At 37.4% G+C, this 72,089-nt stretch overlaps 2 protein-coding genes across 3 annotated transcripts; one reads left to right on the forward strand and one right to left on the reverse strand.

Annotated features, from left to right (window-relative positions):
* Positions 1–949: 949 nt before the first annotated feature.
* On the forward strand, positions 950–12,514 carry LOC133059183 (chorionic somatomammotropin hormone 1-like). The gene is made up of 5 exons (XM_061146208.1): positions 950–1,124; positions 6,898–7,079; positions 9,202–9,309; positions 11,526–11,705; positions 12,329–12,514. The coding sequence occupies exons 1-5, from the start codon at positions 950–952 to the stop codon at positions 12,512–12,514; spliced, it is 831 nt and encodes a 276-aa protein (XP_061002191.1).
* A 26,138-nt stretch (positions 12,515–38,652) lies between these two features.
* On the reverse strand, positions 38,653–46,218 carry LOC133059184 (prolactin). Of its 2 annotated transcripts, none has more exons than XM_061146210.1 (5): positions 46,191–46,218; positions 44,042–44,223; positions 41,707–41,814; positions 39,477–39,656; positions 38,653–38,844 (listed from the first exon to the last, which is right to left on the reverse strand). In XM_061146210.1, exons 1-5 carry the CDS (start codon positions 46,216–46,218, stop codon positions 38,653–38,655), a joined length of 690 nt encoding a protein of 229 aa, XP_061002193.1. The 2 variants fall into 2 exon arrangements, with proteins under 2 accessions (XP_061002193.1, XP_061002192.1); XM_061146209.1 differs by having other exon boundaries at positions 44,042–44,226.
* Between the last annotated feature and the right edge of the window lie 25,871 nt (positions 46,219–72,089).

The following is a 72,089-nucleotide window of genomic DNA, read 5'->3' on the forward strand; positions in this document are numbered from 1 at the left end:
TGGAAAGAGCCTGTATGGACTCCTCCAGATTATGAATGCTCCAGCTTTACAACTTGGCAGCCAATAAAAAATTTATGTAAGAATGTATCTGAATGAGTTTGGTAGGATTTATCACTTAAATTTATGAAGATGATAAAGACTATGAGTTAGTATTCTTTTTTAGGCAGTCTGTTTTTATTCTTAAGGGTTGCGCCTTCCTGATAAAACCCACTGGAACTGAGTAAAGTTTTGAGACACTGCGCAGTTTGCATCTCCAGTGGCTAAGACAAAGTTTTTGTGAGGATGCTGCAGAATTGCAGCAGACCCACACACAAGGTATACATAGATGGAGTTGGCCACCCCCTGACCTCCCTGAAGGTCAGGGCACAGGAAATCCATCTCAGGGCAGAGGAAGCCTGTCCTAGGTCTTTAACCATAGACATAGACCACCACTACCACTGAGGAAGAGTGTGGTCTTTCTGTAATAAACATTAACACACATAAATTTAGATGTTAAATTTTAAAACTACAAGTCAAAATTTAGATAGTAAGAGAATAGGATAGGTAGGGTAGCCTATATATCAGCTTCCCAGGTGGTACTGGTGGTAAGAACCCACCTGTCAATGCAGGAGAGTAAGAGACACCGGTTTGACCCCTGAGTAGGGAAGACCCCCTGGAGGAGGGCATGGCAACCCACTCCAGTGTTCTTGCCTGGCAAATTCTCCTGGACAGAGGAGCCTGGTTGCTATAGTCCATAGGGTCTCAAAGAGTTGAATACGCCTGAAACAATTTAGCATACCCGCTTAAGGTGTATAGAGATACTGACATTTTTTATTGCTCAGAGCACTGGTCACTCGAAGGCCACCATCACTGTGATCTTTCCCTATTGCTCTTATGCAGGTACCAGCATTGATAAGAGAGAAGAAACAGTGAGAGCTCCACCCCCAGGATGTGACTGCACACTATTTCTATGGTTGCCAGGTTTTCCTCCTTAGGCATTCCCCACCACAGATTTCCTCCATTCTGTCCTGTTGGGCCATCTCCCCATCAGCAGCAGCAGTCCTCATCCTGGGATTTCTCTCCAATCCCCATGGCTCCAGCATCCAACCACCGTGGGCACCAGAGGATCAGCGACCTTGTTCAAGGTATATAAGGCCACGGCATGGATTATCTGTGTGGTTCCACTCCACCTGGACTGTCACAGATCAGCTACTTCACTCCAAAAGCCTCAAATGCCTCCCTTCTGCCCAACCAATTGCCCTGAATGCCAGGATCTCTCCCCTGCTTCAGCTCCCTGACCCCCTGGTGCAAACTGGTTCTGCTTGCTTTCCCTCCTCCTTCTTCCCTTAATCCTAGTGAGTTTTGCATGAATCTGTGATTTCCTTTCTAGTGGTCAGGAACTCCTGATACATCTCTAGAGGTACTTAAATCTGCATTAATTCTTTTTTTAACACCATCCTTATAGAGAAGGCGGACAAGAAGAAGCAAATGTAGAAAAATACAGGAAACCTATTGAAAATGTGAGCATTTCTCATTTCCCCAGTACCTCTTTACTCCCCCATCCTGCAACACAAATTAGTGCAACTCACGCTTTCCTAGACTTTTCTCTGGGTGCAGAGAGTGGGGGACAGTCTCTAGGTGCAGCATATGGGGCTTCTCATTGTAGTGGCTTTTCTTGTTACAGAGAATGGGCTCCAGGTACTCCAAGTACTACAGACTTCAGTAGTTGTGATATGTGGTCTCAGCACTTGTGGTTCCTAGGCTCTAAAACAGACTCAATAGTTGTGGTGCATGGTACTAGTCACTCTGTGACATGGGAGAGCCTCCCAGATCAGGAATTGAACTCATGCCTCCTATATTGGTAGGCTGATTCTTTACCACTGAGCTTCCAGGAAAACCCTGTACATGAATTCTAGATGCATCCATGGAGAGAGATGTACTCCGTGTCCACCTACTCCTCCACCATCGTGTTGACCCTAACGTATGTATGTCTTAGAAAAGATTTTCCTTTTCTACTGAGTTCAGTAACAAAGTCATCACCTCACAGGTTTACTGTTTATTTTTTCATAAAGAGCATACATAATTTCCATTCTCTCAGGCAATTTCAATTATACAGCACAATCTTATCCCTTATAGTCACCATGCTCTACATTAGATCCTCAGACCTTATTAAATGAGAATGTGTAACCTTTTACAAATCTCTCCTTATTTTCTGCACCCTCCAACTCTTGACAATCACTTTCCTGTTCTGTTTCTGAGTTCCAATTTTTTTTAGATTCCAGATAATTGAGATCATATGGTATTTCTCTTTCTCTGTCCTATTTCACTTAGCATCAAGCTCTCCGGTTTTATCCATTTGCCACAAATGATATAATTTCTCCCTTTTTAACATGGCTAAATAATATTTACACACATACACACACACATATATATCATATCACATTATTTTAATCTGTTCACCTGTTGACAATATTGAGATTGTTCATTTATCTTGGCTACTGTGAATAATGCTTCAATGAACATAGGAGTACAAATATCTCTTTAAGATAATGATTTCATTTCCTTTGAATATATATCCAAAAGTAGGATTGTGGTTTCGTTTTAGTCATTAAGTTGTGTCCAACTCCTGCAACATCAGGGACTGTAGCCTGCCAGGTTCCTCTGTCCATGGGGTTCTCCAGGCAAGAATACTGAAATGGGTTGCCATTTCCTTCTCCAGAGGATCTTACCAACTCAGGAATTGAACCTGGGTCTTTGAGGTAAGCTTTGAGCTTTGAGGTAAGCCAGAAGTAGGATTAATGGATCATATAACATTACTCTTTTAAATTTCTTGAGGAATCTGCACAGTTGTTTTCCATGGGAGTTGCACCAATTCACAGTCCCAGCAACAGTGCACAAGACCTACTGCTTCTCCATACCCTCATCAACACATGTTATTAATATTTCTTATCTTTTTGCTAATGGCCATTCTAACAGGTATGGGGTGATATTGCTTGTGCTTTTGGTTTGCATTTTCCTGGTAATTATTGATGTTGAGTATCTTGTCATATACCCTTTGGCCATCTGCATGTCTTATTTAGGGGGGAAATGTCTATTCCATAAAGCTGTAGCATATTTTTTGTATACTGTATTCGGATATACAAAACTCAGTTGCCTATCCATACACCAATAGCAAGCTATCTGAAAGAGAAATAAAGAAAACTATAAATATATAAAGTAATCAGAATAGAATGGCATTTGCATAAAAACATATACACAGGTCAACAGGCCAGAACAGAGAATCCAGAAAGAAGCACACACCCATGTATTGTCAATTAATGTATGACAAAAGAACCAAGAATACCCAATGGGAAAGGATGGTCTCCTCAATAAATGGTAGTGGGAGAACAGGATAGTTGTATGCAAAAAATTAAACTGTACCAAAAATGGATTAAAAAGTTTAACATAAAACTTCTAGAAGAAAACATTGAGAGAATCTCCTTGACATATGTCTGCAATATTTCTTGTTTTGTTTGACACAAAAAGCAAAGGCAGCAACTGCAAACATAAATAAGTGGGACCACATCAAACTCAGAAGCTTCTGCACAGCAAAGGAACCCATCAACAAATCAAATGGTAACCTATGGAATGAAAGGAAATATTTGCAAATTACATATTTGATAAGGTCTTAATATCCAAAACTATGTGAGATTCATACAACCAAAGAGCAAAAAATGCAAATAACCCAAATTTTTAAAAAATCAAAGGGAGAATAACGGTTTTGTTAAATATGGAGATGAGAAACAGAGCAATCTTTTCCTACAAGAACAACAAAAGCCTATGTCTTCCTTGCATTGCTTCCTTTCATGTCCACTTATCATTTTGGCGATTATAGTTCTCAGTGCACATTCTTCATCAAAAGCAATCACCCCACAGGGAGCTCTAATGTGTGCTAGGAATAGCCCTACTGTACAAAAGCTAACATTTACACAGTTACTAATGAGACATATAAAGAGCAAGGTAATTGTCAGTGTTTGCCACTCCATTGTTCTGTATATTCTATCTCAAAATTGAACCACTTAGTAATGAAACATGAGTTAGGGGATCTCAATAATATTTGGACAGAAAATCTTTTAAAAATGGGAACATTTATGGATTATAATTTGGGGGGATTTATTATTACTATTTTGATTGTATTAATTATCTGCTACATCAGGTTCAGAATTTATTATAAATATTAATACCAATGTAAAGACACATAGTACTGAAGTTACAGCAGCTGGAAAAAGACAAAGACAAAATATGAGGCAGGAAGTGAAATTATAGAAAGTCTGCAATGGTATCGAAATAAGGGGCAGTATTGCATAGAGAGAAAGCCAACTTCTCAAAGTTGCCTGAGGCACCAAGAACAGTCAGATATGAGAATCCAGATTAATTTGAATACCAGAAACTGGACCAAAAGGAAAATGAAGTTCAGAAAAATATGGTAATACTAAAAGCCAAAATTTAGACAGCAAGAGGATAGGGTAGGACAGCTGTAGATACTGAAATTCAGGAATGTATGAAAGCAAATACATTAACAAGCATCAGGAAAAACAAAGAACAAAAGGGTCTGAAAAATAAACCATCAAGAGCCTGGGTAGTCTGATCAAAAGAACAAGAGAATCAATAGGAAAACCAAAGTACAAACACTTGTGTAAACAGGAGAACCAGATGATGCTCAGAAGAGAAAGTGTGGGACTTAGTGGACCAGAGAACAGAAGATTCCAGCATCAAGAACACAAACTCTGGAGCAGGGCTCATATCTATTCATTTCTGGGAAGAGCCCCAATTTCAATGCTTGGGCACAATAGCACCTAAAATTGTTATAGGTAGAGAGTATGGCTTGATGGGAAACAGTGGAAACAGTGGCTGACTTTTATTTTGGGGGGCTCCAAAATCACTGCAGATGGTGATTGCAGCCATGAAATTAAAATATGCTTACTCCTTGGAAGGAAAGTTATGTCCAACCTAGAATGACCAGCATGTGACCAACCAATACTGATTATGATCAACCAATATGACCAGCATATTAAAAAGCAGACATTACTTTGTCAACAAAGGTCCATCTAGTCAAGCCTATGGTTTTCCCAGTAGTCATGTGTGGATGTGAAAGTTGGACTATAAAGAAAGCTGAGTGCCGAAGAATTGATGCTTTTGAACTGTGGTGTCGGTGAAGACTCTTGAGAGTCCCTTGGACTGCAAGGAGATCCAACCAGTCCATCCTAAAGGAGATGGGTCCTGGGTGTTCATTGGAAGGACTAATGTTGAAGCTGAAACTCCAATACCTTGGCCACCTGATGCAAAGAGGTGACTCATTTGAAAAGACCCTGATGCTGGGAGAGATTGAGAGCAGGAGGAGAAGGGGACGACAGAGCATGAGATGGTTGGATGGCATCACTGATTCAATGGACATGAGTTTGGGTGAACCCCTGGGAGTTGGCAATGGACAGGGTGGCCTGGCGTGCTGCAGTTAATGGGGTTGCAAAGAGTCAGACACAACTGAGTGACTGAACAGAACTGAACTGAACACTGAGAAAAGGACAAAAGTGTTTATCAGTTTATTTTGCTCATTCAACTACAAGTTTAATGCATAGTTATCCATTGATAATTGATTCCTTCAGTTACAGTGTGGATAATACACTGAGCTCCTCTTCAGTCATATATTGGATATTTAGGTATGTTATATGATCACCAAATTATATTTTAACAGAAAAAAATGTCATATAGTTAGCCGTCTTCCAATAAATGATCAATTACATTCGGATTTATGATATTCTTCTGTCCTTCAGTTCAGTTCAGTTCAAGTCACTCAGTTGTGTCCGACTCTCTGCGACTGCATAAACTGCAGCACGCCAGGCTTCCCTGTCCATCACCAACTCCTGAAGCTTGCTCAAACTCATGTCCATTGACTCGGTGAGGCTATCCAACCATCTCATCCTCTGTTGACCCCTTCTCCACCTGCCTTCAATCTTGCCCAGCATCAGGGTCTTCTCCAATGAGTCAGTTCTTTGCATCAGGTGGCCAAAGTATTGGAGCTTCAGCAACAGTCCTTCCAATGAATATTCAGGACTGATTTCCTTTATGATTGACTGGTTTGATCTCCTTGCAGTCCAAGGAACTCTCAAAAGCCTTCTCCAACACTACAGTTCAAAAACATCAATTCTTCGGCGCTCAGCTTTCTTTATTGTCCAGTTCTCACATCCATACATGACTATTGTAACAACCACAGCTATACTTACTGCCTCCTATATAGTCTAATTTTGAAAAAGCACAAAGTTCCATGTAGGAATTAAGTGCATATTTATCTTTATGCATAACACAAGCATATACACACAGAAATATATGTACACAAACATGCCTGTGTTATATGAACTCTTATTCTCCTTGCTTGTCCCAATAAGATTAGATGTTCAGAGATATAGTCCCACAATTCTCCAACTTAATTCTGCTTTTTGAGAAACACTTCTTTTACTTTCATCACCTAATTTTAAATAACCATTTTATTCTTAGATACCATGGCACTATACAACTCAGAGAAGAGAAAACCTTAAAAATTCTGATGTTCTTCTTCTTTAGTCCCTAAGTGATGTCCAACTCTTTGCAACCCCATGGACTGCAGTATGCCAGGCTTCCCTGTCCTTCACTATCTCCCGGAGTTTGCTCAAACTCTTGTCCATTATGTTGGTAATGCCATCCAACCTTCTCATCCTCTGTTGCCCCATTCTCCTTCTGCCCTCAATCTTTCCTAGCATCAGGGTCTTTTCCAATGAGTTGGCTCATTGGATCAAATTCTGCTCAGGGCAACAGGGAGAGATGAGGCTTCCCTGGACAGGATGGCTTTTGCTAACCTCAGGCTAATACATCATCTCAGAGTGGCTCATGTTTTTATTTATGCAGGGTCCCGCCTGCTCCTGCTGCTGGTGGTGTCAAATCCACTCTTGTGCCAGGGTGAGGACTATGCACCATACTGTAAAAACCAAACTGGCGAGTGCCGGATTCCCCTTCAAAACCTGTTTGACACAGCAACCACGGTGGCTAACTACAACCAAAGGCTCGCCAGGGAAATGTTCGATGAATTTGTAAGTACTGTACTTCTTGCTTATTTCCATAAGAAACCTTGGTGAAAGTGAGTGGGCTATGTTATCCTTTAAACAAGAAGGCTGCATCAGCCAAACTTCAAATAACACACTTCCTAAGTCAAACATGTCATCAGCTCATAAGATGTGTAAATCGAAGAAAGGATTAATTTCATGAAATGTCAAAGATTCTTAGAGTGAAATATCTGATTCAATTTCTTTTCATTAATTTTAATTTTTAAATTTCCAAAATAAGTTTAAAGCACCTGTATTTGTCATCTTGAAGGTGTGTGTTAGTCGCTCAGTCATGTCCTACTCTTTGTGACCCCATGAACTGTGGCACTCCAGGCAAGAATACTGGAGTGACTTACCATGCTCTTCTCCAGGGGATCTTCCCAACCCAGGGATTGACTTGATGTCTCCTGCATTGCAGGCAGACTCTTTACCACCTGAGCCACCAGGGAAGCTTGGAGTCCCATTAAATAATACCATAGACACAGTGGATTAAACAATAGAAACCTATTTCCTCACAGTTCTGGGGACTAGAAGTCCCAGATCAGGGCACCAGCAAGGTCAGGTTCTGGTAAGAACTCTCTCTTCCCAGGATGGCTTCTCCCTGTGTTCTCACAGGTTGAGGGAGTGGGAAAGAGAGACAGAGACAGAGACACAGAGACAAAAGAGAAATCTCTCTGGTGTTTCTCCTCATGAAGACACTAATCCTACTTGATCAGTGTCCCACCCTATGAGCTCATTTAACCTTAATTAATCTTCATAAAGGCCCTTTTCCAACCACAGTACATACTGAATCCATGTCAGGAAAACAAAATGATGATAGTTTTTTTAATGCTACTAAACATTGTTTTGTCTTCCCTGATAGCTCAGTTGGTAAAGAATCCACCTGCAATGCGGGAGACCCTGGTTCAATTCCTGGGTAGGGAATATCCCCTGGAGAACTGATAGGCTACCCACTCCAGTGTTCTTGGGCTTTCCTTGTGGCTCAACTGGTAAAGAATTTGCCTGCAATGCAGGAGACCTAGATTTGATCCCTGGGTTGGGAAGATCCCCCGGAGAATGGAAAGGCTACCCACTCCAGTATTCTGGCCTGGAGTATTCCATGGACAACTCCATGGTATCACAAACAGTTGGACACAGCTGAGTGACTTTCACTTCAAACATTGCTCTAAGATTGGCAATGAATAGGTTTAGAAGTACAATAGAAGGATTGGTTTAGAATTGGAACCAATTATTCTTTCTGATGAAAGTATTTTGGAAGTTGTCTTTCAGATTACTCAAGTAGCCCTATGTAGAGCAGACACTGATAAAAAATCATGCTCATGTTTCTATTAAATTCATGTAGTTCTTTTTACTCAGTAGTTTTTCTGTCATCCTCCATCTTTGACTGCTATTTTTTTTCAAATCTTCCAAGTAATCTCTTTAAATGTTCATAACTTCCTCTAGATTACTTTTTCTCTATCCATGTGTTAGCTGATTTTTGCTGTTCTTATTCTAAGTCCATTGCTTAGTATTTCCTATACTTTTATGCAATGCTTTTCTAACTTACCATTTGTCATCATCAACAACATTGTATTCTGCATCTATGGTGAACACTAAACTATAGGTGTGTGGATTCAGAGCTTAATCAGAGGAAAGTTATAATTTTATAACTCCTATTAAGGAAGTATATAGTTTCTAACCCACAGTAAACAAGATGTTATATAACTACATATTGGTACATATGTATTATATTTTGTTCAAATACTAAAAACAAGATACTTAATAAAACATTAAATATTTGATATTTGTGGTAATTTTAGTGTTTGCTGTCCTAATATTAACTGGAAAGGATGAAATTAAACCTGGGAAGAGCAAAGGAGGGAAGAGTTTCAAGTTTATAAAAATTAGGTGAAAAACAAAAACAATTGTTTATAGTGATAATGGGAAGAAATAAAGGAAATAAAGAAAATAAATAAATAAATAAATAAAGGAAAAAGAATGACGTTCAATTATGCAACCCTCATTAAAAAAAATTATACATCTATCAGCTGTGTTAATATTCTGGTAATGAATTTCATTTATTGAATGCCTAAATAACCATAAGGAATTGAATGTGCTTGATCACTCCCAGGGTAAGCAGTACGGCCAGAGAAAAAACTTAACTCCCAAGGTCCTCAGCAGCTGCCACACTACATCCATCACCACCCCTGAAAGCAAAGAAGAAGCTGAAAATACAGAGGTGAGGATTTTATCTGGGTTTTTCACCCAAGCGACTGAGACAGTGCACTCGTGTTACTAGGCTTTAGATTATTAGAGTAATGGTAACTGCACTTGCAGAGAAATGTGGAGGAATACTAAGCAATCAAAGAGAAATTACATTATGTAGTTGATAACGTATGAATAGAATCAAGTGATGACTAAAGATCTGTCAGTTCAGTTCAATTCAGTCGCTCAGTCGTGTCTGACTCTTTGCGACCTCATGAATCGCAGCTCGCCAGGCCTCCCTGTCCATCACCAACACCCCCAACACCTGGAGTTTACTCAAACTCATGCCCATCGAGTCGGTGATGCCATCCAGCCATCTCATCCTCTGTCATCCCCTTCTCTTCCTGCCCCAAAGATCTGTAGTAGCAAATAAATAACAGATCTATAAATTCCCATGCAGATAACCTTAGTTTAACCAACGCATTAGACCCAGGATTGCAGCTATTATACTGTATGAAAGCATGGGCTGAAAAAAAAATTCTATGTGTAAAATATAAGGTTGGCAGAATTCATGGATATATAAGAAACACAGTTTTGAGTATTCCCTGTGACCAGTGACACCTACGTAAGAGTCACTCCTACACTGCACCATTGGAGACATTGCTTCTGACTTTCAAGACTCTCCTGATTCTTCTGCTTCTCTGAAACCTACTTCATTTATCATTCTCAATGATTCCTCTGTCACTTTTATTCTTAATTATGAGTCTCCTCCCCAAATGTCCTATAAAATATTATGTTTTGCTTCTTATGGTTGCAACAATTGTCTCTGCTCTGATGTAAACACAGTCTACAAATTGAACCTCAATCATTAATCCCAGCTCCAACTTTTTTTCATTTTAATTGCTCGTTTCTGATTCCCACATTAACCACAATCCTAACATTATTTAAAATATTTTCACATACATCTTCTCTTAAATACAATCTGTTCTCTTACTAAAACTTTATTAATAATATCAACATTCTTTCTATCTGCTCAGCATCTTAATAATGGAGATGATAAAATGAAGGAAGAAGGTCAAGGATAAAGAGGATGTTTTTAATGAATTTAAAATAAACTTAAAATTTATTGAGGGCTATTACACTGCCATACAATTTACAAAGTGCTCTGTGTTCATTACTATGCTTAATCCTTACAAAAAATCCTGTAGCACAGTGACTGTTATTACACTTTCTGAGATGAAGAAACCAAGGCTCAGAAAAATTAAGAGATTTGCACACATCACACAGGTGATAAGCAGTGAGTCTAGGTTTCATACAACTCAGAGCTCTCACTCTTCATCTTTAAGCTACAAAGCCCCCTTGAAAACTATGCTGCTCTCACCCTAGACTCTGTATTTCACTACAGCTCCTTGGTCTCCTATTATATTTCTATTGCAGTGTCGATTCGCTTCTCTGCTCTTCATTTCCTGTACCACTATATTATTTCATGCCCATAAGGAAATCAAGCCATTAATTAGAGATACTCAGCCCCTGAGAGTTTCATGCCCAATCCTTGTAGTAGTGAACTGAATGGGGGGGGGGGGGCTCCATTGTGAATCCCACTGATGCTGTTACTAAAAACAATACTGTGCCTTTTTCTGCCCCTACTCATGTCAATAGAAAGACTGCTCTGATAGCAAATGGGACTGCTGTTGGTATGGATTGAAGAAAATGTGTTTAAGAATTTCATGTCTTCTTCATTATCTCTTTGTTCAAATATCATAAAACTACCAATCAGAAAATGAATTAATGAAGGATTTGATTCATTAATACAAATGAATCATTGGGTGAAAATGACGTGGGCATGGGTAGGATCCACGTTTCCTGGGTCAGGTAGTCTAGGCACATATTGAGCTCCAAAAAAATATTTAGATTTCTCTCCCTGAACAAGCAAAGCATTCAAATATAAAAGAACTCACTGAGGAGATGGTTGAATTTCAGAGGGAAAAAGAAAATATTTCATGTTCTAAATTAGAATTCATCAAAAGGATTATTTAAATGACACTTTTTTTTAAGAATTTCAGCAAAGTATAAACTAATAGTATACATTTTATAATTTTATATCCTTAACATCTTTAAAAACTTTGCATACACAGAGGAATAATAAAGGTTTTTTTTTATATGCTCAGCCTTGCTGAGCGAAAATCACATGTTACCAAGCCCACTGAATTTTGTTTATTTTAATGAGATTGTTTTCCTGTGGTTGCTTAGGACAAAATCCTTTTTAGGTTGGTAGTCAGTTTGCTCCACTCGTGGGATGAACCTCTGCATCACCTAGTCACAGAGCTGCTGCGCTCGAAAGAAGCCTCACCTGATCTCTTGTCAAGGGCTGCAGAGATTGAGGAAAAAACCAAAGTACTTCTAGAAGGTGTGGAAGAGATACAAAAAAGGGTGAGCCATCTCCTGAAGCCTTCTTTGCTTTCCTCATGAATGAAAGATGACCTCCGTATTGAGGAATGAGTTTTGAAACATCTGACTTTATAAGGACAAGATTCAGGCCTTCTATATTCTAATTGCTGTTATATAAAGCGAGAGCTTAATCATTCATAATGCTAGATTCTATTGTAAGTGAATTAGAATTCAACTACAATTTTTGACAGGTGCAGCATTCCCTGCATTGCACATAATTCCACCAAAAGCTAGCCTCTTGCTGGGCACATGTGGTTGAAATACTTTCATGGGTAAGAGAATTGAAGCACAGAATGTGTAAGATCAATATTTTCTTCAAAGCAACCCAGGTGATCTGATACTGATTGTCTGTTCATATTCTTTCTTTGTCCTCTTCAAAGCAAAGGATGAGGATGGGAAGAAAGGAAAGAGAAAGCCAAAACCAAACTCATACTTGAGTTCTGCTTCTTGATTTTAGATTGCTAATAGATTTTCCATACACTGGCTCCAAATCCATGTCTAGAGGTTTCATAAGTCTTCCCCAATCTTAATTTGATAATAAGAAGGAACAAAGAAGGGCAAATACTAATAACACTCATAAAATTCATTATCTTTTGGGTACTTAGATTCATCCTGAAGAGCAGGAGAAGGAGACCTCCTATCCAGTGTGGTCAGAACTCTCCTCCCTGATGTCGGAAGATGATGATGTGAACAAAACTACTTTTTATAAAATGTTCCACTGCCTACAAAGGGATTCAAGTAAAATTGAAACCTACCTCCAGATGCTGAAGTGCCGATACACCACATGCTAAGCCCACAACTATCCCAGCCAATCCTGAGATGGTTAGTGATGATCCATCCTGTTGCAAGCTTCTTTGAGTTTTATAGCTATTTAATGCATGTTTGGGTGTAATGGGTCTCATCTGAAACAAAATAAACACAGATTCTGTAGAGATGTCAAAATCTAAGAAGGAAATTTGTCAATGTTTTTATCTTCATTTAATAGAAAATCAAAAGAAAATCCATCCCTACCTCTGAGAGAAAGAATTTCCTATTAAAATTTGTCACAAATAGCAGGAACTGACATGACAAAGACCATTAAAGAGCTTACTAAAGAACCACACAAATTTATGCTGGGTCAAGTTATAAGAAACAAAGAATTAGATAATTACTCATTGTGCTCATCACGCTACCAAGAAGACTGAATTCTGAGAATTCTTTATGAAAGCAAGCCACAAAGTGTCAGCTGATTCTTACATTGTCACAGTGTTACAACAGACAATATAATTGCTTTGTACGTGGCTACCTAAATAGAATGAGGTTTACTAAACTGCCTAAAAATTCTTAGGATGCTGTCTTAGTCCTCCTGGGCTGCTGTGACAAAATATCATAGAATTATGAACAATAAAAATGGATTTTCACAGTGTGATCAGATAAGGCCTCTTTTCATCACACACTTCTTACTATATCCTCACATCAGGGAAAGGGCTAGAGAAACTCCGTGTGTCTCTTATATATAAAAGCAGTCATCTCATCCAGGAGACTCCATCCTTCATCACCTCAATAACTTCATCACCTCCCAAAGGCCCCACCTATGAAACACTTTCATCATGGGAGTCAGGATTTCAACATATGAAAATTCCGGGCAACACAAAGGTTGAAACCATAGCAGACACAAAGGTGAATGGGCTCCATCCTCCTCCAATGGCTGTCTTCACCCACACTCCACTGCATCCTCATTTCCTGCATCATCTTGCAAAAATTCCATACATTCTATCACTCTGGGTTTAACAAGTCTAGCTTAGTTAAGTGTCAACTGTCCCCCGCCTGGGGAGTCTGAACAATTGTCCAACTGGTCACATAGAAACCAAGTAGATAAGAAAGCTGGATTCATAAACACATTTATCTGAGAATTGAGATACCATTCTCTCTTCCTTATAGAGTAACTATCCTTGTCAGTAATTATTTGGCCTTATACACATGCCCTAGTAGGTCCCCAAATTATAAAATCCTCCAAATAGACTGAGTCTCTACTGAAACTGGAGCAATGTGACTGGATTAGGGTTGCTCAGCTTGTTCAACAGCCTCCAGGCAACCTGGTATGAGGGCCAATCTCTTGACTGGCTCTCCTAAGATTCAGTGATGTTGCTGGGCTGGTTTTGCAACATGTTAGGGCTTTAGCAGTAATTCCTAGTAAACAGAAAAAGGGGAAATAAAAAAGTAGAAGGGAAAGGAGGGTGAAGAAGAAAGAAGAAGAGAAAGACAGAAGGAAGGAAAAGCAGCAAAGGGAAAGTGAGTAAAAGACTTGGGTAGTGAAGGATGAAATGCTGTTAAAACACTTTATTTTTAAAGACCCAAATATTTATGCTTTTCTTTAATGTCCTAAAAGCAAATATCTCATAATCCCTTTTATTTCCATTTTCTCTTCTCTCCTCATTTTCCGGAAATTGCCCTTTATATTAGGAGTATTCTTTTGTTGCTACTAATTGCCACAGTTCTAGAGATGAACAAAGCTTGGCAACTCTTCAGGGCAGAATCCAGGCAACTTTTCTTCTGTTATGCAAAGACAACTTTCATCCACATACAGGAACACTGTCCAGCAAACCAACCTCTTCCCTCATAGGCAGGGTTATTCTTGCCTGAGTCCTGCCCCTGCCTCTACCTGGGATGACCCAAACCTTTCAGAACATGACAGAATACTCTGCCCCAAACCAATCTATCAATCCCTCTTTTGGTTCCTTCATGCATATAAAATGTCAGCTTTCTTCTATTTTCACTTTCTTCTTTCAAAAGGCACAAGTCCATGAAAAAACACTGAATGCACTTTCTAAGTCATTTACTACCAAAAACATCTAATTCTACTGTGTTACTTGCTTAACTTTCTTTCATTCAATGTCTAGATATTTCAAGCAGAGAGGATGGTATTTATTAGAGGGGAAATTTGGCAATAAGGGGGATAATGCAATTGTAGGAAAGATACACTCACCAATAGATCACACACATCTTCATGTATTTGTCTCTTATAAAATTTATGTCAATCATAAATTTAGGATTTTAGATCAATGACAGAGGTGGTGACATTGAGAGTGCTGTCCTTGCTTGATAGTGACATATAAGCTGAATACTGTAGATTTCAGACAATATTGAACAGAGCCATAGATATTCTGTAGAGTCAGTCAGGGAAAGCCAAAGAAGGGATATCTGGACAGGATTTAACAATCACTCCCTTGCCATACAGAAATCATCAATTTTTCCCTCTTTTACAGATTTCCATGTAAGATTACATTTGAAGAAATGGCCCTGCTATATCAAGAATAATGGCGGTGGCTATCGAATGGAAACAAACAAATGAAGAACCTTTGAAGTTCACTAACCTTATAGATTAGTAAGTCACAACTTGGATACAATGAGGATTTAAGCTGAGGTTTAAAAAAATATCTATTTTCCAGAAGTAGTCTCTCTAGTGGTGGAGAAGAGAGGGTGATATAAACACACAAATTACTATATTAAAATGGTTGAGTAAAGTAAGGATAAGAGGTGATGCCAACAAGGTGCTACAGTGGATTAAAGTACAGCTAGGAGCCGTCTGAGTGTGTCACAGGAGTGACGCAACTGGGATGGCTTTATGATGGAGTTTTGAAAGGTTGATGGGATATTGATATGCAAAAATAGGAAGACAGTATATCTGTCAATTCATTTAGGATCATCTTATGAAGTAAGGATCTCTGACATCCTAAATCAAGGCAACTGAGATAATAATACATATAGCATTATAAGGTATCAGTGAATTATTCAGTCTGACAAAAACACAAGAAATGTTCATTTTTTAACAGACATGCTGTATCTCTCATGATTATGCTCCCATGATACATTGTATATATTATTGTAGTGTTAGAACGAAGAAATACTTGTATGGATTTTTTATGCATTAGGGAGAATCATTTATGCCAATTTGGAGAGTTTGTGTTTATTCTACAAAGCAACAGGAAATGAAGAAATTTTAGTGCAAGAGAACAGAATGTCCAGAATTAGAAAAGAGAAACTTTAACCTGGATTGAGGAGTTGTGACTGTTGGGGCTGATAGAGAAAAAGAAGCACACCCAAAAGAGCTGGGAATATTATGACACTAAAAATCAAAAAGGGCTCTGCCAAGTGAAAAGAAGCAAAGGATGTGAGAGATACAGGAAATGAAATAGACCTTGACCACACGCAAGGAATGAGACAGACATAAGAGTCAAAAAAGTCATCCAAGAATATGGGACTAGTTGAGTAAATAGACGACTGAAAAGTCAGAGAGAAGGGAGGAGATGAATTAAGGTTTTATCCAAAAGCATCTGAGCTCTATTTTCCTGTATTTCTTTGACTTAGTACCAGAAATCATCAAAAAAAAAAAAAAAAAAAGTTAAGTTTCTGCAGCAAATCATAGAAATAAGTACTTTAAGAGCTTCTGCTAGACCCTATCAAATACCTGTACCAAAGCACAACTACCCAGTGGTAACAAGCAGTAAGTCACTAATCACTTTCAACACTTAAATAAGACAGACACTGTAAAGCATAGAGTATGAATGGAATTAAAATGAAAACAACCCATACCTTTACAGAGCCAGCCTAAACAAAACCTTAAATGTAAACAAAATAGAGGTTATGCTCTCCCTAATAATGTGTCCACTTCCTCCAAGAATTTCTCATTCCTTTTGCCTGAATCCTCCCTTGTTTACTATCCCTTCATTCCCTTCCTCTTAGAAGATGGTCAGCTAATCACTAATGAAATAAATAATTAAAAAGTGTTCACTCCTGAGATAATATTCATATTGATGGACTCTTCAAACTGAAAAGCTTTCTAATCCCCTGAAAGTAAAATTCTCATACTGGAAGGACTCCTTCCCAGCCTCTTTCCAAAATGCCCACTGGGATGCAATTGCGACTCTAGCTATTTAAACGTCTTGTGTTCTAATTACAACCTATTTGGATAGTGAAGACAGGAGACAGATGAGGCAATGAAAGATATTGAGAAAGAAATGCATGGAAAAGTTGAAAAGATAGCACAAACCTTAAATATCGATCTGTGCCTGCACACCATACCATATGTGATGGGAGCCAGGTGGGCCCAATCGGATAAGCTCTATATGAATTGGCACTGAGAAGTTTTATTCAGCTCAACTGTTTCAACATGATTCTTTGATTCTAAGACTCAGAGCCACTTGTCTCATTTAACTGCACTAAGTCAAAAGGGGAATATATTTATTGCCTATTTTAACACTACTAAGAAATCTTAAAAGTTCTCATCACAAGAAGAAAATTGTAGCTATCTCTAGTGATGGATGTTCACCAGACTTATTGCAGTGATCATTTTTCAATATATTAGTGTAAGTGAAACTCACTCAGTCATGTCCCACTCTTCGTGACTCCTTTGACTGTAGCCTGCCAGTTTCCTCTGTTCTTGAAATTCTCCAGGCAAGAATACTGGAATGGGTTGCCATTTCCTTCTCCAGGGGATCTTGCTGACCCAGGGATTGAACCAGGGCCTCCTGCATTGCAACTGTACTCTTTACCATCTGAGCCACAAGGATGTATATATTGCAATATATACACATATCAAATAATTGTGTTGTACGCCTGAAACCAAAATCACAATATATGTCAATATTATATATGTATAATTATACCTGAAACTAAAATAGCATTATATGTTAATGTTACATATGCATAATGATCATATAGTCATTATGTTTTATACATAACACTTACACATAGGTTCACTTCAGTTCAGTTCATTCAGTTCTGTTTTGATTTCTTCGACTGAAGCACAGCAGACTTCCCTGTCCATAATCAACTCCAGAAGCTTACTCAAACTCATGTCCATCAAGTTGGTGATGCCATCCAGCATGTCATCCTCTGCCACCCTCTTCTCCTCCTGCCTTCATATTTTCCTAGCATCAGGGTCTTTTCCAATGAGTCAAGTTCTTTGCATCAGGTTGCCAAAGTTATGGAGCTTCACCTTCAGCATCAGCCCTTCCATTGAATATTCAGGACTTATTTCTTTTAGGATTGACTTGTTTGATCTCATTGCAGTCCAAGGGACTCTCTAGAATCTCTCCAACACACAGATCAAAAGCATCAACTCCTCAGTGCTCAGCTTTCTTTATAATCCAGCTCTCACATCCACATGACTATTGGAAAAACCATAACTTTGACTAGGTGGAATTTTATTTATATATATAAACATATATGTACACACACCTATGTAAGAAAAAGTTTTTGAAAAGGAATATAATTATATTTTGGATAAAGAAAACAAATCAGCTAGTATAATTTTTTTTTCCAATGTACATTTTAGCTAGCATGTTGGGTCTAAAATCTTATCTACAAATGTAGTCTATGTTTATGCTGATAAAGGAAACAGAAAAGTGTCTTAACCTTGTAGAGTAACTGCAGAACAGTTTATTTTCAATAGCCAATCAAAACCACAAAATTCTGAAGCCTATAGGCCTGCCCAGCACTCTGCTATTGGTCATTTAACCAACTGATCATTGACTTAATTCCTCCTTGACTCAGAAACTTTTATAGATGCTTAGTTTACATCAGTAAGCAAAGCAAGCAGACACTTGTCTTCATGGAACTTATATTCTAGCTGGGGGAAGACAAATAATCTGCAATAAACATGAATGCAAGTATATTACATGGTATGTTAACAGGTGATCTGCACTACGGGAAAAGAAATAGCAAAGTAGAAGACAGGGCTTAGGGAATAAAGGTGAAGAAAGAGAGGTGATTAAAAAAACAACAACAACAGCTTAGAACCCACTGAGGGTAGCAAATGTGCTTTCTTGCAGTCAAGGTTCAAGTTTTCCCCTGTCAAGTCAGATCTCTTTGTCTTCTGCCCAACTTCGAAAATGTTTCCATCTCTGAGGCTCTATGCAAACTCATGCAAACATGAATATTCTGAACATTCTGCCTCTCTTCAGTTGAACTGATTTCATAAATAGTTGTTGGCAAACTCCCCCAAATTAAGTAACATTTTATGCAACAAATTTTGACACTTTTCTCTTTCCTGAAGAACTAATCTCCAAATTATTTTCCATTTTTCAACACACTGTCAGTGTCCTAAAATATATAATGTAAAAATATTATATATTCAATGCTATTCTAATAAATTATGACATTTAAAATATATACACAAAATATAAATTGAATGACAGTGAGGTAAAAATAAATAGAAATGGGTCCCATTTATTTATTTTTGCTTTTATTTCCATTTTCTGGGAAGTGGCTCATAGAGGATCCTGCCTTGATTTACTTCAGAGAGTGTTTTACCTCTGTTTTCCACTAGGAGTTTTATAGTTTCTGGTCTTACTTTTAGATCTTTAATCCATTTTGAGTTTATTTTTGTCTATGGTGTAAGAAAGTGTTCTACTTTCATTCTTTTCCAAGTGGTTGACCAGTTTTCCCAGCACTACTTGTTAAAGAGATTGTCTTTTCTCCGCTGTATATTCTTGCCTCCTTTGTCATAGATAATGTGTCCATAGGTGCATGGATTTATCTCTGGACTTTCCATTTTGTTCTATTGATCTATATTTCCATCTTTGTGCCAGTACCATACTGTCTTGATGACTGTAGCTTTGTAGTAGAGCCTGAAGTCAGGCAGATTGATTCCTCCTTCCATTCATCTTTCTCAAGATTGTTTTGGCTATTTGAGGTTTGTTGTATTTCCATACAAATTGTGAAATTATTTGTTCTAGTTCTCTGAAAATTACTGTTGATACCTTGATAGGGACTGCACTGAATCTATAGATTGCTTTGCGTAGTATATGCATTTTCACTATATTGATTCTTCCAATCCATGAACATGGTATATTTATCTATTTATTTATGTCATCTTTGATTTCTTTCACCAGTGTTTTATACTTTTCTATATACAGGTCTTTTATCTTTTTTGGTAGATTTATTCCTAAGTATTTTATTCTTTTCATCACAATGGTGAATGGAATAGTTTCTTTAATTTCTGTTTCTGTTTTCTCATTGTTAGTGTAGGGATTGCAAGGGATTTCTGCATGTTGACTTTATATCCTGTAAACTTACTATATTCATTGATTAGCTCTAGTAATTTTCAGGTGGTGTCTTTAGGATTTTCTATGTAGAGGATCATGTCATCTGCAAACAGTGAGAGTTTACTTCTTTTTTTTAAATCTGGATTCCTTTTATTTCTTTTTCTTCTCTGATCGCTGTAGCTAAAACTAACAAAACTATTTGAATAGTAGTACTAAGAGTGGACACCCTTGTCTTTTTGCTGACTTTAGGGGAAATGCTTTCAATTTTTCACCATTGAGGGTAATGCTTGCTGTGGGTTTGTCATGTATAGCTTTTATTATGTTGAGGTATGTTTCTTCTATGCCTGCTTTCTGCAGGGTTTTTATCAAAAATGGATGTTGGATTTTGTCAAAGGCTTTCTCTGCATCTATTGAGATAATTATATGATTTTTACCTTTCAATTTGTTAATGTTGTGTATCATATTGATAGATTTGTGAATATTGAAGAATCCTTGTGGCCCTGGGATAAAGCCCACTTGGTCATGTTGTATGATCTTTTTGATATGTTGTTGGATTCTGTTTACTAGTATTTTGTTAAGGGTTTTTGAATCTATGTTCATCGGTGATATTGGCCTGTTGTTTTCTTTTTTGTGTGTGGCATCTTTGTCTGCTTTTGGGATTAGGGTGATGGTTGCCTCATAGAATGAGTTTGGCAGTTTACCTTCCTCTGAAATTTTCTGGAAGAGATTGTAAGCATAGGTTTAGCTCTTCTCTAAATTTTTGGTAGAATTCACCTGTGAAGTCATCTGATCCTGGGCTTTTGTTTGTTGGAAGATTTTTTATTACAGTTTCAATTTCTGCACCTGTGATGGGTCTGTTAAGATTTTCTGTTTCTTCCTAGTTCAGTTTTGTAAGGTTATACTTTTCTAAGAATTCCTCAATTTCTTCCAAGTTGTCCATTTTATTGTTATATAGTTGATAGTAGTCTCTTATGATACTTTGTATTTCTGTGTTGTCTGTTGTGATTTCTCCATTTTCATTTCTAATTTTGTCAATTTGATTCTTCTCCATTTTTTTCCTGATGAGACTGCCTAATGGTTTTTCTACTTTATTTATCTTCTCAAAGAAACCAGCTTTTACTTTTGTTGATTTTTGCTATAGTCTCCTTTGTTTCTTTCGCAGTTATTTCTGCCCCAATTTTTAGGATTTCTTTCTTTCTACTAAACCTGGGCTTCTTAATTTCTTCTTTTTCTAGTAGCTTTAGGTATAAAGTTAGGTCATTTATTTGATTTTTCTCTCGTTTCTTGAGGTAACCTTGTATTGCTATAAACCATCACCTTAGCACTGCTTTAACTGAATCCCATAGGTTTTGGGTTGTCGTGCTTTCATTTTCATTTGTTTCTATGCATATTTTTATTTATTTTTTATTTCTTCTGTGATTTGTTGGTATTCAGAAGCATGTTGTTTAGCCTCCATGTATTTTATATTTTTTCCTGTATTTGATATCTAAACTTACTGCAATGTGATCAGAAAAGATGCTTGAGATTATTTCAATTTTTTTTAATTTACCAAGACTAGATTTATGGCCCAGGATGTGTTCTATCCTGGAGAATGCACTTGAGAAAATGGTGAAATTCATTGTTTTGGGGTGAAACATCCTATTGGTATCAATTAGGTCTGCTGGTCCATTATACAATTTAAAGTTTGTGTGTCCTTGCTAATTTTATGTTTGGCTGATCTATCCATAGGTGTGAGTGGGGTCTTAAAGTCTCCCACTATTATTGTATTGCTGTTAATTTCCCCTTTCATACTTGTTAGCATTTGCTTTACATATTGCAGTGCTCCTATGTTGGGTGCATATCTATTTATAATGGTTATATCTTCTTCTTGGGTTGATCCTTCTATCAATATGTACTGTACTTCTTTGTCTCTTTTCACGGCCTTTATTTCAAAGTCTATTTTATCTGATATGAGTATTGCTAGTCCTTCTTTCTTTTAGTCTCCATTTGCATGAAATATCTTTTTCCAGCCCTTCACTTTCAGTCTGTATGTGTCCCTTGTTTTGAGGGGGATCTCTTGTAGACAGCAAATATAGGGGTCTTGTTTTTGTATCCATTCAGCCAGTCTTTGTCTTTTGGTTGGAGCATTCAACCCATTTACATTTAAGGTAATTATTGATAAGTATGATCCTGTTGCCATTTATTTTGTTGTTTTGGGTTCAAGTTTATAAACCTTGTTTATATTTCCTGTCTGGAGAAGACCCTTTAGCATTTGTTGAAGAGCTGGTTTGGTGTTGCTGAATTCTATCAGCTTTTGCTTATCTATAAAGCTTTTGATTTCTCCTTCATGTTTGAATGAGATCCTGGCTGGGTATAGTAATCTGGGTTGTAGGTTATCCTCTTTCATCACTTTAAGTATGCCATGCCATTCCTTTCTGGCCTGAAGAGTTTCTATTGAAAGATCAGCTGTTATACTTATGGGGATCCCTTTGCATCTTATTTATTGCTTTTCCCTTGTTGCTTTTAATATTTGCTCTTTGTGTTTGATCTTCATTTGTTTGATTACTATGTGTCTTGGAGTGTTTCACCTTGGGTCTAATCTGTTTGGGACTCTCTGGGTTTCTTGGACCTGGGTGGCCATTTCCTTCCCCATTTGGGGGAAGTTTTCAACTATTATCTCCACAAGTATTTTCTCATATCCTTTCTTTTTGTCTATTTCTTCTGGGACTCCTATGATTCCAATGTTGGGACATTTAACATTGTCCCAGATGTCTCTGAGGTCGTCCTCATTTCTTTTAATTCTTTTTTCTTTTTTTCTCTCTGCTTCACTTATTTCCACCATTCTATCTTCCACCTCACTCATCCCATCTTCTACCTCAGTCATTCTACTGTTGGTTCCTTCCAGAGTGCTTTTGATCTCAGTTATTGCATTATTCATTATTGATTGACTCTTTTTTTTTTTTATTTCTTCTAGGTCCTTGTTAAACATTTCTTGCATCTTCTCAATCATTTTCTCTAGTCTATTTATTTATAACTCCAGTTTGTTTTCAGGATTTTGGATCATCTTTACTATCGTTATTCTGAATTCTTTTTCTGGTAGACTTCCTATCTCCTCCTCTTTTGTTTGGTTTGGTGGGCATTTATCATGTTCCTTTACCTGCTAAGTATTTCTGTGCCTTTTCATTTTGTTTAGATTGCTGTGTTTGGGGTGGCCTTTCTGTAGACTGGAAATTTATTGTGGAGGTTGCTCCCTGTGGGTGGGGTTGGACTAGTGGCTTGTCAGGGTTTCCTGGTTAGGGAAGCTTGCATCTGTGTTCTGGTGGGTAGAGCTGGATCTCTTCTCTCTGGAGTGCAATGAAGTGTCCAGTAGCAGGTTTTGGGATGTCTATGGGTGTGGCTTGACTTTGGGCAGCCTGTAGTTTAATGCTCAATGTTGTGTTCCTGCATTGCTGGAGAATTAACGTGGTGTGTCTTGCTCTGGAACTTGTTGGCTTTTGGATGGAGCTTGGTTTCAGTGTAGGTTTGGAGGCCTTTGGATGAGCTCTTTTCAAATAATGTTCCCTAGAATCAGGAGTTTTCTGGTGTTCTCAAGTTCTGGATTTAAGCCTTCTGCCTCTGGCTTTCAGTCTTATTCTTACAATAGCCTCAAGACTTTTCCATCCATACAGTACAGATGATAAAACATCTAGGTTAATGGTGAAAAGATTCTGCACAGTGAGGGACACCCAGAGAGGTTCACAGAGTTACACAGAGAAGAGAAGAGGGAGGAGGGAGATAGAGATGGGCAGGAGGAGAAGAGGGGAGTCAAAAGGGGAGAGAGCAATCTAGCCAGTATCAATTTCCTATGTGCTCTCCACAGTCTTTAACACCCAGAGAGGTTGATGGAGTTACATAGAGAAGAGAAGAGGGAGGAAGGAGATAGAGGTGAACAGGAGGAGAGGAGGGGGAGTGAAAAGGGGAGAGACCAGTCTATACAATAATAAGTTCCCTAAGTGTTCTCCACAACTTGAAACACTCAGAGAGATTCACAGAGTTAAGCAGAGACAAAAAGGGGGAGGGAGGAAATAGAGGTGACCTGGCAGAAAAGGGATAGTCAAAAGGGGAGAGAGCAATCAAGCCAATAATCACACCCCTAAGTGAAAATGGTACTGAAGATTAGATTCTTAAATGTACAAGAGGATATTACCAAAAAGTAAAGATAAGTAATCTAGAGTAGAAGGTAGAATCTCAAAAATACAATATTAAAAATACAAAACAAAATCAATCACAAAAATGAAAAAATATGTATATATGAAACTTATTTTAAAAATAGAAATATTTTTGCAAGGTAATAGTAAGTTATAAAACTGAAAATTAAAGGAGTAATAAAGAGCTTAAAAATAAAAAATTTTAAAAATTATAATAGTAAAAATATATCTAGGAATTTCTCTGGAGCTGCTGTGGGCAGCGTGGGGTCATTTAAGTTTCAGATAGTTCCTTGTTCCAGCTTATACTTATGCTCAAGGTTTAAGGCCCTTTCCAATGCTTCAATTCAGTTCAGTAAAGTTTAGTCACTCAGTCGTGTCCAACTCTTTGTGACTCCATGAATCGCAGTACATCAGGCCTCCCTGTCCATCTCCAACTCCTGGAGTTTACTCTAACTCATGTCCATTGAGTCGGTGATGCCATCCAGCCATCTCATCCTCTGTCATCCCCTCCTCCTCCTGCCCCCAATCCCTCCAAGCATCAGGGTCTTTTCCAATGAGTCAACTCTTCTCATGAGGTGGCCAAAGTATTGGAGTTTCAGCTTCAGCATCAGTCCTTCCAATGAACAACCAGGACTAATCTCCTTTACGATGAACTGGTTGGATCTCCTTGCAGTCCAAGGGACTCTCAAGAGTCTTCTCCAGCACCACAGTTCAAAAGCAATTCTTTGGCGCTCAGCTTTCTTCACAGTCCAACTCTCACATCCATACATTACAACTGGAAAAACCATAGCCTTGACTAAACAGACCTTTGTTGGCAAAGTAATGTCTCTGCTTTTTAATATGCTATCTAGGTTGGTCATAACTCTCCTTCCAAGGAGTAAGTATCTTTTAATTTCATGGTTGCAATCACCATCTGCAGTGATTTTGGAGCCCAAAAAATAAAGTCTGACACTGTTTCCACTGTCTCCCCATCTATTTCCCATAAGGTGATGGGACCAGATACCATGATCTTGGTTTTCTGAATGTTGAGCTTTAAGCCAACTTTCACTCTCCTCTTTCACTTTCATCAAGAGGCTTTTTAGTTCCTCTTCACTTTCTGCCATAAGGGTGGTGTCATCTGCATATCTGAAGTTATTGATATTTCTGCCGGCAATCTTGATTCCAGCTTGTGCTTCTTCTAGCCCAGCATTTCTCATGATGTACTCTGCATATAAGTTGAATGCTTAGTCAATGTTAACTACAGGGTTTTATCTGTTGCACCTGTCACTTCCAGAGTGGTTCCCTCTTGTTTGTTTATTTTGGCTTCCCCTGTTTGCGAGTTTCTTCAGTGTCTATTTCCACTCTGACACAACTTATATATGTCTATATAGTTGGTTGTAAGTGATGTAAAAAATGAAGTTAGTAAATATCCATTATCTCATCTGCCAGAAATTTGACATTCATTGTAAATTGCACAATATTATCATACATTATTAATGAAATGAAATGAAACATGTGAAATGAATGAGTTATATTTAAAGGCTCAACCACTTTGTAGGTGATGGGTATTTGTAAGTGTTTTATTATGTGTTTCCTGATGTGAGCAAAATATAACCTGAGATATAATGTTCTGAGGTGATTTAAATTTTGGAAAGGTAAATGAAATTTTCAATTGAGAGGAATACATTAAATAGTTTGGTTTTACATTAGAATTTCTTTATGTATAGATTTCACAATAGGGCTTCAAATACATAAAAAGAAACCATTCAATAAGCTAGTTAGAAGTTCATTTTAAATATTGAATGATTTAATGAAGTTTTATTAGTGTGATATGGGCTTCCCTCATACCTCAGTTGGTAAAAAAAAAACCTGCCTTCATTGCAGGAGACCTGGATTCAATTCCTGGGTCGAGAAGATGCCCTGAAGAAGGTAATGGCAACCCACTCCAGTATTCTTCCCTGGAGTATCCCATGGACAGAGGACACTGGAAAGCTACAGTCCATGGAGTCGCAAGAATCGACCACGACTTTGTAACTAAAGAGAGAAAGAGAGTGCAATATCCTTTGCTTTGTCAATTAAAATTTGACAAAAGTCTCATGTTTTCTTTTTTTTTTTCTTTCCATTTTGAAAAGCGTCTTGGATTTTTTTTTTTTTTTTTTTTTTTTTTTTTTTTTGTATGCATATACTACTTATTTCTTAAAGTATATTTTCACAACTGAAATTGCCAAGACAAGAAATAGTAAACAATTGTGAAGCATCAAAGTCCATAAAATTTATTCATTGAGTTGCTCTTTTGATTTAAAAACTGATATACTGTCTCTAGTGAACATTTTGTTTGCTTCACTCCACTTTTACCATTATAGTAATCAGTTCAGTTCAGCTCAGTCACTCAGCTGTGTCCGACTCTGCAACCCCATGAACTGCAGCACGCCAGGCCAACTCCCGGAGTCTACCCAAACTCATGTCCATTAAGTCGGTTATAGTAATAGTCTTTGCCAAAGTACAGCAACTGTTTCATGCCCCTTCTCTCAGGCCAGGTGCAAATGATGCTTGCTATTGTGCTAGACCTTGGGTCTCAGGTAGGACTGAAGCAAAATTGTGGTTAATCAAACTGACAGTGAAGAAGAGTAAAGAGTAAATTACGTCAATTATGCCTAGTAGCTCAGATGGTAAAGCATCTGCCTGCAATGCAAGAGACCCAGGTTCATTCTCTGGATCAGGAAGATCCCCTGGAGAAGGAAATAGCAACCCACTTCCGTATTCTTGTCTGGAAAATTCCATGGATGGAGGAGCCTGATGGGCTAAAGGCCATGGAGTCACAAGGAGTCGCACATGATAGAGCAACTAACACACATACCACTATCAACAATTTATTCACTATAAGGATGTGTAGAGTGTGGAAGTACCCCAACTTTATACATTATGATTATGAAGGTACTTTTAATGTATTGGTTATGGACTTACCATAAAGAAATCTTGCTATTTGCAATAACATGAATGAATCTTGAGTGCATTATGCTATATGAGATAAGTCCAAGAAAGACAAATGCTGTATGATCACACTTAAATGTGGAATCAAACAATAACCATGAGGAACAAAACATAAATACAGAGAACAGATTGGTGGTTTCCAGATGCGGGGTTTGGGTGGGCAGCCAACATTGGTGAAGTGGGTTAAAAGGTACAGATTTACAGGTATATATAAATCATGGGATTATAACACAGAGTGTGGTGGTGACTATAGTAAATAATAGTGTATTGCACACTTGAAAGTTGCAGAGACTAGATCTTAAAAGTTCTCACCACAAGAAAGAAATCGTAGCAAAGTGTGATGATGGATGTTAACTAGATTTACTGTGGTGATTATTTTCCATCTGAGCCACCAGGGAAGCCCCTATTTGCAATATATACAAATACCAAATCATTGTGTTGTACATCTAAAACTTGTATGATTCTATATGTCAATTAAATGAATATCTCAATTTTAAAAATATGCCTTTAATAAAAAAGGAGAGACTTTGATCATATGCATTTCTATGTTTTTTGTGTTCCTATTTCAGCTATAGTAATTGACCTAAGAATCTATGCCCACATAGCCCTTAATAACATGATGACTTGAGAAATTTTACTGACAAAAAGAGAGAAAAGGAACAGAGTCTAAGTTGTAATATTTATGTGACAGGCATTTGATCTGGAAAGCAGAATAAAACTCCCCAGATTTTACTGATAAACCCTCTGCCCTTTGTCCCAGGGGTGAAAAATGAAAGTGAAAGCCGCTCAGGCAGCTCTGACTCGTTTTGACCCCATGGTCTGTATTCTCCAGGCCAGAATACTGGCCTGGGTAGCTGTTCCCTTCTCCAGGGGATCTTCCCAACCCAGGGATCCAACCCAGGCCTCCCACATTGCAAGCAGATTCTTTACCAGCTGAGCCATGCTGCTGCTGCTAAGTCACTTCAGTCATGTCTGACTCTGTGCAACCCCATAGATGGCAGCCCACCAGGCTCCCCCGTCCCTGGGATTCTCCAGGCAAGAACACTGGAGTGGGTTGCCATTTCCTTCTCCAATGCATGAAAGTGAAAAGTGAAAGTGAAGTTGCTCAGTCGTGTCCGACTCTTAGCGACCCCATAGACTGCAGCCTACGAGGCTCCTCCATCCATGGGATTTTCCAGGCAAGAGTACTGGAGTGGGGTGCCATTGCCTTCTCCACTGAGCCATGAGCCAGGAGCCACAAGGGAAGCCCAAGAATGAGCTGGAATGGATAGCCTATCCCTGTCTAACATATCTTCCCAACCTAGGAATTGTACCAGGGTCTCCTGCATTACAGACATATTCTTTACCAGCTGAACTACTAGGGAAGTCCCAGTTGTGACCAATAGTAAAAAGTCACCTTTGTGTTGTTGTTGTTCTGTCTTTTATTTAATTGGGGTACTTCCACAAACCACTTGAGGAACCAATACTTGTATTTATCTAATAGCTTAAATAATACCGACTTAAATAAAATATCTGCAACACAGAGATAAATGTCAAGTTTAAGTGGACACAGTGTCCATATTACATTGAACCTAGATTAAAACTATTGCTAAATATCATCAATATATTATAGAATTAGGGGAAATAAATATGTGTACAGCAGAGTCATAAGAAAAAATAAGTCACCCATAGTAATAGCAGCCAGAAGTAAAAAATATAAACACAATTGCTTTTCAAAAGTTACCTTTGAATGTCAAGTACAACTTTCAGTTTTTTTCAAGGATTGCATTATCTTAAGAATTTGTCTTTATAGATGAAATTTTTAAAATTATTCACATTTGGAAAATATTTGAACTGATTTTGTGTTTACTATTTTATTCCTTTATATTCATAAAAATTTAACATTATCCTGAGTTGTAGCCTAAAGAATTTTGGCATGAGCAATGACCTTGATAATGTTTATAAATAAATAATATATTTTGCACATTTTATTCAACACACATTTATTAAATATTTATGAATGTCTAGTGTTTGAGTTTAAGTCTTCCTGGTCCTATTTTTCATGAGGAGATAAATATATGAATAAATAATTAGTCAGTTGTATTAATTTCTATGATAAATATAAGTAAAACCTAGTATAGTAAAAAAAAAAAAAAAGGACAGAAGAGCTGATTTGCCTGGAAAAGTCATGAGAATTTTTAAAAAAGGAAGTGAAATTAAATCTGGAGGAGCTCTCCAGGAATGGAAGGGGCTGGGACTCCAAGGTGTAGAAGAACTTATACAAAGTAAAACATTTAAACCTAAAAGAACACTGTAGGTTTGGGAAAGATAATGACTTCCATTGGCTCTTTCCTATCTTTTAGAGGGACAGGCAGAAGCAGCAATGGAGCCCTAGCTTGTGACTTAACACATCTTCACTTGCTTCCTGCAGTTGTGTCCCTACTATGAGTGGATTTCTGGGCAGACACGCTGACACATGAGCTTAGGAGTGAACCCTCTATTACCATCATCCCAGAGACAAGCCTCCTCATACGGCCTTGGAAGAGGCAGTCTGGCTCTGTAGGCAGAAAATTCCAGCGTTTCAGTGATTTAGATCTAGAAAAATGGAAACAAAGATCCCGAGAAGAAACATCCTCTTGGTCTAGGGAAGAAGGCCTGAGCGGGGCTTTCTACTGCCATGTCCAGGTCAGAGGTCACGTGCCAGGTCTGAGGATGGAGCTGAAGATCCTTATGGCTCATAGATAGATTGCTTAGAGTTGGGTGGGCATGGAAAATGAAACTGGACATTTGGATTAGAATCAACTGAGATTAGATTTTTTTAAAAAAAAAATCTGATAACCATTGCTCTGACAATATAATTTGTGCATCTAATTTTTTGCCACTACTCCGTTTATGACATGACTGTAAGTAAATTTTGATTAGTAGTAATACTCATTTTAAAAGAAGAGGAATTCAGGAACTATATTCAAGTCAAAAGTTGTATTAGATACAATTAATTTTTTTCTCTCCAAATTTCACTGTTGCTAGCATTTATAAATTTACAATGATTCAAAAAAATTTTAAGCATAGTTTATTAGATAATGGTGGGCTTCCCTGGTGCTCAGTGGTAAAGAATTTGCCTGCCAATGCAGGGCACATGGGTTCGACCCTGGGTGGGGAAGATCCCCTGGAGAAGGAAAAGGCAACCCACTCCAGTATTCTTGTTTGGGAAATTTCATGGACAGAGGAGCCCAGTGAGCTACAGTCCATGGGGTCCCAAAACCATAGGACAGGACTTAGTGACTAAATGACAACAATGAACTAGTTGTTGTTGTTCAGTCATTAAGTTGTGTCCAACTCTTTCCAACCCCATGGACTGCAGCACACCAGGCTTCCTTGCCTTTCACCATCTCCACAGTTTGCTCAAATTCATGTCCTTTGAGTTGATGATGCCATTCAACCATCTCATTCTCTGTCGTCCCCTTCTCCTCCTGCCTTCAACCTTTCCCCATGAACAAATGAAAAGCTTGTGATTACATTGAGCCTTTTAATTGTCCTGGGATTAGCCTTTATTATAACTCATATGTACTGAAGTTATTATAGCATATTAAAAAACAGAGACATTACTTTGCCAACTTCCTGCTGGAAATCCATCTACCTGAAGGTGACGAGATCTGGGCTGGCCTCCTAGAGGCCCAGACAAGGCCTAAGACATGCGACAAGGTGGTCCTATATCAGCCAGTCCCAGCAAGCCACTCGAGGGGATAGAACCACGAGATAACCCATAGAATTGTGCACCAGTGATTGTTGTTTAATGGTACTGAGTTTTGGGGTGATTTGTTAAACTGCTGCTGTCAAGGCACTAAGTTGTGTCCAACTTTTTGCAACTTCATTCCTGTAGCCCACCGGGCTCCATTGTCCATGGGATTTTTCAGTCAAGAATACTGCAGTAGGTTGCCATTTCTTTCTCCAGGGGATCTTCTCAACCCGGGGATCGAACTTGCGTCTCCTGCTTAGCAGGTGGATTCTTTACCACTGATTCACCTGGAAAGCTCAGCAAATACTAGTTTATAAACCTAGCATCAGAAGGGGGAAGACACAGGACCAAAAACCATATCTTCATGGTTCAATTTCAGCACTCCTTGGAAAATCCTGAGAAGGAGTGGGTGTTTTACTCATATGATGACTAAAATTGGTTTGTCTATAGGTTTTAAAAATTGAAAAGAGAGAAATCAAATCCCTTTACAGTGATAGCAGAGGCTTTATTTTGGTTTACTTTTACAAAATTCTTTTATTTTTTCAGTTAAATAGCTGTCATCTACAGGCTCTCTTTTGTTCTACTTTTAGAGTTGCTCTGCAATCTGTGGCATTATGGTATGTGTCTTTTATTATGGGTTAAATTTTCTAGTAAAAATGTAAGATACAATCATTCAGGTTTATTCATTTATTGTCTTGACATATTTATAATTCATGGCATATGTATTTTACCTTCTACAAGCCTATGGAGTTGAATAAAATAAACAAGGTAATATAAAATACCATTCTTTATTTTCCAAACTTCTTTTGCAGTGGTTTTGCACACTCATATCAGGCATTCACAACTACCTTGCAAAAAAATGTTATTTTTGCTATTGTTTCTTTAAATGACACCCAAAGTCTTGTACAATGCAGAATATCCAATATTTTCAGTATTTATTGTCTTTGCTGTTGCTTTGGTGAATTTCCTTCAACTCTTCATCAAGTTTCTTCTGTTGTTTTGGTACCAAGATTGATCATTTTCAAGCTCCATGTGATTTTTTAAAAATTAAGATTTCATTCCAATGGGGATGGGGGAGATGTGACACAATGGCTTTTCCAGTGAAGCTGACAGCAATTTTGAAGTCCAGAGCTGTAGCCATGGCTTCAGAATGACCCACTGGGGGAAAAAAAAAAAAAAGTCCCACAGAAAAGGAAACATTTTGACGAGGATCTAGACATCAATTGGAGCTTATCCAGTATTAAACAGAAACACATGCTTTGTTCAAGGCATTTGCAGAAACAGAACCATCCTGCCTTCTTTAATTAATTTATTATTTAAGTTCAAATCTCCTATTTATGCTATGTTATGGCTAAAGGAGTCCATAGAATTGGAAACAAAGGCAAATTCTTTCAACTAAAGGTGAAACCCTCCCACTCTCCCTGCCCCAGAGCCTTTTCCTTGACCTATCCAAGACCTATTTTCTTCCCACCCTGCCCTACCTTATTCCTCCATGAATACTATCAAAGCACTTTACTCAAGTATTAATTATAAATGCAAATAAAAAGGAAGCTGGACACACACCCATTCCTTTGAGAAACTTGCTATGAGTCAATTTTTTTTGTTTGTTTGTTTTATATCCTACCTTATCTAAGCTGTACTTGCTGGTGCTGGAAGTTTCCAGTTCTGGGAACAGAGAGCCCACTTTATCCTCTAAACTAAAAATTTGAAAAGTTACCTCATATAATCCACAAATTTGAAGGACTATGATATACTACGTAGCATGTGTGTATGTGTGTTTAGTTGCTCAGGGGCATCCAACTGTGACCACATGGACTACAGCCTGCCAGGCTCTGTCCATGGGATTCTCCAGGCAAGAATAATGGAGTGGTTAACCATTCCCTTTTCCAGTGGGTCTACCTGACCCAGGGATTGAACCAGGGTCTCCTTTATTGCAGGCAGATTCTTTTACTGCCTGAGCCCCCAGGGAAGTTCGTTAAGTAACATAGGCAACAACAATAGTCAACACAAAGTAAAACCAGATGGTCAAGTGATTGTCAGTCCAATAGGATAAACCAGCATAAAACCGAAGCAAATGCCCCCCACATCCAGTACAGTTTTGGTTTTTATAGTAAGAATGGTAAAATTGGTTGATGAAAAATTTTCACTTTTCAACTCATTATATTGATGTGAATGTGGTACCTTTCTTGTTTTATTAAGAACACAGCTTTGGAGTATTTGCAGAGTGCCATTACGATGAAGTGCTGACAACGTTTTGGCCAAATCTATTTAAGGGTCATTTATTTTCTAACCAGCGTAAAATAACCCTCTGAATAAGGCAGTTTTACATATGAAATCTCACAATTACCTATTTATAAAATTTAAAGGCAGTAAATAGAAGAATATCTATATTTAGTATTTCTTTAAAATCACAATTGTAACTACTGTTTCCAAAGCCACCCATTTGAGGGGTGGGAGTCACGATATCCTCATAAAAAGGACCCTAGACCCAAATTGAATTTCCATGACTGGGCTCTCCAGTTGGCTTCCTGGAAGGAGTTTGAGCTCCTAGCCTTCTTTTTCCAGGAATCTTTCTCTCAGACAAAGGTAGAACTATGAGTGGGGGCGGGTGGTGGTGAAGTCATCAATATTTTCCCATTAAAAGCAGCTTTTGTTGCTTAGAACTGGTCTGTGGTGCTCTTCCATCGCTGTGTCATTTGTATTGTTGCTGGGATTCTATTTTGAACACCACTGGCTACAAAAAGTTCACTGTCATTAATGAAGGTCTGTGGGCTGAAACACTCCTCTATTATGCTACCAGAGCTTAGACTCCATCTTTTAGTAGTATGACTCCATCTTTTAGATTAGCTGAACTTCTGCTCAGAGTAAAACAATACAGGGATAGTAAACAAGGGTGGATTTGGGCAAAAGGAATGAGAAACTTTTAGAGGAAGTGGACACATGTTTAAGGAGAGCATTACTTATGTTTTGTTTAGGATTTGGCTCAGGCTGTCTCTGTAAAGGAATGGATTGTTTTCACTTTATTTCCATTCATCCTCTATACTTTACAATATATGACTTATTTAAGTGTTGAAAGTGACCAGAGACTGACTGCTTGTTATCACTGAGTAGTGATGCTTTGGTTCTGGTATTTGATAAAGTCTAGCAGAGGCTCTTGAGTGTACTTATTTCTGTGATTTGCTGAAGTAACATAACATTTTTTTTAATGTTTTCTGGTACAAAGTCAATGAAATACAGGAAAATGATGCTTGTGGACAAAATCTTAATTTCTCTCTTTCCTTTTCTCTGACTTTTCGGTCGTTTCCTTACTCATATAGTCCCATGTTTTCTGGTACCTTTTTGACTCTTATGTCTACCTCATTCCACCTGTGTGGTCAAGGTCTATTTCTTTTCCTGTATCTTTCACATTCTTTGCTTCTTTTTGCTTGGCAGAGCCATCTTCGATTTTCTTTTAGTGTCATAATATTCCAAGCTGCGTCTGGACTGCTTCTTTTTCTCTATAAGCCCCAACATCCACAACTTCTCAATACAGGTTAAGATATCTCTTTTCTAATTCTGGGAGGGGGGATCGGGATTGGGAATACATGTAAATCCATGGCTGATTCATATCAATGTATGACAAAACCCACTGGAAAAAAAAATAATAATAATAATAAAAAAATAAATAAAAAATAAAATTAAATTAAATTAAAAAAAAAAAAAGATATCTCTTTTCTAATTCTGGACATACTATTCTCTTGCGCTAAAATGTCCTGGTTTTCTATTGTGTTTTAAGATAAATACAAATTTCCCAAATTGTCATAAGTGATCCTCCACAATGCATAAACTATCCTTACAAGATTTTCTCCATTCTAATCCTACAGTAAACTATATAGCACATTCTGGGAGAATAATCATGAGAAACATTACATGTGTGTTAAATAAATAAACATTTATTGTCTTTTGGTTAAGCTTGATTATTCACTGGTAACTTACAATACTATATGCATTAAGATCTCAGTTCCCTTGGTCTAGGATGTATGAAATATTTACTTCATAAGAGGATCCTAAATGAGTTGACAGATATGTTGTCTTCCTATTTTTGCATATCAATATCCCATCAGCCTTTCAAAACTCCATCATAAAGCCATCACTGTTTGTTACTCAAAAAAAATCCTTGTTCTCACATCCAGATAGCTCCTAGCTGTACTTTAATCCACTCTAGCACCTTGTTTCACCTGTTATTCTTACTTTGCTCTACCATATAATATAGTAATTTGCATGTTTATGTGATTCTCTGTTGTTCCACAACTTGAGAACCAATTTATGGAAATAGAAATTTTTTTAGAGCTACATCCTTCCCAAATATTCTCTTTTCAGCTACCCCTTGCTGATTCTACAGAACACATATGATTCTGCTCAATATTGTTTGGAATCTACAGTATTCAGTTTATATGTCATGGTCAAGCCGGGAGGGGCCTTGCAATGTCAGCATCTCTGTTGATCTAAAGTCCTAAATTATGCTTCGAGTAAACTTTATAAGAGACAAATGGGAGACGATGTGTGTGAGCTAATGGTGAGTATGTATTTCCTACTGTTGCATTGCCCCCTTATTGCCAAATTCCCCTCTAATAAATATCATCCAACGACAAAGAACAAGATAGTTGGATGGCATCACTGACTCAATGGACATGAGTTTGAGCAAGTTCCAGAAGATGGTGAAGGAGAGGAAGCCTGGCGTGCTTCAGTCCATGGAGTTGCAAAGAGTGGAACACAACTGAGTGACTGAACAACAACAATCTTGTTTGGAAATATATAGGCATTGAAGGAAAGAAAGTTAAGCAGGTAATACAATTGAATTAGATGTTTCAGGCAATCAATAACTTAGATAGGGAGTGATAACAGGTTTTTTCATGGTCTTCTGCCTTTTAAAAGAAAAGGTGAAAATCCTAGAATAATGACTTTTTGCATGCATTCTGGAGCCAAAGGAGAGACTGACAGATTGTTTTGGGGCAGACTATTCTGTCATGTTCTGTAAGGCTGGGGTCATCATAGATAGAGGCATGAGCAAGACAGGCAAAAATAACTCTGGCTACAAGGGGAGAGATTGGTTTTGCTGGAAAGTGTTCTTGTACATGTGAAAGATGTCTTTGCCTAACAGAAGAAAATTCCCTCGAATTCTGAGCTGAAGAGTTGCCAAGTTTTGTTCACTTGTAGAATCATCACACTCAATAAGTAGCAACAAAAGAATATTCGTGAACAAAGGAAAATTTCAGAAAAAGAGAAGAGGAAAGGGAAGGAAAAGGAGAATATGAGATTCTGTATAGTCATAGCTATGATTTTTCCAGTAGTCAAGTATGGTGTGAGAGTTGGATCACAAAGAAAGCTAAGCATGAAACAATTGATGCTTTTGAATTGTAGGACTGGAGAGGACTCCCAAGAGTCCTCTTGTCTGCAAGGAGATCAAACCAGTCAATCCTAAAGGAAGTCAACCTTCAATTTTCATTGGAAAGACTGATGCTGAATCTCCAATAATTTGTCCATCTGATACAAAGAACCAATTCATTGGAAAGGGCTCTGATGCTTGGAAAGATTGAAGGCAAAAGAAGAAGAGGGTGGCAGAGGATGAGATGGTTAATGCTATCTAACCATCTCATGGACATGACTGAATGGACATGAATTTGAGCAAAGTCTGGGAAATAGTAGAGGACAGAGGGTCCTGGTGCGCTGCAGTATCTGGGGTCACAAAGAGTAGGACATGACTTAGTGACTGAACGACAACAATAATGAGATGATATTTGCTCTTAGAGTATAAGATTGAAATCTTATGTGTCTGCATCATGTCCAACTCTTTGAGAACCTATGGACTGTATAGCCTTCCAAGCTCCTCTGTCCTGTGGAATTCACAAGGCAATAATACTGGGGTGGGTTTCTATGCCCTTCTCCAGGGGATCTTCCCAACCCAGTGACTGAACCCATGTCTCTTATGTCTCTTGCACTGGCAGGCAGGTTCTTTACTGCTAGCGCCACCTAGGAAGCCCATATGTATTTGAGAGTTCACCAAATAGAGTGTTCTAATAGCATTTCATCCTTCACAAATTTTCATTCACTTTCTCTCTATCTTTCTTGTCTTTCTTTTATCTTCATCCACCTTCCCATCTACCTTTTTATTTCATTTCTACCAGGATATTGGATGGAATATTTCCCATTGTCTGTTGTCTAGGAATTCTTGCTAAAGCCCAAATTATGCTACAAAACCAGCCCAGCAACATCACTGCCTTCTTCAGGAGAGTTCGGCCCCCACTGCGGGTTATCTGGAAGCAGTTGAACAAGCCGAGCAACCCTAATCCAGTCACTTCTCTCCACTCTCTATAGAAGCTTAGTCTATTTGGAGGGTTTTGTAATTCAGGGACCTAATAGGGGATATTTGATTATTGACAAAGACAGTCTAAAAGGAGAGAATGGTATTTCACTCCCCAGTTTATTTATGAGTCCAGCTTCCTGGTCTACTCTGTGTCTATGTGACCAGGCAGAGAATTGTCCAGAGACCCCAAGAGGGGATCAGATGCACACCAGTATTTCTGCCATTCAGTTGTTTGGAGTGTTGATGATACATGGGTTTCTGGTGGGTCAGCTAGTAGGCAGCTGACCTTAAGCCAATTAATTTTCTCCAGTTGGGTGTTTGCAGAGTGAGGGAAACAGAGAGGCTGTGGAGAATACTGTAGGTGGGGAGTTGTGGGTGCTAGAACATTTCCCCAGGTTAAAAAAGAAACTATGCTGATGAGTATCTGCAACTTATGAATGTCCTGGAAAATCACAACGGTGCCCCACAAGACAGATGTTTGTCAGTCAGGGGGGAATTGTAGATCAGTCTCTCTTAACCATGAGAAGGCTACATCAGCGCCACGTAAATCAGTGATGTCAGAACTTTCCCATCTTATTACCCCTTGCCTACTTCCAACATGGCCCAAGGAATGAAGATCTAGAGAGGGAAAGAAGGAACCTTGCAGAAATGGACATATCTGCTTTCCCTGGTAGGCCCCGTAGGGGAGAGAGAAACATTAAATAGCTTGAATACGAGATGGAGTTGACACTTAACTGACCTGGACTTGTTAAACTCAGAGTGATAGAATATATGGAATGGTTGCAAGATGATGCAGAAAATGAGGATGCAGTGGAGTGTGGGTGAAGACAGCCACTGGAGGAAGATGGAGCCAGTTCATGTTTGTATTTGCTATGGTCCCAACATTTATGTCCCCCAGAAATTTCATATGTTGAAAACCTGACTCCCATGGTGATAGTGTTTCATAGGTGGGGCCTTTGGGTGGTGATGAAGTTATGGAGGTGGTGAAGGATTGAGCCTCCTGGATGAGATGACTGCTTTTATATATGAGACACACGGAGTTCTCCAGCCCTTCCCTGACATGAGCATACAGTAAGAAGTGTGTGACCAGAAGAGGGCCGCGCCTGACCATGCAGTGGAAATCCATTTCCGTTGTTTTTAAATGTTTTTAAGTCTGTGATATTTTGTTATAGCAGCCCAAAAGGACTAAGACAGCATTATAACAATCTTTAGATGGTTCAGTAAACCTCATGCTGTTTGAGTACACTAGTTTTATAGCATTTACATTGTCTGTTATAATTCTGTGAAAGTTGGCTGACATTCGTAAAACAATCCTGAGAATTCAGTCTTCTTGGTAGCATGACCAACAGAATGAATGATTATCTAATTCTTTAATTCTAATAACTTGACCCAGAATAATTTGCTGTGATTCTAAAGTAAGTTGTTAATGGTCTTTGTAATGTCAGTCTCTGCTATTTGTGACAAATTTTAATCAGAACTTCTTTCTCTCAATCATAAGGAAGGATTTTCATTTGATTGTCTATTAAATGAAGATAAGAAACACTGACAAAATTGCCATCTTAGATTTTGACATCTCTACAGTCTGTTTTTATTTAAGATGAAACCCATTGGAGCCAAGCATGCATTAAAAAGCTATAAAGCTCAGAGAAGTTTGCCAGGGAATGGATCATTAAGAACCATCTCAGAAATGGATAGGATGGATGTGGGCTTAGCAGTTGTTGTTGTAGATGATTCTGCAATTCAGGAGCTTAAGGTAAGTGTCAATCTTGCTTGAGTCCCTGCGCAGGCAGTGGAGCAAGTTATAAAAAGCAGAATAACGCGCATCTTCATCCTTGGTTTGCAGGGAAGGGAGTCCTGACCACACAGGGTAGGGCTCAGTCTCTTTGGCTCCAGGAAGTACCTAAGTATCCAAAGGATAATGAGTTATTATGAGTTTTAGTAGTATCTGCTCATCTTTGTTCTTTCTAATTATCAAATTAAAAATTGGGGAAGATACATGAAAGTCTCTACACTAGAATTTTGGAGTCAGTGTATCAGATATCTGCTAGTAATTTACTAATAAAAACTAAAAGCAGAACTCAAGTATTAGTTTGGTTTTGACTTTCTCTTTTCTTTCTTCTCACTCTCATCCTATGGTTTGAGGAGACAGAGAAAGAATACAAGCTGAATTTCAGTAGAGGATATCTTGGGATATTTTTAAGAAAATAGTTATCTTGCAAACTTTATTCTCTAGTTCTCTTATCCTTGAAAATATTTCAGCCATCTGTACCCAGGAAGAGGCAAGATTTTGGTGGAACTGTGCAATTCAAGAAAGACTATACCTGTCAAAAATTGCTGTGGAATTCTGATTCACTGACAATAGAATCTATCACTATGAGTGAACAGGTTCTTGCTTTATGTAATAGCAGTCTAGAAAAAGAAGGCCTGAAGTGTGTTCTTGTACACTGAGATAATTAAAAACTCATTCCTCGTTACAGAAATCACCTCTCTTATTCATGAGAATAGCAAGGAAGCCTTCATGAGGCTGCTCACCTGGCCAAATATCATCTCCATGCCTTCCAGAAGCCGTTTGTTTTCTTCCTCAATCTCTATGGCCCTCGACAGGATACCATCTGGGGCTCCTTTCATACCCCGCACCTCCGTGACTAGGTGATACAGAGGGTCATTCCAGGAGCGCAGCAACCCAAGAATCAAGTTCATAAGGACTTCATGCTAAACAGCCACAGGAAACAATCTCATTAAAATAAGCATAATTCAGTGGATTTGGTAACATGTGATTTTTGCTCAGAGTGACTGACCTAAAAAACTCCTGGTTTTTCCTACATGTATTGAAAATTTTTTGAAGGTGGTAAAGGTTGCAAAATTATAAAATGTAAGCTATTGGCTTATACTTTGCTGAAATACTTAAAAATCTGACTTATTTTCGTAACCAATGTTTCTGATGAGTTCTAATTTATAACATAAAGAATTTTCTTTTTCCCTCTGAAATTCTACCATCCACTCAGTGAGTTCTTTTATATTTGAATGTTTTGCTTGTCTGGGGAGGGGAATCTAAGTATTTTGTTGGAACTCAGTATGTGCATGGAGTACCTGACCCAGGAAAGAAGGAATCCACCTGTGCCCACCCCATTTTCACCCAATGATTCATTCATATTAATGAACTGAAGTATTCATTAATGTATTTTTAATTTTTGATTGGTAGTTCCTTTTATGATATTAGAACAAAGAGGTAATAAAGAAGATATGACATTCCTAACCACACTTTCCTCAATCCATCCCAACATCAGCCCCCATGCAGCTATCAGAGCAGTCTATTTTGTTGACATGTGTCCGGGCAGAAAATGACACAGTGTTGTCTTTAGTAACAGCATCAGTGGGATTCACAATGGAGGATTTCGCCCCCTAGTTCACTACTACCAGGACTGGACATGAAACTCCCAGAGGCTGAGCATATCTAATTAAAATGCTTGATTTCTTGATGACCATGAACTACTTTAATGGTACAGGAAATGAACAGCAGAGAAGAATCAAATAGACATTACAATAGAAACATGATGGGATGTGACAGTAAGGAGCTGAAATGAAATTCAGACTTTAAGGTGAGTGGCAGCATAATTTTCCTGGGGGTGTTGTAGCTTAAAGATGAAGACTGAGAGCTCTGAGTTGGTTGAAACCCAAACTCACTGCTTACTACCTGTGTGACTGGTTTAAATTCCACAATTTTTCTGAGTCTTGGTTTCCATATTTCAGGAAGTGTAATAATAGACACTGTGCTACAGGAATTTTCGTGAGGATTAAACATAGTAATGAAAACAAAGCACTTTATAAATTGTTTGGCAAGGTAATAGCTCTCAATAAATTTTAAATTTATTTTAAACTCATTTTAAAAAGTCCTCCTCCTTGTTCTTCTTGACCTTCTTCCTTCATTTTATCATCCTCATTATTAAGGAGATTAGCAGATCAAAAAAATGCTGGTATCACTAACAAAGCTGTAGCAAGGGAACAGATTGTACTTAAGGGGAGATGCATGTAGAAATATTTTAAATAATGTTAGCACTGTGGTTAGCTCAGGAAATCAGAAAGGAGCGATTATAATGATAAAAATTTGGAGCTGGGATACACCATTGAGGCTTATCAGTAGACGATGTGGTCATCAGAGCAGAAGCAATCATCACAGCCATGAGAAGCAAAACACAATATTTTTTAGGACCCGTTTTGAGGGGAGATTTATAATTAAAAATAAGAGGTGATAGAGGAGTCAGTCAAGAATGAGGTAGGTGTCAGAGAAGTAGAAGAATCAGGTGAGCCTTGAAAGGCAGAATTGGTGGCTCAAGTGGTGCAGTGTAGGAGTGACTCCCATGTAAGAGTCACTAGTAACAGGGAATACTCAAAACTGGGGTTGTGTTTCTTACATATCCATGAATTTTTTAAATCTATATTTTATACATGGATGTTCCATTTATTTCATGTTTTCATACAGTATAAAGGCTGCAATTCGGGATCTAATGCATTGGTTGAACTTATGTTGTCTGCATGGACAGTTTATAGATCTGTTATTTATTTTGCTGCTACAGATCTTTATAGGCATCCCTTGATTTTATTCATATTTCATCAACTGCATAATGTAATTCCTCTTTGATTATTTACTGTTTCTCCACCTTTCTCTGCATGTCCAGTTACCATTACCTCTAATAACCTGAAGCCTGGTAACACTAGGGCACTGTCTCACTTGTTCTGGTGAAAACCCGGATAAAAGACTCACGTGGGTCTGTTGGGCTTGTTCTTTGTCTTCAGGGGTAGGAAGGGAGGAGGTATGGCAGCTGTTGAGGGCCATGGTAATGAACCCTTTGCCCTGGGCATACCGTTTATCCTGGAAGCAATCAAGCAAATTCAATTCGTTAGGGTTCTTTCGGCATTCAATAAATGAACCTTTAGCAGAATATTAACATGTTTGATAGACGAATAATTTTTTAATGAGAGTCACATAAAAATTGAAAGTAATTCTTTTTCCTACTTTTTCTTCCCATTGTCTCTGAAAACATTTGCCGTTCATCTAAATTCCAACCTCTTTCCTTCTTTTTTTTCCCGTTGTTTCATTTCATCCTTCCCATAGTTACTATTTGGATAGCAAACACTAAAAATAACCCCAATATAAAATATTAACTGCTTTATTAAGTATCATCTTTTTTAGTATTTGAATCAAATATAGTGCATATGTATGATACTTATATAGACATCTAATATTTTGTTTACTTTGGGTTGGAACCAATATACTCCCTTAAAAGAAGACATAATTATAACTTTTCTTTGACTAATATGAATCCGCAAACCTAAGCTTAGTATGCATCACAGATGTAGAACACAGTATCATTGATGATGAGAAAATGGTAAGTCAGAAAAACATGGCATAAAATTTTTGGAAATAGTAAGCAATGGACTGAGAAGGAGAGTAGAAATAACTAGCTAACACATTGATAGAGAAAGCCTAATCTTTAGCAAAAGTTGTGAACATTTGAAGAGATTACTTCGAAGATCTGGAAAAAAGATGACAGTTAAAAATGGAAGATGAAAGGAAAACTAGTGAATAAAAAGAACTATATGAATTTAATAGAAACATTGAGCACCACTTTTTATCAGTTGTCTACTGTGGACTCCTTGATTGACATAAAAGAGTATAGAACTTTCAAAGTAATTTCATCAGAAAGAGAATAATTTTGTTTCCAATTATAATCCAACCATTCTATTGTAGTTCTAAACCCATATATTGCACATCCTAGAACAGTAATTTGTAGCATTTAAAAAACTATCATTATTTGTTTTCATTACAGGAATTCAGCTCTGTCTAATATGTTCCATCCACCCAGTTCACTGAAGTACAGTTCCCATTTATTGGCTATTTACTGTGTGCTGGGTGAAGAATGCCCAGAGGGACACTGAAGGACCAGAAAATCAAGATGCTTCTTTTTCCCAACCCTACCTAAGAGTGCATTATGTCAGGTACTGTTATGAACTGAATGTGTCTCCCCCCAGTTCACGTGTTGAAGCAAAAATCTCCAAGGTACTGTGTTTGGAAAAAGGCCCTTATGCAGACTGTGTGCAAGCTACGTCACTTCAGTTGTGCACCACTATTTGCGACCCTGTGGACTGTAGCCCTCTAGGTTCCTTTGCCCATGGAGATTCTCCAGGCAAGAATACTGGAGTGGGTTGTCAAGCCCTCCTCCAGGTGATCTTCCTGACCCAGGGATTGCACCTGCATCTTTCATGTCTTCTGCATTGGCAGGCGGGTTCTTCCCCGCTAGCGCCACCTAGGAAGCCCTTATGAAGATTGAAAATGAAAGTGAAAATCGCTCATTTGTGTCCCACTCTCTGCGAGTCTGTATAGTCCATGGAATTCTCCAGGCCAGAATACTGGAGCGGGTAGCCTTTCCCTTCTCCAGGGAATCTTCCCAACCCAGGGATCGAACCCAGATCTCCCACATTGCAGGCGGATTCTTTACCACCTGAGCCACAAGGGAAGCCCAGAAGATCATGAAGATTAATTAAAGTTAAATGAGCTCGTAGGGTGGAATACTGATCCAATATATTTAGAGTCTTTATGAAGAGAAGCACCAGAGAGTTTTCTCTTTTGTCTCTGTGCCTTTCCTGTTTCTCTTCCCTGCCCGCAACCCTGTGAGACACAGGGAGAAACCAGCCTGGGTAGACAGAGCCATTACCAGAAACTGACCTTGCTGGCTCCCTGATCCAGGACCTCCAGCCCCCAGAAGTGCCAGGAAATAAAGTTCTGTTGTTTAATCCACTGAGTCTATGGTATTCTGCTATGAGAGTCCAAGCTGACAAATACAGGTGCTTTAAATTTATTTTGGAAATTTAACAAATAAAAGGAAATTGAAACAGGTATTTCACTCTTTAAGAATCTTTGAGATTTCATGATATATCTTTTCTTCAGTTATCACATCTTATGAACTAATGTCTTATTTGACCTAGAAAGTGCATTCTTTGAAGTTTGGCTGATGCAGCCTTCTTGTTTAAAGGATAGTATAGCCCAGTCACTTACGCAAAGGTTTCTTCTGGAAATAAGCAAGAAATACAGTACTTACAAATTCGTTGAACATTTCCGAGGAGAGGTTGTGGATGTAGTGGGACACCATGACTGCCCGGTCAAACAGGTCTCGAAGGGACACCTGGCAGTTGCCAGCCCCATTGGGACAGACGGGAGTGGAGACCACACCCTGGCACAAGAGTAGATTTGACACCACCAGCAGCAGGAGCAGGCGGGACCCTGCTTAAATAAAAACATGAGCCACTCAGATGATGTATTAGCCCAAGGTCAGCAAAAGCCATCCTGTCCAGGGAGGCGTCATCTCTCCCTGTTGCCCTGATTTGGTGCTGTAGCAGCTGGGGTGGGGAAGAAGCAACACCTTCCACTGTGTAAATTTAGATGGATGATGATATTTGCACAGACATATAGTTGCAGAAGTAGGTTACTCCCTGCATTTTTGTATTGCTCCCAGAAGTGCTCCTCTGTTCTGCAAACATTTGGAATTTAAATTAATGTGAGTCAGAGTGTTTAGGTCCTTCTCCTATGATAGTTTAATGTCTTGGGATTCTCTACAGATTCTCAGCAGCTTGAAGGAGTTTGTAATTTTTTCACTGTACACTGACTAATGCTTGCATTTTAGACACTGAAATGGCAAGAACAGCACAGATGATCTGTATGGTTTACCATCACGGTGGGTAAGAAGAAACACATGACTGCCTGAACCCTATTATTGAATACAAAGAGAATACAAAGAGAATACTAAGAGAAAAAGGATACTGCATCTTAGATCTGCTAACTCAACTTAATAACCCCATCCATTTCCTTGATACTTTGCTAAAAGCTTTTAAAAATGTGTAAAATTTGTGTTTCATGATAATCCTCTGAGATAGCCTTGGCCTTCACTGTGTTATGGTTGTTGTGTGTGGCTAAGTCCAGTCTCTTTGTCACCCCATAGACTGCAGCACTCTAGGCTCCCCTTCATTCAATATATCCTGGAGTTAGCTCAAATTCATGTCTGTTGAGTCAGTGATGCTATTTAACCAGCTCATCCTTTCCCACTCACTTCTTGTATTGCCTTCAATCTTTCGCAGCATCAGGGCTCTTTCCAATGATCTTCATTATTATCATCAAATTCTATCAATAAACAATGACTTAGAGCAAGTGATTTTCCCCCAAGTCCCATGTTTAGCAGGTGGAGGTGACTGGGGACCACACTGTCATCTTTTCACTTTCTCATGTCACAACACACAGGCAGTTGGGCTCTTGGTTTGCATGTGTGTAACAGGGATCACATCAGTAGCTGTGATGACCCCATGCTTGCAGCGGTCATTGCCATTACTAGTAGAGAAAAATATTTTGTATTTGCATGACAGCAGTGACCCTAGAAAGTTGATTTTATTCACATGTTCTGCTCTGTCTATAAACATTCATTTTTAAACTCCTTTACAATTAGCAGAGACAATGTAGTCACCAATTTACTATCTCAGCAGACGGACTGATATGAACCACTAACATATCAATAACTTACACTTTCAAAAGGAAAAAGGCAATGATTAAATCATGTTTAAGTTCAAATTGCTCCACATAAAATAAAGAATGTAAGAATGTGTTTATCAAAAAACTCCTTTCCTCTGGAATCTTGAATAAATGTCATTGGAAGTGTCCAAGACAAAACGAGGCAAGGGCTAAAGATTTAGGGTGGAAAAATACCTAACCCTCAACACCTGAAAATATCTAAAAGATTATTTAGTATAGAATGAACAACCTTTTAGTTGCAAAATAAAAATATCAATATTGTGAAATAATTCATATAACAGTTTTTTTTAATTTTTCAAAGACATATTTCCCAAGAGATTATTTTAGGTACTTTACAGCCATGTAACACAGCTGATTAAATGTTTTATCTACAAGTATAAATAAAAAGTACTTTACAGATAGAGAAATTGGAATATTGGTTCTAAGAAATTCATAACTGAGACAACCAAAACCATCTCCAGACATCAACCAAATGTCTCTGGAAGACATTCCTCCATTCAAGAACCACTGTCCTATTGTGCCCCTATACAACTGACTTCTAGAGCAGGATTAGCTAGTTCTTCTAAACTCTGTAATCCTGAAACCTAAGAGAATATTTCCTCAAATTTCAAATTAATACCCCCATTGGAGCATCGATAAAACCCAACAACTCCATGAGCTGCTGTACATACCTTTCTGCGACGAAACTTTGCTGTCCATGGTGGTGATGGTTTCAAGAAACACACTTCACCAGGAAGCTCTCGTCCTATAGCTTTCTCTTCCCTAGATACTGGCTTTATAAGGCTTTGACTTCTTCATGAATATATTTAATCAGGCATTCCCTTCCCTTTTGCCAGTCATCTATTTCCGTCATTGAGATTATCCCCATAATTTCAAACATTGAATGGTATTCTATTTCTTATTCATATTCAGGAAGACATACTGGCCAGAAATGAACGTCTAGGAAGGATTTTGATTAATTAGACCAAAAGGAAATGAGAGAGATAATGATGGTGAGATCTGGAGACTAGTTTGGGTTAGAGGAACTATAAAATTATAGCAGTCATTTATTGTAACATTTACCTTTATTTCTCTGCAGTTTCTTGAATATAGCATTATCTTTCACTTAGGTGTCTCATGTATTATCAAAGAGTATTTTTTTCTCATTCAAAATTGCTGGCTGAAGTCAAGATTTCAAAACTTACACACTAAATACTAAGAAATATAGAATAAGGATGAGTAAGTAAGATTTTCAGTTCCTGTTATACTCTCAATACATTTTCCTCATTTTTTTTCTTGATTTTTACACATTCTGTTTTGTCCTTTCTAAAAGGATATATCCCTGTGGTATTTTCTCTGTGCATTTTCACGTTTAAGTTTTGATTTTAACATGTATGTAAAGTTATATTTTTCATCCCCAGTTTACAGATTGAGAAACAGTGGGATGGCGAGTTTAAATGTCAAGGATATAGAAGAAGTAATTAGTCAAGCTAGATGCTGAAAGGTTTATCACTTCAAGGAGGGATGTGAAGAGGGCTAGAACATGAATCCTGTAACATACGTTGCCCTGTCTTCTACAATGAACACAAAAGTCACCCCTAACTTTAGGGAATTCATACTGGGGAAGTGACACAGTGGTTTTCAAGGGCAAACACACACACACACACAAACCCTGGTAAATGATGCAGTAATACAAAATTCTAAACCGTCATGTTCACCTTCCTTAAGGATAAGGTTACACAAACTGTTATTAACTTATGACTTATTAACTTGGCCACTCTAGGGTCGAGGTGACAAAAATTCATCTTTCATGGGCTCAAAAGTTCCACTTGCCTTTCAGAGATTTCCTGAATAAAATGACTGTAATGAATATAAGCCAAGTTGTTGATGACTTTCTTTAATTTTTAAGTTCATGCATCTCAAGCAGGCTGTGACCTTTAGTTTCAATTTTACCATATGTCTCTCAGAGTAAATTGACAAGTGAGTTGTATTAAGAAAATAATCTCTTTTTATGGAATTCATGTTTTCTATAGTTTCTCTTGCTGTATGTATGCTGTAGCAATTATCTAAGTGCACTTATGGGGACGTAGAAATCTTAACAAAGACTAATGTCACTTAAAAACTATCCTCCTAACTGCCTTATCTTAAGCAATACTGATTTTGCATCAAATGAATCAAGTATGATGCTATATAGACTCTATAAACTTAAAGCTGAGTCAAAATCCCATACTCTCAAGCTTGGTATCTGTTTTTCCTTGGACAGTGAAAGTCTGAGTTGTTGAGAGCAGTGCCATTTGTAAAGAAATTAATGCTGCCCCAATTTCCCCTCTTCTCCTGGAAACTTAATAATAGGAAAATCTGCCCTAAGAATTGAAAACTTTATCTTAAAATTTAAAGGTGCTGCACCTTTTGTAGATAGCCAGGAAAAAAGTAATTTAAAAAGCCCAAGTTGTTTATTCAGTGGAGGCCAACCGATCTATTTGATTCCAAAGAGGTCCATGTTTCTCTGTAAAACTTCTTGTGTGTTTTCTTGCTGCTTCACACCCCTATATTTTCTGTTAAAGGGATACTGCGATAGCTAAATAATGTAAGCTGCTGCTGCTGCTAAGTCGCTTCAGTTGTGTCCAACTCTGTGCAACCCCATAGACGGCAGCCCACCAGGCTCCCCTGTCCCTGGGATTCTCCAGACAAGAATACTGGAGTGTGTTGCCATTTTCTTCTCCAATGCATGACAGTGAAAAGCGAAAGTGAAGTCACTCAGTCGTGTCCGACTCCTAGTGACCCCATGGACTGCAGCCTACCAGGCTCCTCCATCCATAGGATTTTCTAGGCAAGAGTACTGGAGTGGACTGAAATAATCCAAAAGGCATATTTTACATAAAAAGTCAAAACTGTCTTATCTTTCTTTCTCATATGTCACTGCCTATCCACCTTAATTTTTGTATGTGCTCTTTTGCAGATATTCCTCTTTATCAAAACTTGCCATTACGTTAGAGCAATCAAGAGGTTCACTAAGAATGAACTTGTCTGTTTCTATTGACAAATATTCATTCATTGTCATTTTGGGGCTGAGAGTTTAGGATTAAACTTGATGATTGATTTCTGTCAAGTAGCTGAATAAATAGCTCAAATAATGTTCAATTCTCCATGATATTTTTAGTTCCTAAAACTAACAGATATATTTGCCATCCTTTCTAAGATCCTCTAATACTAAGTAACATCAGGTTGGATTTCATCCCTAATTAGAAACAGAGCTTATACGCTCTTTATATTTTCTTTTGTTTATCTATTTTTAAGATTGGAATAATATTTTTTTCTTTTTTCCTTAATGACACAGAAATATTTAAAATACTTCACATAGCTTGAAAGTTGTCTGGATATAGTATGGAATATTAAAGAGCTAAAGAAATTTAGATGGTTAAAATCATCAGAATAAATGGACCACAAGGACATTTCTAATTACATTAGTAATGAATTGTCTTTTTATCATTATTTTTGATTGAAGTATAGTTGACTTATAAAATTAGTTTAAGATGCATAATATAATAATTAGATATTTTTAAGCTATGATCCATACAAAGTTATTACAGTATAATAAATTTGGTTATATTCCCTGTGCTCTATATTACATCTCTGTGACTTATTTATTTTATAACTGAAATAAATAATATTTGGAGTTTGTACCCCAAATCCCCTTCACCTGTTTTGCTCATATCCCCACACCCTCCCCTCTGGCAACCACTAATTTGTTCTCTGTATCTGTGAATTTGTTTTTGTTTTGCTATATTTGTTCTGTATGTTTTCACTTATATACGTAGTGATGGTCTTTAATTTGGAAATGACTACAGGCATAGTGTTATGGACTGAAAAATTTCAAAAGATCCGATAAGAAGTTGAATCTGGGATATGCTCATTGTAGTGCATTAGCAAGCTAAATAACACACCCACCAATGCCGTGACAGCTCTGAGGCCAACCGTAAAAGGTCAAAAGTGGACAGTGGCCCAATTCCTAGAAATCTGCCCCCTCTCAAAAATAGTTGGAATAATACTCCCACTCTTTAGCCTATGAAATTACCCAGACCGTAAAAACTAACCAGCCCATATTTTAGGGCCTCTCACCTTCTGGGGGGACTTCTTAGGTGGTGTTAGTGGTAAAGAACCTATCTACCAACACAGAGACATAGAGATGTGGGTTTCATCATGAATCGGTAAGATTCCTGGAGTAGGAATTAGCAACCCAATCCAGTATTCTTGCCTGGAATAGTCCACGGATAGAGAAGCCTGGCTGGCTACAATCCTTGGGGCTGCAAAGAATCGGACATGACTGAGCAACTGATCACATAACACAGTACCTTTTGAGATGGCCCACTATGTTGAGTCTGCTTCTCTCTAAATAAATCCATTTCTCCTCTTCAAAAGAAAATCAGACAGGATATGTGTTGTTTTTGTTTGTTTGGGTTTTCTGTTTTGTTTTGTTTTCATTTTTGTTGTAGTATAGCTGCTTTACAATGTTGTGTTGTTGTGTTTCAGGTGTACGACAAAGTGAATCAGTTATCTATATACATATATCCACTCTTTCTTAGATTCCTTTCCCATATAGACTATTGCAATGTATTGAGTAGAGTTGCCTGTATTGTTTTTAATATAAAATATCAGAAAATGTAAAGAGTACATTGGAGAGAAGATGGATCATAATGGGGCTTTCTTGAATTACATTGTTTGCAGGATAAACAAAAGCAGTGATTTGATTACATTCTGTTATTTACATTAACTTCATTTGTATTAAGACATATATTTTTTTCCCCATAAGTTCAATGCTTGTCTCTTTACTAGGGCTTGGCAAATCATCAGCTTCTCTAAATAACTCCAGAATACAAGTTCTTGATTTGTCAACAGTGTCTTGAGGGCATTTGCTCCTTAAATAAGAACGCAATACTGGAAGTATTTGGAAATGGAAATTTCCCCTGTAATTCCATGTTTCTTTTTCTTTTTTTGCACTTACAGGATATTCACATCTTCTGATCTAGATTCATGAGTTGTGTTAGCTTATTCTATGAGTTTCTTATCATATAGGTGTTTTGAATCATCTATACCTTTGGACAAGTTTTAATGCCTAGTATAAAATAATGCCAGATCCAAGGATGATGTGCCTAAAGATTTCATAGATTTTCTCCTTGAGATTTCATTTTTTCAAGTAAAAGCATCAAATATGTGGCTGTATGCTAACATTATGTGGGGCAGATTATTACCTTGCAAAAGATTCTTCATATTTAGATATTGTTGTGTGTATTCCTGTCTACAGGCAAGTGGATCTGAAGCATACATACTTCAAGCGAGAGTCAGAGGGAAAAGGAAAGATTGTCTAATAGGAAATGGGACTCAGCCATATCTTCTTCCAGGGATAACTCTAAATTTTATCATTAGACTGAGTACCATCAAACAGAACAGGAAGCTGTAGCAGTAGACCAGGGTCCTTGAGGCTCCCTAATCTGATATGTTTCATTTCTTCAATCATTCCATTGTGGTGAGAGAGTAGGAGTCCCTAAGATGAGGCAGAAAACTTCAAGGGAAGTCAAGGTGCTTGGAAACTCAGGGTAACATATCTGTGACGATCTCGAGAGAAGAATTTTGATATTGTAATAACTCATAGAGCCATAGATGTGTTGATGAGCTATCTCTCCTGTCTTTTTTCACTGTTCATCCTTTCCAATATATAGAAAGAATTCAGATTGGGAAATAGGGTTGGTTCTCCACAGGAAATAATATCCTCCAGTTCTAGTCTGCATTCCCATCATCTTTCATTACACTTTTCTATTAAAATTTGTTTACAGTATCTTAGCTGTGACATGTCCATACATCTTTTTTTCTTATTTATTCACTAAATGCAACATGTCTTACTAGTGTAATATAGGTTTTGATATTTAGTGATTAACTAAAGTGAAAATTGTTTGCAAAACCCTTTTTATCACTTGGGGTTGAAACATAAATAAGAATTAATTCCTTGATGGAATGCTCTATTGATCAACAGAAATAAATATATATATACACGTATATATAAATATACTCATGTGTATAAGTATATATTTATATATACACATGTATTTATATAACAATATAAAGTATGTCTACCTATATAGACATACTTTGTACTCACTTGCAAACATCCTCCTTCAACAACACAAGAGATGACTCTACACACGGACATCACCAGATGGTCAATACGAAATCAGATTGATTATATTCTTTGCAACCAAAGATGGAGAAGCTCAATATGATCAGAAAAAAACAAGACCAGGAGCTGACAGCGGCTCAGGTCATGAGCTCCTTATTGCAAAATTCAGACTTAAAGAACATAGGGAAAACCACCAGCCCATCCAGGTATAACCTAAATCAAATCCCTTATGATTATACAGGGGAAATGACAAATAGATTCAAGGCATTAGATCTTATAGACAGAGTGCCTGAAGAACTATGGATGGAGGTTGTAATACTATACAGGAGGCAGTGATCAAAACCAATCCAAGAAAAAGAAACCCATCTATATACAGTTATGTAAATAGATAGATGATAGGTAGATATATACTAGTATATATATTACATATGAGATATGAGAACAGATTATAAATCCTTTAGTTTCTCAGTAAAAAGGAAATACCAAACACACACACACATAAAAACACACAGGAACACACAAAATGTATTTTCCATTTAACAAAAGATAGAAAACAAAGGAAACATAAGCAACAAAAAATATAGCGACCAGAGTAGAATCAAACATCAAATGCATTATAAGACGTCTACTCATTAAAGAAAATATGACTCAATTTCTCTAAAAGTAGCAAATCCCAATAGGTGGTATTTCCAAAACAAAATAAGTGATATATCTGAAACAGCTGTTTACAAAGGACACAGATTTAGGGGTAGGTTTTGGCCTCTCCCCGTAGAGGACATTCACCTGTGCCTGAAGGCATTTCTGATTGTCGTAACTGAAGATGGCAATGCTCCTGGCATCTACTGGGTAGAGACCAGAGACGCTGCTATTATCCCAGAACACACCACAAAGCCCCCAAAGCAAAACGGAATGCCATCCAAAACGTCAGTAGCTCCAATGATGAGAAACCTAATGTTAAGATCTAAAATGAAGTAGCTAAGCAAAGTTAAAGTACAAAAAACCATATCAAGCAAATTATTTAAAATTGTTGGGTAGCATTTCCTGTGCTATACAGTAGGTCCTTGTTGGTTATCTGTTTTAAATATAGATGTAAGTACATGCAAAGCCCAAACTCCTTATTCTTTTATCATAACCTGATAATTCTTTATATTACACTTCTGTTTAATCCACAAAAAATAAGATGAAAAAAATTTGCTGGGGTAGTAAATTTGCTAATGGTGGTGGTTTAGTTGCTAAGTCATGTCTGACTCATTGTGTCCCCAAGGACTGGGGACCACTGGTCTCCTCTGTCCTTGGGATTTCCCAAGCCAGAATACTGAGTGGGTTGCCATTTCCTTCTCCAGGGGAACTTCCCAACCCATGGATTGAACCCAGGTCTCCTATATTGCTGGCAATTTTCTGCTTTGCAGGTGGATTCTTTACTGAATAAGCCACCAGGGAAGCCCTAGGCAAGTTTAAATATAAAGCAAAAATTGTTAATGCAAAGGGCTATGTGATCTTGTTGTGGACAATCTATAATGGAGACAAAGCTATCAGCAGTCTTTGTGCATTTAATAATAGGATCCAAAATATAAAGCATATACTAAGAAAATGAGAGGGGAAATTAATAAAGACATAAGAGTAGGAGTAGATACGTGTGTATGTATTTCAAACACCTATGAAACATATGATAAATGACGTTATACTTGACTGTAATGAAAATGTAGCAATTTTCTAAAAGAACATGGTCAATAAGAAAATAGAAGGAGTTCAGTTTGTGTTGGAGAAAGAAATGGCAACCCACTCCAGTATTCTTGCCTGGAAAATCCCATGGACAGAAGAGCCTGGCGGGCTACAGTCCACAGCGTCACAAAGAGATGGACATGACTGAAGCAACTTAGCAGTTTGTTTTATTTGGTTTTCCCTTAATAGCCACCAGTGATTTTTTTGATCTCTGAATCAAAATAACTCCCTGAGTCCTTTGAAACGTCAAACATTTGTTTTGGCATTCGACACTGCCAGTGGCATTCTTCCCGCTGGCTGTCACATTCAGTGTCATGACTTTGTCATATCCGTGAAGACGATCCAAACTTTCTCTTTCCCTGACTCTCTTCAGAGCTGCCATCAACTTGTTAGACATTTCAACCTAAATGTCTTCAACCAAGATATGATGAATTATTTTTAAAAAATCTTTAACTACCCATCTTTTCTCTTAAATATGTTCTCAGTCACCTACCCTTAAGGTCTCAGGGTTGTGTCTGTTTCCTTTCCTTCTGTCTCTCTTGACTCACACTCAGCCAATTGGTGTGTTACGATTACCCTGTTTCTTTAACATCCACAACATTTTCTTTTCTCCTCTCTCTAGGCTATCTTGACCTGAATATTTATAATAGCTTCTCTTCCATTTTCTCCTGGTTATGTCCATTTTAATTTCAATCTGTTTATCCATCAGGAAGACTAATCATCCTGAAGGGCAACTTCTGAACAATCTGTCATTTGTCTAAATCATAGTATTTGAGATCAGAGGACCCAGAGAGTCAATCTAACCAATATCTCATTTTACACGTGAAGAAAATGTGTTGAACATATGTAGTTATTGATAGAACTGGCACGGGAACTCTAGTTTTTTTGTCATACCATTAATATTTCTTTTTGCCTCCTATAACCATACCTGTACCCTCTGAACTTAGTATGCAGGTGATGGTGAGTTTGATGAGGAGATGCAGATGTGACCTTGAAGGCAAATTGAGAAACACATTACTTCAAGGGAAAATCCCAGGGTAACTGTGTTCCCAAAGAGAGAGAGAGAGAAATAGCATGTTATAAACTCTTTGGAACTATTAAGGAAACATTGCCACTGCCAAAGAGAATTTGAGAATGATTTTAAATTATGTTATAAAACAATACATTTGTTTAAATATGTCTTAATGAGTTATGTAGATAAGGATGAAAAGCTAGTAATTTTATTTCTTCTTCAAATTAGTCTTTGGTTTGTCTGCCATTTTGGTCTCTAAGAATTCTTATACTGATTTGAGTATTGTATATGTCATAACATCTTCATTTAGTTTTTACACTTGACAACTCTACATCATTAGTAGAATGAAAGAGAATTTTTGTAGATAAAAAAAAAGGTTATATGTTGACCACTTGAGAGAAGCAATATTATTATTACCACCATAGGTGACATGGGATTTGAATGTTCTATCTTTTATAGGCAATTATGTATTCATATCTTATAAATTAGCTTAATAGATGAGAGATAGGGTGTTTATTCCAGGGAGGGGTGTTCACTTCATAGAGAAAGAAAAAGAGTATAAGCTATAAGTTTATTTTAGTAACTGCAGAATAAGAGCTTGATTTTACTTTCAGCTGTACTTGACAAGAATGATAATGTTTATTTGGATAGATAGAAAATCAAGGAGGCATATATTGGATACAGCTATGAAAATGAGGAGGCTTTCAAGTTTGGTTTAAATAAAGCTTTCCCATTCAGGTCACATCAAGAATATATGAACACATATTTTATCATTTAAGAACTTTTTTTTAAGATAAGCCTATGAAATAACTAGGTTTTTCAAACTCCTATGTACATAAATGAAGTTTAAAAGATGAAATAGAATTTATATGATTCAATTGAAGGCAGGGGAAGAAGAGGACAATGGAACTTGAGATGGTTGGATGGCATCACCAACTCAATGAACGTGAGTTTGAGCAAACTCCAGGAGATGGTGAAGGGCAGAGAAGCCTGGTATGCTGCAGTCCATGGGGGTCACAAAGAGCTGGACACGACTTAGTGACTAAATAGCATTGCCCTCCATATGTGCAGGTTCTACATCCCCAGATATGGAGGGCTAATGAAATTTATTGTATATTCTTGCCCAGATCTGTGTCTTATTTGTGTGCAGAAACTTTAAAATTTTTGTTTACACATGAGCAAATCAGATAGTTAAAAGTGGTCAATCAAATTGCTTGGTAGGTTTTGTAGATTCTAAGCAACTGTTAGTGAAGTTAGTAATAATTTTTACTTTTCAAGTACCTTGATGACTCAAACAATGATGATTAAAAGAGTGAAGTCAGTTTTTTTAGTGCTCTAAACAGAATTCTATAACATACACACCAATGGGTAGATTTTTATCAGTGTTACCTGAATATTTTCACTTTAGGAATTCAGTAAGTCATTTTTACTCACTGTAGTTAGGGGGTGAGCCATAGATGTGTATGTGTGCTGTCCTGATACTACTCGGATAACGGTCATAGTCTCACTGTGTACCTCACATGTTACCTGCAAAATATGTTTTAGTTTCTAATCAGTGTTTTAAAGTTTTCAGAAAATATATATTGTTAAAAATTTCCATCATATGAAGTTTTCCTAGCAATACATCTCAAAATAAAAGTTCCATAAAAACGGTGCCATCGGAGCTTCGACTCTGCGAAAACATCAAGGGTATGAAAGTAGAAATAAGGCAGCTTTTGATGGATTTAAAAATTTTATATAACATGTATGTAAAATAAAAGGTGAAAACTTAGATCTAGATAACATCTTATCATCCAGGCCCCTATCCACTGAGAACCACTGCTTCCTTTAAAGGTTAATTAAATTATAACCACACACCTGCAGAATATTTGTGTGTTTAAAAAACTCATTAAAAATGGAATATAACTTCCTCTTTGGCCAATTCCTTAATGAATATATTTGCATTTAATAATAGCAGCCCACCTTTAGCATACTCTTATTCATTTTCTCTGCCTTTATCCTAAGCATCCAGATTTCCTGGGTTAAGACCAAAGGCTTTGTGAAAATGTCATGAGTTTGTCCTCATAAAAAATAAAAGAAAAACCTCAGAAAGCCTTTTCTTGTAGTTTACTTCAGTGTCATCCCAAGCATAGGAAACTTCATCATCCCAAACATAAACCAAAAAAAATTTTTGCAATGTAATGAAAGAATTATACATATTCTCCCTTTAGGCTGACACATTTTAGCACAGTATAAAAAAATGATGTTAAAACTGTTTTACTTTCATTATAAACCCAAATTACAAGTTTACATCTTTAAGTCTTATTTTTTGAAAGGGTTATTTCAGAGCAAACGTCAAGATTTAGGATGAAAAATATGCTTGTTCTTTGGACCAAATTGTATGTGATTGTTAAGAAGTTATATAGACTTTTGCGCAAATCATCGAACATGAAAAACTTTTGAATTAGACTATTGACCACATTTCTAGCTTGCTGAGCCTGCACCAATATGATTGTGATAAAATATTTATTTTATTACCAAATTTAAGGAATATGATTTGTCATGGTTTATGATAGTTCCTGATTGTTGCATGTTCTCTTCTGTTCATGAAGTTCTACAAGGCAGCAATGGCGAGCAACTTCTAGTTATATCTAGTTCTACTAAGGTATCAAGAAATTGTTGTTGATATGGTTTAGTTGATAAGTCCTGTCTGACTCTTTTCTTACCCCATGGACTGTATCCCCCCAAGTTCCTCTGTTCATGGGATTTCTCAGGTAAGAATACTGGACAGGGTTGCCATTTCCTTCTATAGGGGATCTTTCCCACTCAGGGATCAAACCCATGTCTCCTGCACTGGCAAGCAAATTCTTTACCACTTTAGCCACCAGAGAAGCCCATTATGAAGTAAGATAGGTCAAATAACTCATCTCAAGCAGTAACCTCTCTACACAGGACTAATTTCATGATATACTGAATAATGCTAAGAATATTCTTTGAATCTTTCATAAAAGATGATATAAATAGTTCTGATTATCTATTGTTGCAAACCACCACCACCCCCCACCCCCTGCAATTTAGTGGCTTTCCAACAACTACAATCAGTTTCTTATTTCTGATGGTTCTTGCTTATGGTCTTTCATGCAGGTTGAGGGCAAGTGGTAGATAGAGTTGAGGCATCTCAAAAGCTTCTTCACTCAGATATCTAGTAGTTAATGTTGGCTGTATGCAGGGACTACAGCTGGGGTATCCAGCAAAACAACTGCTCTTCTAAATGAATTAAGTTCTTGTGTAAACATTCAATTTCGCCATGATTTTCCAGTATGTTTTGTAACAAAATGCAGAAATTTACAATAGCAATTACTGAGATACTGATGATTTTGTAGTCAAAATATTTGGGAAATATTCAATTAAACAAAAGTAAATTGGTTTCACTGCAATAAGACATTTCAGAATCTTTTTGATTTTACTGTTAAATGTGACTCTTTTAGAGAGTTATATTATCGCAGAATTTTTCATAAAAATCCCATCATAAAATCAGGATGAAACATCAGAAAAGTGCTTTTCAACAGAGGTCATTTAACCCACAAGGGCACATTTGGCAGTGTCTGGAGACTTTCAGTTGCCACAGGTGGGTGTGTGCTGTTGTCATCTAGGGGTAGACTTTGGAGATGCTGCTGAACATCATACAATGCACAGGACAGGCCTCCACAACAAATACTTATCCAGCCCCAAAGATCAACAGTGCCAGAGTTGAGAAAGCCTTCTTTAAACTCACCTTATGAGAAACTAACCTTGGTAAACACTGATTTGTATGATTGAGACAGATTTTTCTAACTCCAAATAATAGTATGATTGTCTTATTTTCAAATGGCTCCCCATCACCTTGACCTTGTGAACAAACAATGTTACCTGCCTTAACAGTAAACAAAGGATACTGCAGCCTCCAAGCCACCAAACCACCCCCAGTGGTGCCCCTTGAGGGGACCCAGGATGGGAAAGAACAGAATGCTGACTCTAGATGACCAAGGTTCATATCAAAGGAATGATTTCAATAAGACCAGACTCTTGCATCTTCCCATACTTTGAAAAGTGCTAAATTCATTAACTTGAGATATCTGGTTTCCTTTCATTAACAGTAATGAGGTTCTAATTACCTTGTCTTTGTAGAAAAGCTCCTACATATCCTGGCTTCTCTCTTACCTCTGAAGAGCAGTCCCTCAGAACTATCTGAGAGGCAGCATTTCAGACTTAAGTCCTCAGTTTTGTCCGCCAAATAAAACATAATTCTCAACTTTTAGGTTGTGTTTTTTTTTTCCTGTTGACAAGCTTTACTCAATATGAGGATGTATTACCCTAGTAACTTAAGTCTACCAAACAGAGCAAGGTTAAATCTTAAATTATACCTAATAGGTAACTGTAATGAATTATATTTATTATGTTTATTACAAGCTTTGTTATTATGCTGAAACATTTATCATTTATTACACTTTTTTCCTGAAATTAGTCAAATTATACTTTCACATAGCAGCAACTACATACTAACACTTTACCTTTGAAACACCAATCATTTCCAAAAATCTTTTAGATCTCTGTTCTTAGTTTTATCATTCATCCTTATTCTTGACATAAATTCCTCTAAAGAGGAATTTGATCTTAGTTCAGTACAACTTGGTTGTGTTCTGGAAATATGATAGAATAGTTCAATTGGAAAGTTTACATTAGTCCCATAAACTTCTATCTGATACAGTTTTTTCAGTTGCTCTTGTTTGAGACTTTTTGTCTACAGTTAAATATTATTTCATAATATATAATGTTAAGAGTAAATACTCGATGTTAAAACAAAGTTTTCCAGGATTTAATCTATTGATTGATATAAAAAAAGGAACTTCCCTGGCAACCAGTGGTTAAGACTCCACCTTTCAATACAGGGGGCGTGAATTCAATCCCTGGTGAGAGAACTAAGGTCCCACGTGCTGCAGGGTGTAGCCAGAAATTTTAAAATAATTAAAATTTTAAAGTAATAAAACTTTAAGAACCCCAAAAGTGAGTAAGTTCAAGGGAAATGAGTTCAAATTGAAACTTGCTGGAAGCTCTTTGTGAGTGGATATCACTGCCCTTAAGATGTACTGATACTGAAATATTACAGTGAACGTGTGATTACCAGGCCAGTCTCAGACTGGCTTGTCTAGAAAATTCTTACTTTAATATAGATATAAACCTAAAGTTTTGAAAACAAACAAGTAAACAATGATGCCAAATAACAATAATAAAGTCCTGTGACATCTCAGCTTTTGTCTTCATCTTTCCAAAGGCTAAGCATGTGGAGAGACTGAGCGAACATAAATTTTACACATGAGGCAGCCAAAGCTTCAAGAGCTTGACCAACTTTTCAGTATCAGGTGTCAGGTCAAGAACAGCTCTGTCAATCACTAGTCGCAGCTCTTTCCATCAATATACTGTCCTAATTATGGGATTCCTGGAGCACAAGCATGATCTACCTTAGGAAATTTTTATGGAACTTGTTCATCCTTAGTGTCTCACATTACAAAGTAGAAGGGTAGGTATATATCAGATAGGATCACTCACCACTCTTATTTCTTCCTCATCTTTTTCTGATTCCTTTTTCTCCTAGAAGAAAGACATGGTTAACAGTGATAGTAAGTCAAGTGAGGTCATAAAGAACTGGCTTATTTACAGGACACATCCCAGGACTATAGTGGAAATCCCCCAACATTGTAATTTGGTAAGGCAAAGGTATCTGGCTCAGACTTTTATAATTGGCTGTATCCAGCTTTTGTTTGCAAACCTGAAAAGGACAATAGTGATGTAATGTTATTTCCTTCACCAAGAGTATCTCTTGACTTTCTAAAGCTTATGTGGGCTGGAATACTCAGTCTCAGGGGACTAGTCGAGGAAATCCCCATCATTTGTTATAACTAATCTTATTTCCTTATCTATTTATAAAGATATAGATATGTATTTCTTAATATCTATCTAACTGGAATATCTAGTTAGATATTAACTTGGCAAGAAAGTTATGACAAACCCAGACAGTGTGTTAAAAAGAAAAGACATCATTTTGCCGAGAAAGTTCTGTGTAGTCAAGGCTATGGTCTTTCCAGTAGTCATGTATGGATGTGAGAGCTGGACAATAAGAAGGCAGAGTGCTGAAGAATTGATGCTTTCAAACTGTGGTGCTGGAGAAGAGTCCCTTGAGAGTCTCTTGAGAGTCCCTTGGAAAGCAAGGAGATAAAACCAGTCAATCAATTAAAGGAAGTCAACCCTGAATACTCTTTGGAAGGACTGATGCTGAAGCTGAAGCTCCAATACTTTGAACACCTGATGCAAACAGATGACTCATTGGAAAAGACTCATTTCCAAAGACTCATTGGAAAGATTGAAGGCAGAAGGAGAAAAGGGTGACAGAGGATGAGATGGTTGGATGGCATCACCAATTCAGTACACACGAACTCCAGAGATGATGAAGGACAGGTAAGCCTGGTGTGCTGTAGCCCATGGGGTCATGAAGAATTGGACACAACTTTGTGACTGAACAACAGCAACAAAAATATCTATCTATCTATAAAAAAAGAATATCTATCTATCAATTATCTTCATTACAAAAAAGGGAAGAAATGTAAGATAAATTCATTATAAAATAGCATGCCAGTTCGGTTTCTGATGAATATTTTAATATGTTTTTCTTCAATATCTGGACACCTTTTCAGATGAAGTCCTTCTAAATTTAAATCAATTGGCCTAATTATGAATCTGAAAAAGCCATAATAAGTGACTTGGATTTGGGGACACACTGTAATGTATTTATTTATGATTACCTTCTCCTCATAGAAATTAAGTCAGATAATCACAGTACCAAGGATCTGGCTAGAAGTCATATCTGTACTTCTTTACTTTTGGCCTTTTGGAAGAAGCAATTAGAGCTAGTGGGAAAAGTTTGGTCTGGACACAGGTATAAGACTAATTCAAGCCATGATAATCCTTATAAGTCACTATGACAAGTTCAGTTCAGTTCAGTTCAGTCGCTCAGTCATGTCCAACTCTTTGTGACTCCATGGACTGCAGCATGCCAGGCCTCCCCGTCCATCACCAACTCCCAGAGATTACTCAAACTCATGTCCATTGAGTCAGTGATGCCATCCAACCATCTCATCCTCTGTCATCCCCTTCTCTTCCTGTCTTAAATCTTTCTCAGCATCAAGGTCTTTTCAAATGAGTCAGCTTTTTGTATCAGGTGGCCAAAGTATTATAGGAGCTTCAGCTTCAACATCAGTCCTTCCAATGAATATTCAGGACTGATTTCCTTTACAATGGACTTTGGTTGGATCTCCTTGCAGTCCCTGTAAGGGACTCTCAAGAGTCTTCTCCAACACCACAGTTCAAAGCATCAGTTCTTCAGTGCTCAGCTTTCTTTATAGTTCAACTCTCACATCCATACATGACTACTGGAAAAACCATAGCTTTGACTAGATGGACATTTGTTGGCAAAGTAATGTCTCTGCTTTTTAATATGCTGTTTAGTTTGATCATAGCTTTTCTTCCAAGGAGCAAGCATCTTTTAATTTTATGGCTGCTGTCACCATCTGCAGTGATTTTGGAGACCCCAAAAATAAAGTCTGTCACTGTTTCCACTGTTTCCCCATCTGTTTGCCATGAAGTGATGGGACCAGATGCCATGATCTTAGTTTTCTGAATGTTGAGTTTTGAGCCAACTTTTTCACTCTCCTCTTTCACTTTCATCAAGAAGCTCTTTAGTTCTTCTTTGCTTTCTGCCATAAGGGTGGTATCATCTGCATATCTGAGATTATTGATATTTCTCCTGGCAAACTTGATTCCAGCTTGTGTTTCATCCAGCCCAGCATTTCTCATGACGTACTCTGTATATAAGTTAAATAAGCATGGTGACAATATACAGCCTTGACATACTCCTTTCCAGATTTGGGACCAGTCTGTTGTTCCATGCCCAGTTCTAACAAGTTATATGCATGTAATCCTTATAGCTATTTGATCTCCATTTTATTGACAGGAAGACTGAGCCAATTGACTCAAGGTGACATATCTAGGAAGAAATAGAGTTTGTTATTCAAACCTAAGTCCGTGTGATTCCAGTTTGAATTCAGAATCACTAGGCTGACCTGGGTTTACACTCCAGTGGCCCCATTAATGGTACCACTTTCACAAATTAAACCATGTCTTTCAGTCTCTACTTCCTCATTCATAGGAAAGGATGTAACACTAACTATTTTAAATCGTTCTTTTAAAGATAAAATAAGACCATGTTTGTGCAATCACCAACACAGAGTATGTGTTTAAAAACTATTCATTTCTCATTCTTTACAACTCAGTAAAAATGAGACATTGGTCTAAAAAACAATTAGCAGTTACCAGAGTGGTTCTCCTCCTTAGACACGCATTAGAATCTGCTAAAGAACTTTTGGAAAGTACTATCGCCTACTAAGAAGGAAGTGTGAGTGGGGTTTCTAAGACACTGGTAATGCTCTATTTACCAGAGTAGTGGTAACACAGGTATGTTCATTTTATGATAATTCCTTAAGCTGTACACTTATGGTAGCTGCATTCATATGTATGCTTATTTCACTTCGATTAAAATGGATACTTAAAAATCACTACTTCCCAGGTCTCACTCTTCAGAAATTCTGATTTAATAGCTCTGTAGAGGGGTGTAAACATCACCTTTATTTAAAAGCTTCTCAGGGGATATCACATTCAGCCTGCTTTGAGAACTGTTGTTAGCATAGAATCAAACTTTTAATAGATTTAAGAGCAAGGAAGACATGTTTCACGGCAAAATAGGCAGTATTTGCCAAATTCAAAAGTCTGAGTGTATAATAATTAGATGTAGAGAATATGATATCACATCTTTATTTCGTTGGAATCCCACAACCCCCAAAATGTGAATTGGAATAAGCTATAAAGATCTATTAGTTGTCTCAAAAAGTACTTCAGATTCTTTACCCTTCTTTCTTTTATGAAGTTTGATTAACATCTATTTTATTAAGCGATCCTGCTTTTGTTTTGAACATATCTGTACAACATAACCTATGTAGTTTGAAAAGATAAGGAAAATAAAACTATGAGTTAAAAGGTATACTCCACCCAAGTGCCTACAAATGCAAATTTTTTCAAATATTCAATGATAAGAGACAAATAAAGTGATAATATTTGTATTGTTCTTCTTTCCCCAAACAGACTTAATCATCCTATTTGTCCCTTATTGTTGGACATTGACCTTTTAGACCATGCTATTACCATTTGCTCCTCTCTCTCCTGATCAATGCATGTGCAAACACATGTGTATGTGTGTTCACATATGTTTACATGTGCTATCACAGAAAAACATTTTATAGAAATATAAACAGTTTCACTTTACAAACTTTAAATTCATTAACATTAATTGAAAATATGCTACATAGTAATTTCTTTGTGAATTTCTATCAATATCTTTATAGTGAAATTTTTAAGCAAACCACTCACCTTGCTGAAATTTTTCAAAACTGTCCATAAAAATAGTCATATGAGATGAAATTTCAGGTATTTTTTATATATATTTAAAGCACTCTGACTTGCTTTCACAGGCAAAACTGTCATTCTTAACTGAATTGCTTCTCTTACTAGTAACAATTCTTTGTTCATTCAGTGTCTAACTAATAACCAAATGCATGTTCAGACATCTTTATAAAAGGAGGACCATTTGTATCACTGACTGAGCCAGCATGGCTTAATGATTGTGTGTAAAAACTGAGTTATCAGATGAATAAACTCGATTATTGACATGAATGTAAAACCATAAACATCAGGTTTTGGAGTATGCTCAAAAAAGGCATATGCTTATAAATTACACTAGCTGATGGGAGAAAAATAAGAGAATAGGAAAGAAATTTCTAGTCTCATGCTCAACTGAGAAACCTACAATGTGAATATCAACTACATTGTCTTCAGCTGATGGACTACAGACATCAGTAGATTATTATACTTTCAAATCTGCTGGGAAAACTTTGGGTTAGAAAACTTATAAAAGTAAAAGTTGCTGAAATATTGAAAAATAAAGATTATTCAGTATTAAACCATCTGTGGTATTAAAGGTTGGAAGTACAAATAAATCTCATTGAGGCTAGCATACTAATGTAAGATTTAAGCTGTCGATAACTATTCGCAATTAAGTGTGCTGTGCAAATACCATGGGATTATATGTTTAAAGTTGTAAGAAAAAAAAGCATTCATTTTGGGCATTTCTTAAATTTAATAACAGCTGGTGTACTAGAAAGAAAAGGAAAAAAATATTTTCTCTGGTTTAGCAGAGAAAGAGCTAGTATCTATCAGTGGTTGCCATTATGATTTTTATACATGCCTCTGGTTTGGATTCATTCATAGATTTCACAGATATTAATTAAATAAGACTTCAAGAAAGAACATAGATTTTTGAAAATGGGGATTGGTCTGCAATGTTTTGGTTGCCAGGTAATGGATTAGCGAGCTGACAGTGTGAAATCCCTTCATTTCTTCTTATCACTCAGGAAGCAGGTATTCTGTCACTCCCTGTGGGCTTACAAACTTTCACAGAAAGGTAAAGATATCACAGTGGCTGCACTAAGTTCTACTTATAAGTAATACTATTCTGTTCATGACATTTGACCTTTCCTATCAAATACCTATAATATTTTAATTAATATCGTTGGTGCATTCACACATTTTAGTTTTATTTTCTAATACAATGGTGCTAATTTGAACAATATGGAGTTACCATTATGTAGTTTCAAAATGATCAAACAGTGACAATTTCACAATTTCATAAAGTTCAATTTACTTTAGGGCTAGTAAAGGGGCAGGGGTGAATTTTATAGCAAGTATATAGGAAAGATTGTGTATGTGAGAGAGAGAGAGAGAAACAATATATTTGTGTGTGTGTATGCAAGTGTGTGTGTTTACTGAGAGTCTGTTGTGTGGGCCCTGTCACATGCATCAGATATACAGCAAAGAGTCAGGTAAAGCCACTGCTCTCATGAAATGTGTGTGTCCATATGGGAGACAAAAAACAGAGATAATTCCAGATAAGTGCTACGAAAACCCAGGATATTCAGTAAAAGTAATTATAGAAAAACAGGATGTGAAGGGAGCAGCTATTTTAGATAAGAAAGGCCTCCATCAGAATGAGAGCTGAATAAAAACCTGAAAAGAGAAAATAACTTTTGCAAAGAATGGTGTTCTTTGCTAATGGACAAGCAAATGAAAAAGACCCTGAGAAGGGAAGGTATTTGGCCTTTGTTGATGAAGAACAAGGAAACCAGTGTGTCTGGAGCAGAATGAGTGAAGAGGACAGTGGTCCCAGTTGAAGGGAGAAAAGGCCACCAAACGGGATTGCGCAGGAGTGGCCAGTGATATAGAAGGAACACAAGAGAGGTGTGTTACCTGCAAAGCTAAGTTGAAAAAAAAAAAAGTCATGAAGGGAGGAAGAGTTCATCTTTGTCAAGTGCGCTGAAGGATCAGATAAGGGGAGAACTTAGAATTGACCACTGTATTATTTGTGCATGGTCATCAAGTTCTTATAGACGTTTATGAAGTAATTGTCCATGGTATTTTTTTTTCTTATTTTTAAAAATAAAGTATAAGTACAGGAAAAAGTCATCCTTTTTAGTGTACATTTCTGTAAGTCTTGAAAAACAAATACAGTTGTGTTACGACCACCCTAATTAGGACCCAGAACTTTTCATCAGAACCCAATATTCTTAGTGCCCCTTTGAAGTAAACACCTTCCACATCCTCTGCTATTGATATGTTTTCTGCCCCTCTACTTTTGCAAGCATGACATATATATGAGATTATACAGCATGTGGCTCTCTAAATCTGGCTGCTTTCATTTAGCATAAAGCATTTGAGATTCATCCTATAGTTACAAGTATCAGTAGTTCTAATCCACTTACTGCTGAGATGTATTCCATTGTATCCATAAAATAAAATTTGTTTACCCATTCACCTGTTGACTGTTGGTTTCAGTTTTGGGGGATTACCAATAAATCTGCTATAAATATTCACATAGAGTTTTTGTGTGTGTGTGTCTCGAGGTTTTTATTTCATTTCGGTGAATACTAAGGAAGCAGAATGTTGAGCCATATGATAATTGCATGGTTAGCTCTTTAAAAAAAAAAAAATCTAAACTGTTTTCCAAAGTCATTGAACCATTTTTTTCATTCCTACCAACAATAAATGACAGTTCTACTTGCTCCATAGTTATTTTTTCCCTTTCTTTTAATTTTAGCCATTCTAAAAGGTAAATATCATTGTGGTTTTAATTTTCATTTCTCTAATGTCTGATACTAAGCACATTTTCAGGTACTTATCTGCCATTCCTATTGTCCTCTTCAATGAACTATCTGTTCAAACCATTTGTCCATTTCTTAATCACATTGTGTGTTGCCTTACTACTGAGTTATGAATACTCTTTAGGTATTCTGCATACCAGACTTTTATCAGATATGTGCTTTGCAAATATCTTCTCCCAGTCTGTGGCTTGTCTTTTCATCTCTTAACAGTGCTTTTCAGAGAGCAGAAGTTTCACACTTTGAAAAAGTCCAAAAGATCATTTTTCCCCCATGAATTAGGCTTTTCCAGTCATATAAAAAAATTCTCTGCCTAACTAATCCAAGTTCACAAAACATTCCTTCTCTGCTTCTAGAAATTTCATAGGTATAGAGTTTACACTTTATGGCCTTATAGATTTCATAAGATGGAAATCATTGGTGACTTTTATATGAGTGAGTATTAATTTGAGCAAAGACCTAGTCAGAATAAGTTAAAGAGAAAATGGAAGATAACAGAATTGGGACCATCTTTAGAGGACTTCTACTGGGGCTTCCCAGGTGGCACTAGTGGTAAAGAACCCACCTGCCATAAGAAATGCGGGTGCAATCCCTGGGTAGGGAAGATTCCCTGGAGGAGGGCATGGGCATGGCAACCCACTCCAGTATTCTTGCCTGGAGAATCCCATGGACAGAGGGGCCTGGTGGGCTACCGTCCATGGGGTCCCAAAAAGTCAGATATGACTGAAGCAACTTAGCATGCGTGTTAGTGAACCTCTGCTATAAGGTAGGTGAAAATTGAAGTTTCAGTTGGAGAGAAATCTTATAGGTGGAGTATGATGGCTGGTTATGTGTAGATATAGCAAAATTCAAAGCATTGGCTTATGTATCTATAAATTAAAATGATACAAATTAAGACAAATTAGAGGAGAGAAAACCCAGTGAAACCTCACTTGGTAGCAGGTTAAAAGCTCCAAGCCAGAGAGTGGTTATTTAAGATGAAAATAACAGGGTTTCTAGGGCAAGTAAGGATAAACTGCTATGCTTTCTGCATTAGAGCCAGTGAAATGTTTGGCTTGGAAAAAATGAAGAGAGGTGGGAAAAGAATTTCAATTTGACCTTAAACTCAGCAACTTGTCTGACTGAGTCTTTTTCCATGGATTGAGCAAGAGAGAATTAGGGAGTGGGGGTGTCTTTTCCCTGGGCAGAACCTCAGTGGGTTTCACATTTCCTCAGAGCTCTTCAAACCTCCTTTAAATATAGTCTGTTTATAAAGTGACCTCAGTGGCTTTGGTACAGTTCCTGCAGTCCATGCATTCTCTCTCCCCAGCATCCCAGAAAGTAGTCAGGGGCTGTGATGACATACACATGGGGCTGGGTAGAGGATGAAGCTGAATGAAGGGACTTTTGGGGGTAGCCCATTCCTTTAACTGCACAATATTCTTCAGGCTTTCAAAGGAAAAGAAGAGCATGGTTAAGAACTTATGGAATTCCACAGTGGCCAAAATTCGTATATGAGATTTGATTTCTAGTAGTAGATCAGATTCCATAAAACAATATTCTGACTTTCTGAGAGCAGAGTTCTGAGTCTCCCCTTCATAGCCATTCAGATTTACATGGAGAGGGACCTCTACTATATACACATAATTCAGTTAAGTGCCATCAGTAGGAAACCAAGGCATTCAGGGTTGACAACTTTAAAGAATTAGGAGGCAAGTGTTGAGTTTTCATGGTGTTTTTTTTCCCATTTATTTTTATTATTTGGAGGCTAATTACTTTACAATATTGTAGTGGTTTTTGTCATACATTGACATGAATCAGCCATGGATTTACATGTATTCCCCATCCCTATCCCACCTCCCACCTCCCTCTCCACCGGATCCTTCTTTTGTTTGCTTGCTTATGTTGTCATAAAACTAGTTTCTTTATAGCTATAACTTGAGCAATATATGGAAACAAGCACGAAATGAAGTAAATTTGAAATAATTCATTTCTTTAAAATAACTTGTTAAGCATTATAGAGCATATTATAGAAACAGTTGAGGGACCATTTATAAGGGAAAATACTACAGAGAATGTAGGTGTCATGATGGTCTTTTGTGTGTGTCAACGTGTCAGCAAAGGACTACAAAAGAAATGGCTTTACTCTGGAGTAATGCAAAATGATTTTGCAATTTGATAAAATATACATCTAGTCTTTGAAGTTTCTACTTTTCATTTTGTTTATGTAAGGAGCAGTGAAATCATTAGGAATAAGAGCAACTTTTATATAACTTTTTAGTTCAACAATATGTATATTATATTATGCCTGATTTATACATGAAATTATTGGTCAGCAATCTTGAGTAAATCAATGACATTTCTCTTACTGTACATAATAATAGAGACAGTATTTGTGAGCCTTGGACAGAGAGCAGTTGAAAGTTTCTCTTGTTTATCTCCTTTCTTTTATAGGAGCTTTTGACATTAATAGTGGGTAAAGAACTGGATTCAGCTCAAGTTGACGACAGAGCAAGTTCATTTCTGCCAGTACAATTATTGTCACATTTTTTCAATGTCCAGTTTAGATCACAATTACAGCTTATATTTTTTAAAATTATTTTCTGTATACCAACCTGTGCTCGACAATTTGAGTGAATTTTTCTTTTCATTAATTGCCATAAAATGGGTAATGCTTTTATCCATATTTTACAGATGGAGAAATAGGTTTAAAGGGGACCAATAACTTTCCCACAGTTCACACAGAGATTACATAAAAGAACTAATGTCTTAAATGCAAGATTCTTGAGGGTAGAGTCTAAACCATGAAGCAATAAACACCTGCTTAAAAAAAACAGAAACATGTCTAAACAAGAAACTTCCTACAATCATGACAAAAGGAAAGTAGCATCCTAGTTGGAAGCCATAATTGTCATTTCCAATCAATATTTTGGGAAGACCAATCCCAGGTATTGTTTGGATGGAGAATATGTGAAGGATCATGATCTCCAGCTTACTTGTTAAGTTTAGCTTTAAGCTAAAATAGCCCAGAAATCTCAGAAAAGACACTGTGTGAATAAATACTCCTAGACTGGTTACTCAGACCTACGTGATATTACCAAACACATCATCACTTTAAAGAAAACATTCAGAGTCTTTAAGACCCCAGATACTGCTGCTCCCACTCTTGAACCCCAATGTATGTCAAAAAATTGTGCAGATTCCCTGATAAGAATGTTCAGTTGACCATTTAAATCCTAAGGCAATTAGCCCAGCCATTCTTACTATCTATGATACCAACATGTTCCCGAGAACAAAGATTTTCTTTATCATTTTCAAGCAATAAATTCACACAAGTACACAAGTGAAGGAGCCTTGAAAGAAAGGGGAAATCGGGCTCCGATATGTTGAAAGCTTGCTTTGGAGAGAGAGCTACAGCAAAATTATCAGAGCTGCAAGAGTTAAGAAGTAGTCTCTGCATTCATTTGTATGATTATATTGATCACCTGATTTTCACCCAGTGTGCATTCACCATCTGTCAATGTTGCCTACACTAAGTCATTAAAATGTGAGTTATAGCTATTATTTTATTATTAAATTGTTTTATGAAAGCCTGTAGTACTATGCATATATGACTATATATGTGTGTATATATACACATATATATATATATGTATACATATTTGATTCAGGGTAGCAAACTTTCATTGTCAGAAAGTTTGTGAGGGAGTTATTCCTTGCAGTAGACATTCGGATCATTTTCAGTTCTGTGGCAGACACAGACCCTTTGTTATTAAACACATCAAAGCTTTGCTTCCAGGAAGGCTAATCTTCTCAGTGTTCCCTCTCTGAGTCAGAATTGGAATGCTCTTCTCATGAAAAATGTAAATTAATAAAGAGAAAATGGCCCTCTCTCTCTGCCTCTTTCCATGTCTTAGACCCTCTCTCTCTCTTCCTGCTTCAAAACTCTTTCAACCAACCCTCATACTTCAGGAAAAAAAGCAAAAATCAATCTTTGGCCAAAGACTAAATAAGCAGTTGTTATTTGGCATTTTGTTTTGTGATTCATAGATACGCATTTGTAATGTTAAATATTTATAGCATTTACATAACGGGACACATTTCCCATCGATTTCATGTCTGCCCTAAATTCCAAGGAGAACCTTGACATTAAATCTCGACTTCGGAAAGAAACAACTACCCCCAAAATATGCTAACCATCTACCCCTTTGTTTGCATTCTCTTCAGTGGCTTACATAAATATGCAAGATTTGCAGAGAGTGTAAAATGAAGTGCTTGACAGGCTCTTCGGTGTTCCCAGCAGTTCTTTTGGGACCAGACCATGTTAGCTCCACACTCCATTACCATGGACCACCGCTACCCAAAGAGGATGTTAGTGAGACAAGAGAAGCGGGCCATATGAAACCCTCAGAGCATGGAAGTGAGGGTTCCCCAAAGAGAAATGTTATTACTTCAGCATGGCAAAAATCGAAGAGTTTTAAGACAGAAGAGGAGAGTGCTTCTCTGAATCAACTCTTCAAAGATATTCACAGATAAACCTTCTAGAGAAATAGAGAATACCATTTCTTATTTTTTAACTAAGGTATAGTTAATGTGGGTTTCCTTGGTGGCTCAGAGAGTAAAGAATCCACCTGCAATGCAGGAGACCTGGGTTTGATTCCAGGGTTGGGAAGATCCCCTGGAGAAGGGCATGGCAACCCACTCCAGTATTCTTGCCTGGAGAATCCCATGGACAGAGGATCCTGGCGGGCTACAGTTCATGGGGTCACAAAGAGTCAGACACGACTGAGTGATGAAGCACAGCACAGCACATAGTTGATATATTATATAATTTACACGTGAACAACATAGCAGTTCACCATTTTTAAAGGTTATACTCCATTTATAGTTATTATACAATATCGGTTCTGTTCCCTTTGTTGTAATACAATGTAGATTTGTAGCTTTATTTTGTACTTAATAGTTGTAACCTCTTAATGCCCTACCTCTGTCTTGCCCCCCGCCTCGTTCCCTCTCCCCACTAGTAACCACTACTTTGTTCTCTGTATCTGTGTCTATTTCCCTTTTGTTATATTCACTAGTTTGTTTATTTTTTTTTAGATATCACACAGAATTGAAATCATACAGTATTTGTCTTTTTTTATCTGACTTGATTCACTTTGTATAATATTCTTGAAATCCATCCATATGGTTGCAAATCTCTTTCTTAAGGCTGAGTATAGCATTTCATATTTTTTTAAAAAGTGCTCTACTTAGAGAATCTTGCATTTCTGGTAATCTCTTAAAATTTCCACATATATTCACATAATATGTCAATGTCTAAGTATTAAAACAATTATTTGTTCTTCATCAAAAATGATGGTCTTCTTTTACT

Source organism: Dama dama, chromosome 7 (assembly GCF_033118175.1).
Source record: "Dama dama isolate Ldn47 chromosome 7, ASM3311817v1, whole genome shotgun sequence".
Lineage (NCBI taxonomy): Eukaryota > Metazoa > Chordata > Mammalia > Artiodactyla > Cervidae > Dama > Dama dama.

Coding starts and splice junctions, on each gene's coding strand:
- LOC133059183 (XM_061146208.1), top strand. CDS start 950: ATGGTTGCCAGGTTTTCCTCCTTAGGCATTCCCCACCACAGATTTCCT. Junction 9,310..11,525: donor AAGAAGCTGAAAATACAGAG/GTGAGGATTTTA, acceptor GTGGTTGCTTAG/GACAAAATCCTTTTTAGGTT. Junction 11,706..12,328: donor TGGAAGAGATACAAAAAAGG/GTGAGCCATCTC, acceptor TTGGGTACTTAG/ATTCATCCTGAAGAGCAGGA.
- LOC133059184 (XM_061146209.1), bottom strand. CDS start 46,218: ATGGACAGCAAAGTTTCGTCGCAGAAAG. Junction 44,227..46,190: donor CAAAGTTTCGTCGCAGAAAG/GTATGTACAGCA, acceptor TTTTTATTTAAG/CAGGGTCCCGCCTGCTCCTG. Junction 38,845..39,476: donor TGGAGATGATATTTGGCCAG/GTGAGCAGCCTC, acceptor TTGGATACTTAG/GTACTTCCTGGAGCCAAAGA.